The sequence below is a fragment of the Leiobunum rupestre genome, chromosome 1, assembly GCF_980474605.1.
Source record: "Leiobunum rupestre chromosome 1, qqLeiRupe1.1.hap1, whole genome shotgun sequence".
In the NCBI taxonomy this organism is placed as follows: Eukaryota; Metazoa; Arthropoda; class Arachnida; order Opiliones; family Sclerosomatidae; genus Leiobunum; species Leiobunum rupestre.
The window spans coordinates 70,973,262-71,045,350 of NC_143384.1; the positions used below are offsets into that span (position 1 = coordinate 70,973,262).

General features: G+C 38.1%; 1 protein-coding gene across 1 annotated transcript; it reads right to left on the reverse strand.

Annotated features, from left to right (window-relative positions):
• Positions 1-29,345: 29,345 nt before the first annotated feature.
• Positions 29,346-42,890, reverse strand: LOC149966249 (insulinoma-associated protein 1a-like). The gene is made up of 3 exons (XM_090167514.1): positions 42,052-42,890; positions 41,554-41,976; positions 29,346-29,486 (listed from the first exon to the last, which is right to left on the reverse strand). Exons 1-2 carry the CDS (start codon positions 42,888-42,890, stop codon positions 41,568-41,570), a joined length of 1,248 nt encoding a protein of 415 aa, XP_090023640.1. The 3' UTR covers positions 29,346-29,486; positions 41,554-41,567.
• Between the last annotated feature and the right edge of the window lie 29,199 nt (positions 42,891-72,089).

Here is a 72,089-nt window from a genome sequence, read left to right on the forward strand (position 1 = left end):
TCACGCTCTTCGTGACGGCGTTAAAATAATTCCGGTATTCGAATGGAAAGAATAGAAAACGTGATAGAATAAGTTTCAAAAGCTAAATAACGCGTTGACGACAAAACGCATACCGAAAACGCGTTAGAAGAAATAGAATAATTTGGCTATAACGTTTAAACCTGTGGAGGGAAATTAACGAAACTACCACGAAATATACCCCTCTTCGCGGTCTTCGTGACGGCCTAAAAATAATTCCGGTATTCAAAAGGGAAGTAGCTTTAAATGATAGAATAAATGTGAAGCACGAAAAAACGCTGATACGCCATATTTCCTACCCAAAAGGAATTAGAATAAATAGAATAATTTCGCTATAACGTTTAAACCGGTGGAGGGAAATTTATGAAACTATCACGAAATATACCCCTCTTCACGCTCTTCGTGACGGCGTTAAAATAATTCCGGTATTCGAATGGAAAGAATAGAAAACGTGATAGAATAAGTTTCAATAGCTAAATAACGCGTTGACGACAAAAAGCATACCGAAAACCCGTTAGAATAAATAGAATAATTTGGCTATAACGTTTAAACCTGTGGAGGGAAATTAACGAAACTACCACGAAATATACCCCTCTTCACGGTCTTCGTGATGGCCTAAAAATAATTCCGGTATTCAAAAGGGAAGTAGCTTAAAAACGATAGAATAAATGTGAAGCACGAAAAAAACGCTGAGACGCCATATTCCCTACCCAAAAGGAATTAGAATAAATATAATAATTTGGCTATAACGTTTAAACCTGTGGAGGGAAATTAACGAAACTACCACGAAATATACCCCTCTTCGCGGTCTTCGTGACGGCTTAAAAATAATTCCGGTATTCAAAAGGGAAGTAGCTTTAAATGATAGAATAAATGTGAAGCACGAAAAAACGCTGATACGCCATATTTCCTACCCAAAAGGAATTAGAATAAATAGAATAATTTCGCTATAACGTTTAAACCTGTGGAGGGAAATTAACGAAACTACCACGAAATATACCCCTCTTCACGCTCTTCGTGACGGCCTAAAAATAATTCCGGTATTCAAAAGGGAAGTAGCTTTAAATGATAGAATAAATGTGAAGCACGAAAAAAACGCTGATACGCCATATTTCCTACCCAAAAGGAATTAGAATAAATAGAATAATTTGGCTATAACGTTTAAACCTGTGGAGGGAAATTAACGAAACTACCACGAAATATACCCCTCTTCGCGGTCTTCGTGATGGAGTAAAAATAATTCCGGTATTCAAAACGGAAGTAAGGAAAACGTGATAGAATAAGTTTCAATGGCTAAACAACGCGTTGACGACAAAAAGCTTACCGAAAATGCGTTAGAATAAATAGAATAAATTCGCTATATTTTTAAAACCATTCCGTGGACATTAACATTTTTTACTAGAATAAATAAATTAGTTATTATTATAATTCTCATTATTAATATTATTATTATAGGACTTCAAATAAAATTAAATTAGTCTTGATTCCCTTGCTATTAGGTTCGAATAAATTATAATTGTCTAGATTCCCTTGCCTTAGAATAAACTCTAAAATTAGTTTTAATTCACGTGATATAAACACAAAGAAATGGCCTAGATTACAAATAATTAAACGACGAAATCGAATGCAAATATTTTATTTACCTTTATGACAATGCATGTTATTTAGCTTTATTTGTATAACACGTATTTAATAATTTCGAAAGTTGGTTTTAGTTTAATCATAATCATGGTTAAATGATTAATTTCGTAAAGCTAGCAGGCAAAAAGAATGGTCATTCTCGCATTTAGAATAAATAGAATAAGTATCATCCTACCTGGCACACTCTCGTCTCCAGCATATTAGTAGTAAACTATCAATGAGATCTATTGTATTCATTCTTTTTAGGCAGGAACATACGGCAATAGCATCTAGTTTGCTACCTCTCAACGTACGTAAGATGGAACGAGTAAACTAAATTTTTTTTTAATCCTTGCGCAATTGAAAAGGTTACCATGGAAACAAAATCTCGTGATCACCAGGCGCGAGCTTCAGATTTTAGATAGTATCCAAGATAAAAACGCGCTAGGCATTCTGGGCGTTTCTAAATCGGCTCCCCCTTCTTATCTACAAAGCTGATGACGCGTTTTACGTCACGGAGTTGGAAGTAACGTAAATATACATTATATTCCGTGGAAAAAAAGTTTGATTGAAGTTCTACCTGAACCCAAAAATTCAAATTTAATATTTTATTAGATTATGTATAGTTGTCAACACTGTCAAAATTTCATATTAAAATATTAATTATTTTATAAGTTATTCCAAATAGAAAATATGAATTTTAAAAGTCAAATTTCCGCTTTCAATCACTGCCTTCTATAATACTAGGCCTAGAAATAAGAATAAAAATGACGTGTCGGTAACGATTTTGAAATATCCGATAGAGGTCGCTTTTTTGGGTAGGGAAAAAATTTGAATATTAATAGCGAAAATACACTTTAATAATGTCAACATTCAATTTATAGGACAAATAATTAAATAGATTTAGTAAAAAACATTTAAAAATAAGCTTGGATCTTCTACAGGTTTTTTAATCCATTAAAAAAAACATTTATTGTTTTGAAGCCACTAACCAAAAAAACCTAAGAGAGCGACATCTAGCGCGTAAATCATGTCAGTTTGAAAATGTCACTTAAAAAATCGACGTAGCTACCATTTCTAGGCCTAGTATTATAGAAGGCAGTGTTTCAATTGACCCGAAAACACGAAATCTGAAATGTATGACGTAGAAGAAGCAAAACAAAATATATTTTACTCAAACCGCCAAATTGGCTAGATCATGTTTACGTATGGAAACGTTTGGCTACACCCTAGAATTTAAAAAGCCAAATTTCGTTGTACGATGTAAATATACTAAACATTAAAAAAGTAGAGGGCTCTGATTACCTTATCATGGTTTTAAATACCGGTGGTTGAAACTATCTTTAACCCATCTGTATGAAAGAAATATTTCTACCAGGGAATAAATATTTCACGGTTGGCGCTGCTGTAGTCTAAATGAGTACATTAGCGACACGAATTAAATCTTATTTACATTCGAGCCCGCCAAATTAACTAGCATCTACGACCTCCGTGATGCTATAAATTAAGTCACGCGCACTTTCAAACGCACTCTCGCCAGCTGAATTTTCTCACATAGGTAGCTTTTAGTTCTTTGATGAAAAAGAGATGACGCTGGAGTCTATCGCGACGCGTGCTACGAGCTATTCCAGTCTCACTTCAATCTTTATTGCGAAAGTCGAACCTTATAGTCAAAGTATAAGTGGGAAGGAATGAACTATATGCCCCAAAGAGTTAGAAATCAGTAACTCCAGGGGGCTGAAAATCCTCTCTCCGCTACCTTTGGCTTTACAGCATAGTTAGAGAAACCCCCGCTACTCTCATTGCCGCTACTATCTAATAGAAAAAATTGAAAGAAAATAAGCAGTCCCGAACTCGACGCTAACACCAATTTTGAGCTTGCGAGAGTGCGTTTAAAAACGGAATTAATTTCTATAACAGGTGCTATAAGGAGATGCACCGAGAAAATAGGAGACAGTGCAGGTAGACTTTAAATAAAATAACTTCGTGCCATACTTACTAGTGAGTATGTTACGTATGCTTGCACGATACATTCTGCTCGTGAAAAGCGTAGCGTTTTTAATAACATTGGTTACGGCCCCCAAACTGCAATTTTCTCTTTCACGAATCGCCGCGTACCATTGGAAAACCTCACCTCTCGGGTACAGATATAGATAGGTAGAAAAGACACCAGCAATCGAAAAAGCCGCCAGGGAAATTCATCTCTCTACCTTTATAATACAGACGCCAAAGAATGTACAGGGTGATTATTAGATGAAGCAACAGGTCAAATACTATATACTATAAAGCATCTATAGAAAGCAGCTAGTAGCAATAAACACGAGGAGAACGCAGCTAGCCTTTAAACACGTTAACGCAGTGTTGTGTACAAATATCATTGGACGAGCCTTTTCGCTGAACGTTTTACGGAACGGGGGAAGACAATTTCCGAATTTACCCTTTCCGACCGCAGCAGGCGCTACCAATGAAAACTGTACGCAAGAAACGGCAAGACTTTGACGGGCTGCGTTCTCCTTGTGTGGGGTGCTGTGTTTTTTGCTTCTAGGTAGCATTTTATCGTCATTGGTAGTAGTACATTTTGCCTAGCGCCTATTTAGACTCTGGGGGCTTTGTGCTGAACTAAACCTTGATTGCGCAATAGCTCTGAAAATCAGTTCGGTTGTAGCTATTACTAATTGAAATACTTATGTTACTTACGATGAAAGTCAGTTTCGCCAATGACCATATAAATCATTACATTGCTAAAGACTAAGAACAGCTTAAACAGGTAACAATGCCGATAGCCTATTTAAAAGATCTGCCAAGGCTTATTGAAAATTGAAACCCTTTCATTTAGTAAATGTAGTATTTACGTTGTCATAAGGACGATAATTTAGTTAATTTGAACGTAAAATTAACTATTATAAACACTAGCTTGGTAGTAGGAAACGTCAGAGGTCACTGGTTCCTAGGACCAGTTTAATAATCGGAGTTATCAGGGGATACTAGTCCCAAGGATCTGTTTAATAATCAGAGTTGTCAGGGGATATTAGTCCCAAGGATCTGTTTAATAATCAGAGTTGTCAGGGGATATTAGTCCCAAGGACCACTTTTCTAATCAGAGTTGTAAGATGTCACTGGTCTGTTTTTGAAATATCCTCTCTTAAGGCTCTTTAACGCTCAGGCAGAAGCACCCTGTACATAACCCCTCCCCCTCCCTTCCACCTCCTGTAGGGCTTATTTCCTGGTTCATTTTTGATTGATTCTCTATTGTCCCGTTAGGTGGCGCTGAACCGTTTATTAGGAGCCAAAGCCTCTATTATATCTAGTCTCTCTCCCCCTCGGCCGTCGGGAGAGCGAAGGAGCCACTCGTTGCTGGGTTAGTAATCAATAATGTAGTTCGATAAAATTTTCGCGTCCTGGTTGGGCCTTGGCTCGATGATAATGACTCTTCTCCCTTTCTGGTTCGAAAAAGAACGCGTCCTTCTCCCCGGTCTCTTGTCAATGGAAATTTCTCTCTGTGCAAATTTATTGGTATTTATTGAGGTGGTTGCGCCGTTAATGGTGGAATTTTGAAAAGCATTTTTTTCTCAATATATAGACTCTTATGTCGCGCTAAAACGTGAGCGCCAACATAGGCGCCATATCCCCTACGTCCACCAATTCGCGTAACTTGGCAGTGGTAGTAGGTTGGGATTTTGGAAAATTTCTACCATGTTCTTATAGCAGCGTTGCCAGGTACTGAAAATAAAATTATCCCACTATGATAAAAAAAAATATCAATTTAGGAAAAAATTAACGTACGGTTAATTTGAATTTGGTGGGAACGAGTCTAGGTGGCGTAACGCCGCTAGCTTCTCCGAGTTAGAGCCTATGATCTAGCGTCTGCTACAGACAAATTAAAAATTCATAAGAACGTTTTTTGTTAAATAAACTTATCAAATTATAAGCAAACTATTCAAAAATGGTATTAAAATGCAAGCATAATTATTTATAAAGTCAAATTTACGAATAACGACGACGAAAAACTAATAGTGTCTGCTTTAGCCGCTACCAAAGGGGGCGTTGCGATAGTTTTCGATCGCTAATTGACGTTCAACTTGATAAATATTTTTTTAATAACGCTTAAATAAAATTGGAAGAGTGAAAAATGATATATTTTGAAGGCTACCATAACTAATTGAGCTTCTGGCTGGCGATTTATGGGGGGAAATGACCCAAGGAAGTGTTATGCTATTTTTCTTTGCTCTAGCAAAAACGCATAGAAGTAACTAAGAACTATGTACCATTACATTATCCCCTGCTGCCATGATCTTATACTTCTCACAATGGAAATTCTCTAAAAAATCTGTCTGTTTCGCCATCTGGAAAATGCAAAAGTGGGATATTTTTCCCCGCTCTCATAAAGATGAAAAAATGGAAATAAATATTTTTTAATTTGCATTCGCTGACTGCAGCATTATAATTTGAAATTATAAAAATAATATTAATAACAATAAATAATGAAATTATAATTTCTAAACTCAATTTTTCCCAACTATATGAAAATGTAGGAACTAGAAGGCGGCAGTCAATTCCCCGAGTTCGAGAAGTATAACTTCATGGTGTCAGCATTTCATATTCTATAGTTCTTAGTTACTTCTATACGTTCTTGGCTGTAGTTATAGGCAAAAATGCATTTAGATACAGTCCCCATCAAAAGTTTCTGGCCGTTTTCTCTGGGCAGCTATTTTATTTATGTTTTAGGTAGAGAGCCGAATGATGGCTTCTATGAAAGAATATCCTCACGAAAATAATATTCAGTGAACAATAATGCCCTACCACAATTAGGGTAAGAAGCGAAGCCGGAAATAGCCAAACCCCTCCAAAATGATGTGATGCCAGAAATTAGCTAAATCTAAGGAAATTCGAGGGGAAAAATTATTTTATTCAAAGCTAAGATAAAAAATGGCTCACCTTCATTAAATTGACTTATTATGATACAGTTAATTAAAACAATCGTAATTATTTGGTCGGATTCGCTTTAGCTGGCACCCCGGCAATTTGTTTTGCCAATTTGAAAAGTCGTCTGCTAAATAACTGGAACGTAAATATGATTTTTATACTGGTAAAATTGTTTCTAGTTTTTATTCATGGCGAGATGTAAATAAAAATTATTTTCTTCAGGACATTTGTTATTTTTGTTTTACAAAGTCAATAGTAATTATTGTTTCACACAAATATAATTGTTATTAGTGTTTTGGAAAACTAGGAAAACTTTAGTTCTCAAAGGAAAATTCCATTTTCGCGACCTGGCATCACTGCGCTTAACCTATTTTTAAGTATTTTTCTTACCCCACGTTGCCGTTGAAACTTAGCTTAACCTCTTTAATATTTCTTCCTTGTATTTATTTTAACGTCAACTACATTGCCTCAATTAAGTTGATATTCGGAGACGAAAGCGTCGTAAACAAAGAATCCGGTAGTCGCGTCGATAAAAAGAGGTCCCGGTAGACCTGACCGCGAGCCCTCGACCCTCGCCCTGCCGTCCCTCTCTGCCAAGTCCTAGCTAAAAGGCCACAACCGCAACAAACACTTGTTAATCACCCTACGGAAATAATCGAGGAAACCGCACGTCACATATGTACAAAGTTTTAATCAAAAACTCTCTAATTCAGTCGTAGCCCTTCCCCCTTCAGTCAGGTCACCTTATTGCGAAAACTTATCAAAATTCAAACCATTACACAACCCTATTTTCAACGTCAATATCTTATTGCAAAAGTTACGTAACTCGTAAATATGAGATTTTTCGTAAATATTAGATTTTTCGTGAATATTAGATTTTTCGTAAATATTATATTTTTCGTGAATATTAGATTTTTCGTAAATATTAGATTTTTCGTAAAAATCGCGAATTATCTTCGGACGAAAAATATACGTGTTTTTCGTGAAATGGGGAATGAAAATTAATAAATTATAAATGTTTCTTTATAAATTGGGGTTTATTTATTTCGAGGGTCCCAGCTTTTGTTTTGAGAACTAAGGTTCTCGAGACCGCCGCCTAATTTCAAATTTGTTTTAGTTGTTAATCTGACGCGGGAGTGTCCAAATTTATCATTTATAAGTCCACTTTCAAGGTTGAGATCGCCTTGGTTATAGTTATTTTTTATTTTAAGGGGTATATTTTCGATATAAACATCTTGAAGGTCATGATAGCTATTTTGAAGGCTAAGATCGACATTTACTAAAGATAAGTCTTTTTGAAGCATTTTGAGTTATGAACTTATGGAGGATCAACGAGTTTCGGAATTCTGACACCAGGTTTAACAGAACCTAGAGAATTGGCGCTAGTTACGTTTAACCTAGGAGCAACAAACGCAAGAAGAACGCAGCTAGCCTTTAAACACGCTAACGCAGTGTCGTGTACAAATTTCATTAGACGAGCCTTTACGCTGAACGTTTTACGGGTGGGTGGGGGGAAGACAATTTCCGAATTTTCCCTTTCCGACGGCAGCAGGCGCTAAAGCGTCTAACCAATGGAAATTGTACACAAAAAAATCACAACTTTTGAACGGTTGTGTTCTCGTTGTGTGGGGTGCTGCGTTTGTTGCTCCTAGGTTTAACAGAACCTAGAGATAATTGGCGCTAGTTACGTTTAACAGAACCTAGAGATAATTGGCGCTAGTTACGTTTAACAGAACCTAGAGATAATTGGCGCTAGTTACGTTTAACAGAACCTAGAGATAATTGGCGCTAGTTACGTTTAACAGAACCTAGAGATAATTGGAGCTAGTTACGTTTAACAGAACCTAGAGATAATTGGCGCTAGTTACGTTTAACAGAACCTAGATATAATTGGCGCTATTTACGTTACAAACAAGTCGTGGATCGTGTTAGCAGTCGATTTTTTTATTTATATTATGCTCTCTTTAACTTTATACAAGAATCAATGTTTATCTCGGCTATTTCTCATTTTAGGAGTTACGAAATTTTAGCGTTGAATATAGCGCCGAATATAGTTTCTCCGACAATAGATTCAGCTCGAGGCTCTAGATTAAAGAAGTACCGCACTCGACACGAGCGTCGAAACTTCTAATCTACATACATTAATTCTCTATCCGTGGCACGGAAAATTATTCCGAAAGACGAAGCAATTTGCCATAACAAAACACCCCAACGCCGAAGCGGACAACAGTTGGAATTCACAGCTTCGCTCTTCGACCAAACATTTTTACGACCGGAACAATTTTTCCCTCTCAAAGTAGAATGATATTAAGTGGCCAAGGACTATATAATGTCATTATTTAAGGGTTCGTTCACACTTTGTTTTTCGTTTGAAATTATGAATATATTTATTTCGCTGAAAAGGTTAGTTTGAAATATACGTTGACACATTAAAAAAACCTCTAAAAATTGTGATGTCAGATTGAGGGAAATTTCCCACAGCTAGGGAAATTTTTACCCCTAAAAACGGTAAAAAGGGAAAATTGAAATCCTACCAAAACTTAGCTAAATCTAGGGAAAATGGCTCACCTTCAATAAATTGAATTATTATGAATGAGTCAATTAAAACAATCATAAGTATTTTGTCGGATTTGCTTTAGCTGGCACCCCTGCAATTTTTTTTGCAATTTGGAAAGTCGTCTGCTAAATATCTGTCCCACAGGAACAAGTCCAAACCATTGAGTTGGGAATATTAATCTAGAGGTCCAATCAAAACGTCGGATTTCAGTATTTCGCGAAATAAGTTTTTAAAAAATTAGAATACTGCCGTCTGCTCCCAAATGACGAGAAAACTTTATCATTCTACCCGTGGCGCGGTCTTTCTCTCAATGGTTCGTTAAAATAAGACGTATTTTCCGGCGAAAAGATTATTTTTTCAAAAATAATGGATGGCGCCACGGGTCATATGATAACGTTTTCTCGTCATTTTAGAGGAGACGACACATTCGTAATTTTCAAAAACTTGTTTCGCGGGGAGCAGATTTGACTGGATCTCTAGACTTTTCCCTGCTCTATTACCTAGACCAAACTGATTTTTATACTGGTAAAATTGTTCCTAGTTTTCATTCATTGCGAGATGAAAATAAAAGTATTATTTTTCAGGACATTTGTTATTTTTTTACAACGTCCCAAGTAATTGTTTTGCTCCAATATCATTATTTTTAGTGTTTTGGAAAACTAGGGAACTTTCAAGAGTCGGAAAGGGAAATCCCATTTTCGCGACCTGGCATCACTGTCCCGAGGTACAAATGAATACATTCTTGCTGAAATCAAAGATAATATAACTACGTACCCTAGATTCGAAATCACGGCGTTTCTCGATAGGGCGTTTTCTCGTGAGTCTTTTACTGAGTACGCGCCGGAAGTCGGAAAAATCGGGCTCCATAGCAGGGTGAGAAATAAGGAATTTCAATAGATAACCCAATATTATATTACTCACCTTTAGTTTTCTTTCGTTTAGAAACATTTTTAGAGCTACAGGCATGTTTCATTATTGTTTTTAAACAATATAACGCAAAAATCTGGTATCTTGAAAACCGTGAGTCAAAAACCACGGCGCAATTTTCACTAAAACTTTACGTTTTAGCTAGATGTCGGTAGCCCTGCCAGCTCGATGGAGGCAGTTTTTCCGACTTCCGCCGGGAACGCAGTAAGAGCCTGCGTTTACGTGCAATTAGCTTGATTTCGAATCTAGGGTACGTAGTTATATTATCTTTGCTGAAATCTTCCGCCTTTGAAGCAGTGATGGGCATCACTCAGCTCGTTTCAGACGTTTTTGCCATTTGTTTTAGCAGAATTTACTGGTAAATCGTTTTTAAAAATAACGAAATGGAAATGAGGTGAGCCAAATCCACCACTCAAATTAGCGCGATGAAATATAAATTCGGATTCTGCCCATTAAATGAGCGCTAAAAGAGAAGAGAGCTGATTTCGCCTTACGAATGAGCGCTAAAAGGCAGGAGTTCCAAATTCAACCTACAAGTTAGCGCAACGATTTCGCCTATCAAATGGGCGAGAGCCAACGCAGTACGTGAGCCGAGCGGCGCTTTTAGCAAAATGCCCATACCTTTTGTTGAACAAGGCAGTACGGTCTATAATAATAATAATCAACAAGGCTAATACCCAAGGCTAGTGTCAGTTGTACCTGCACGTCAGGAACAACGGAGTCTGCTTGTTGTTGTCTCTCATGTTCAAGTCCATGTTCTTGCCAAGTTATCGAACCACCAGTTTTTCGTCACCAACTGTAACGGCTTTAAAAAGTGAAGATAATAAAATAGTGTTGTTAATTTTCGGGAAAAATAAAATGCGGAAAAATTTCCAGAAAGTTTTCCGAATTGCGGAAAATTTTACGTAAATCGGAAAAATAACAAAATTTAAACATAAATTGCCTTTTAAGGGTTTTTAATTTTTTTAAATTTTATCAATTTAAAATGTATAATAACAGTAAACATACTACAAAACATTAATAATGTTACATTGTTAATCAATTTAAAGCTAGCCTAGAGGTTTAGTTTTACTTTTAGATTCGGAAAAATGCGGAAAAGTTTCCGGAAAAAGGCCTAGGTCATTTTCCGGAAAATTTCCCGATCGGAAATTTTTCGACTTACAAGACTATAATAAAATAGTAATAATCAACTAGGCTAACACCCAAGGTACCACCTTAGGCCCAAGTCATCTAGCGACTTTTATTGCCTTTAATTCGGGTGGCCGGGTTACAATGCGTAGGAGGGTGGGGACAAGCCCTTCATGCCACGCGAGCTAACAGCTCCCTACACTTACTATTACCATTAACCTCTACAAGTTTTTGTGGAATGGGGAAACCGAAGAACTCTAAGTACGGAACTGTACAATATTTGCTCTCTGCGCTAGGAACGGAACAATACGATATTTTCTTTCTGCGCTAGGTACGGGACAGTACAATATTTGCTCTCTGCGCTAGGAACGGAACAATACGATATTTTCTTTCTGCGCTAGGTACGGGACAGTACAATATTTGCTCTCTGCGCTAGGAACGGAACAATACGATATTTTCTTTCTGCGCTAGGTACGGGACAGTACGATATTTGCTCTCTGCGCTAGGAACGGAACAATACGATATTTTCTTTCTGCGCTAGGTACGGGACAGTACAATATTTGCTCTCTGCGCTAGGAACGGAACAATACGATATTTTCTTTCTGCGCTAGGTACGGGACAGTACAATATTTGCTCTCTGCGCTAGGAACGGAACAATACGATATTTTCTTTCTGCGCTAGGTACGGGACAGTACAATATTTGCTCTCTGCGCTAGGAACGGAACAATACGATATTTTCTTTCTGCGCTAGGTACGGGACAGTACAATATTTGCTCTCTGCGCTAGGAACGGAACAATACGATATTTTCTTTCTGCGCTAGGTACGGGACAGTACAATATTTGCTCTCTGCGCTAGGAACGGAACAATACGATATTTTCTTTCTGCGCTAGGTACGGGACAGTACAATATTTGCTCTCTGCGCTAGGAACGGAACAATACGATATTTTCTTTCTGCGCTAGGTACGGGACAGTACGATATTTGCTCTCTGCGCTAGGAACGGAACAATACGATATTTTCTTTCTGCGCTAGGTACGGGACAGTACAATATTTGCTCTCTGCGCTAGGAACGGAACAATACGATATTTTCTTTCTGCGCTAGGTACGGGACAGTACAATATTTGCTCTCTGCGCTAGGAACGGAACAATACGATATTTTCTTTCTGCGCTAGGTACGGGACAGTACAATATTTGCTCTCTGCGCTAGGAACGGAACAATACGATATTTTCTTTCTGCGCTAGGTACGGGACAGTACGATATTTGCTCTCTGCGCTAGGAACGGAACAATACGATATTTTCTTTCTGCGCTAGGTACGGGACAGTACAATATTTGCTCTCTGCGCTAGGAACGGAACAATACGATATTTTCTTTCTGCGCTAGGTACGGGACAGTACAATATTTGCTCTCTGCGCTAGGAACGGAACAATACGATATTTTCTTTCTGCGCTAGGTACGGGACAGTACAATATTTGCTCTCTGCGCTAGGAACGGAACAATACGATATTTTCTTTCTGCGCTAGGTACGGGACAGTACAATATTTGCTCTCTGCGCTAGGAACGGAACAATACGATATTTTCTTTCTGCGCTAGGTACGGGACAGTACAATATTTGCTCTCTGCGCTAGGAACGGAACAATACGATATTTTCTTTCTGCGCTAGGTACGGGACAGTACAATATTTGCTCTCTGCGCTAGGAACGGAACAATACGATATTTTCTTTCTGCGCTAGGTACGGGACAGTACGATATTTGCTCTCTGCGCTAGGAACGGAACAATACGATATTTTCTTTCTGCGCTAGGTACGGGACAGTACAATATTTGCTCTCTGCGCTAGGAACGGAACAATACGATATTTTCTTTCTGCGCTAGGTACGGGACAGTACAATATTTGCTCTCTGCGCTAGGAACGGAACAATACGATATTTTCTTTCTGCGCTAGGTACGGGACAGTACAATATTTGCTCTCTGCGCTAGGAACGGAACAATACGATATTTTCTTTCTGCGCTAGGTACGGGACAGTACAATATTTGCTCTCTGCGCTAGGAACGGAACAATACGATATTTTCTTTCTGCGCTAGGTACGGGACAGTACAATATTTGCTCTCTGCGCTAGGAACGGAACAATACGATATTTTCTTTCTGCGCTAGGTACGGGACAGTACAATATTTGCTCTCTGCGCTAGGAACGGAACAATACGATATTTTCTTTCTGCGCTAGGTACGGGACAGTACAATATTTGCTCTCTGCGCTAGGAACGGAACAATACGATATTTTCTTTCTGCGCTAGGTACGGGACAGTACGATATTTGCTCTCTGCGCTAGGAACGGAACAATACGATATTTTCTTTCTGCGCTAGGTACGGGACAGTACAATATTTGCTCTCTGCGCTAGGAACGGAACAATACGATATTTTCTTTCTGCGCTAGGTACGGGACAGTACAATATTTGCTCTCTGCGCTAGGAACGGAACAATACGATATTTTCTTTCTGCGCTAGGTACGGGACAGTACAATATTTGCTCTCTGCGCTAGGAACGGAACAATACGATATTTTCTTTCTGCGCTAGGTACGGGACAGTACAATATTTGCTCTCTGCGCTAGGAACGGAACAATACGATATTTTCTTTCTGCGCTAGGTACGGGACAGTACAATATTTGCTCTCTGCGCTAGGAACGGAACAATACGATATTTTCTTTCTGCGCTAGGTACGGGACAGTACAATATTTGCTCTCTGCGCTAGGAACGGAACAATACGATATTTTCTTTCTGCGCTAGGTACGGGACAGTACGATATTTGCTCTCTGCGCTAGGAACGGAACAATACGATATTTTCTTTCTGCGCTAGGTACGGGACAGTACAATATTTGCTCTCTGCGCTAGGAACGGAACAATACGATATTTTCTTTCTGCGCTAGGTACGGGACAGTACAATATTTGCTCTCTGCGCTAGGAACGGAACAATACGATATTTTCTTTCTGCGCTAGGTACGGGACAGTACAATATTTGCTCTCTGCGCTAGGAACGGAACAATACGATATTTTCTTTCTGCGCTAGGTACGGGACAGTACAATATTTGCTCTCTGCGCTAGGAACGGAACAATACGATATTTTCTTTCTGCGCTAGGTACGGGACAGTACAATATTTGCTCTCTGCGCTAGGAACGGAACAATACGATATTTTCTTTCTGCGCTAGGTACGGGACAGTACAATATTTGCTCTCTGCGCTAGGAACGGAACAATACGATATTTTCTTTCTGCGCTAGGTACGGGACAGTACGATATTTGCTCTCTGCGCTAGGAACGGAACAATACGATATTTTCTTTCTGCGCTAGGTACGGGACAGTACAATATTTGCTCTCTGCGCTAGGAACGGAACAATACGATATTTTCTTTCTGCGCTAGGTACGGGACAGTACAATATTTGCTCTCTGCGCTAGGAACGGAACAATACGATATTTTCTTTCTGCGCTAGGTACGGGACAGTACAATATTTGCTCTCTGCGCTAGGAACGGAACAATACGATATTTTCTTTCTGCGCTAGGTACGGGACAGTACAATATTTGCTCTCTGCGCTAGGAACGGAACAATACGATATTTTCTTTCTGCGCTAGGTACGGGACAGTACAATATTTGCTCTCTGCGCTAGGAACGGAACAATACGATATTTTCTTTCTGCGCTAGGTACGGGACAGTACAATATTTGCTCTCTGCGCTAGGAACGGAACAATACGATATTTTCTTTCTGCGCTAGGTACGGGACAGTACAATATTTGCTCTCTGCGCTAGGAACGGAACAATACGATATTTTCTTTCTGAGCTAGGTACGGGACAGTACAATATTTGCTCTCTGCGCTAGGAACGGAACAATACGATATTTTCTTTCTGCGCTAGGTACGGGACAGTACAATATTTGCTCTCTGCGCTAGGAACGGAACAATACGATATTTTCTTTCTGCGCTAGGTACGGGACAGTACAATATTTGCTCTCTGCGCTAGGAACGGAACAATACGATATTTTCTTTCTGCGCTAGGTACGGGACAGTACGATATTTGCTCTCTGCGCTAGGAACGGAACAATACGATATTTTCTTTCTGCGCTAGGTACGGGACAGTACAATATTTGCTCTCTGCGCTAGGAACGGAACAATACGATATTTTCTTTCTGCGCTAGGTACGGGACAGTACAATATTTGCTCTCTGCGCTAGGAACGGAACAATACGATATTTTCTTTCTGCGCTAGGTACGGGACAGTACAATATTTGCTCTCTGCGCTAGGAACGGAACAATACGATATTTTCTTTCTGCGCTAGGTACGGGACAGTACAATATTTGCTCTCTGCGCTAGGAACGGAACAATACGATATTTTCTTTCTGCGCTAGGTACGGGACAGTACAATATTTGCTCTCTGCGCTAGGAACGGAACAATACGATATTTTCTTTCTGCGCTAGGTACGGGACAGTACGATATTTGCTCTCTGCGCTAGGAACGGAACAATACGATATTTTCTTTCTGCGCTAGGTACGGGACAGTACAATATTTGCTCTCTGCGCTAGGAACGGAACAATACGATATTTTCTTTCTGCGCTAGGTACGGGACAGTACAATATTTGCTCTCTGCGCTAGGAACGGAACAATACGATATTTTCTTTCTGCGCTAGGTACGGGACAGTACAATATTTGCTCTCTGCGCTAGGAACGGAACAATACGATATTTTCTTTCTGCGCTAGGTACGGGACAGTACAATATTTGCTCTCTGCGCTAGGAACGGAACAATACGATATTTTCTTTCTGCGCTAGGTACGGGACAGTACAATATTTGCTCTCTGCGCTAGGAACGGAACAATACGATATTTTCTTTCTGCGCTAGGTACGGGACAGTACGATATTTGCTCTCTGCGCTAGGAACGGAACAATACGATATTTTCTTTCTGCGCTAGGTACGGGACAGTACAATATTTGCTCTCTGCGCTAGGAACGGAACAATACGATATTTTCTTTCTGCGCTAGGTACGGGACAGTACAATATTTGCTCTCTGCGCTAGGAACGGAACAATACGATATTTTCTTTCTGCGCTAGGTACGGGACAGTACAATATTTGCTCTCTGCGCTAGGAACGGAACAATACGATATTTTCTTTCTGCGCTAGGTACGGGACAGTACGATATTTGCTCTCTGCGCTAGGAACGGAACAATACGATATTTTCTTTCTGCGCTAGGTACGGGACAGTACAATATTTGCTCTCTGCGCTAGGAACGGAACAATACGATATTTTCTTTCTGCGCTAGGTACGGGACAGTACAATATTTGCTCTCTGCGCTAGGAACGGAACAATACGATATTTTCTTTCTGCGCTAGGTACGGGACAGTACAATATTTGCTCTCTGCGCTAGGAACGGAACAATACGATATTTTCTTTCTGCGCTAGGTACGGGACAGTACGATATTTGCTCTCTGCGCTAGGAACGGAACAATACGATATTTTCTTTCTGCGCTAGGTACGGGACAGTACAATATTTGCTCTCTGCGCTAGGAACGGAACAATACGATATTTTCTTTCTGCGCTAGGTACGGGACAGTACAATATTTGCTCTCTGCGCTAGGAACGGAACAATACGATATTTTCTTTCTGCGCTAGGTACGGGACAGTACAATATTTGCTCTCTGCGCTAGGAACGGAACAATACGATATTTTCTTTCTGCGCTAGGTACGGGACAGTACGATATTTGCTCTCTGCGCTAGGAACGGAACAATACGATATTTTCTTTCTGCGCTAGGTACGGGACAGTACGATATTTGCTCTCTGCGCTAGGAACGGAACAATACGATATTTTCTTTCTGCGCTAGGTACGGGACAGTACGATATTTGCTCTCTGCGCTAGGAACGGAACAATACGATATTTTCTTTCTGCGCTAGGTACGGGACAGTACGATATTTGCTCTCTGCGCTAGGAACGGAACAATACGATATTTTCTTTCTGCGCTAGGTACGGGACAGTACGATATTTGCTCTCTGCGCTAGGAACGGAACAATACGATATTTTCTTTCTGCGCTAGGTACGGGACAGTACGATATTTGCTCTCTGCGCTAGGAACGGAACAATACGATATTTTCTTTCTGCGCTAGGTACGGGACAGTACGATATTTGCTCTCTGCGCTAGGAACGGAACAATACGATATTTTCTTTCTGCGCTAGGTACGGGACAGTACGATATTTGCTCTCTGCGCTAGGAACGGAACAATACGATATTTTCTTTCTGCGCTAGGTACGGGACAGTACGATATTTGCTCTCTGCGCTAGGAACGGAACAATACGATATTTTCTTTCTGCGCTAGGTACGGGACAGTACGATATTTGCTCTCTGCGCTAGGAACGGAACAATACGATATTTTCTTTCTGCGCTAGGTACGGGACAGTACGATATTTGCTCTCTGCGCTAGGAACGGAACAATACGATATTTTCTTTCTGCGCTAGGTACGGGACAGTACGATATTTGCTCTCTGCGCTAGGAACGGAACAATACGATATTTTCTTTCTGCGCTAGGTACGGGACAGTACGATATTTGCTCTCTGCGCTAGGAACGGAACAATACGATATTTTCTTTCTGCGCTAGGTACGGGACAGTACGATATTTGCTCTCTGCGCTAGGAACGGAACAATACGATATTTTCTTTCTGCGCTAGGTACGGGACAGTACGATATTTGCTCTCTGCGCTAGGAACGGAACAATACGATATTTTCTTTCTGCGCTAGGTACGGGACAGTACGATATTTGCTCTCTGCGCTAGGAACGGAACAATACGATATTTTCTTTCTGCGCTAGGTACGGGACAGTACGATATTTGCTCTCTGCGCTAGGAACGGAACAATACGATATTTTCTTTCTGCGCTAGGTACGGGACAGTACGATATTTGCTCTCTGCGCTAGGAACGGAACAATACGATATTTTCTTTCTGCGCTAGGTACGGGACAGTACGATATTTGCTCTCTGCGCTAGGAACGGAACAATACGATATTTTCTTTCTGCGCTAGGTACGGGACAGTACGATATTTGCTCTCTGCGCTAGGAACGGAACAATACGATATTTTCTTTCTGCGCTAGGTACGGGACAGTACGATATTTGCTCTCTGCGCTAGGAACGGAACAATACGATATTTTCTTTCTGCGCTAGGTACGGGACAGTACGATATTTGCTCTCTGCGCTAGGAACGGAACAATACGATATTTTCTTTCTGCGCTAGGTACGGGACAGTACGATATTTGCTCTCTGCGCTAGGAACGGAACAATACGATATTTTCTTTCTGCGCTAGGTACGGGACAGTACGATATTTGCTCTCTGCGCTAGGAACGGAACAATACGATATTTTCTTTCTGCGCTAGGTACGGGACAGTACGATATTTGCTCTCTGCGCTAGGAACGGAACAATACGATATTTTCTTTCTGCGCTAGGTACGGGACAGTACGATATTTGCTCTCTGCGCTAGGAACGGAACAATACGATATTTTCTTTCTGCGCTAGGTACGGGACAGTACGATATTTGCTCTCTGCGCTAGGAACGGAACAATACGATATTTTCTTTCTGCGCTAGGTACGGGACAGTACGATATTTGCTCTCTGCGCTAGGAACGGAACAATACGATATTTTCTTTCTGCGCTAGGTACGGGACAGTACGATATTTGCTCTCTGCGCTAGGAACGGAACAATACGATATTTTCTTTCTGCGCTAGGTACGGGACAGTACGATATTTGCTCTCTGCGCTAGGAACGGAACAATACGATATTTTCTTTCTGCGCTAGGTACGGGACAGTACGATATTTGCTCTCTGCGCTAGGAACGGAACAATACGATATTTTCTTTCTGCGCTAGGTACGGGACAGTACGATATTTGCTCTCTGCGCTAGGAACGGAACAATACGATATTTTCTTTCTGCGCTAGGTACGGGACAGTACGATATTTGCTCTCTGCGCTAGGAACGGAACAATACGATATTTTCTTTCTGCGCTAGGTACGGGACAGTACGATATTTGCTCTCTGCGCTAGGAACGGAACAATACGATATTTTCTTTCTGCGCTAGGTACGGGACAGTACGATATTTGCTCTCTGCGCTAGGAACGGAACAATACGATATTTTCTTTCTGCGCTAGGTACGGGACAGTACGATATTTGCTCTCTGCGCTAGGAACGGAACAATACGATATTTTCTTTCTGCGCTAGGTACGGGACAGTACGATATTTGCTCTCTGCGCTAGGAACGGAACAATACGATATTTTCTTTCTGCGCTAGGTACGGGACAGTACGATATTTGCTCTCTGCGCTAGGAACGGAACAATACGATATTTTCTTTCTGCGCTAGGTACGGGACAGTACGATATTTGCTCTCTGCGCTAGGAACGGAACAATACGATATTTTCTTTCTGCGCTAGGTACGGGACAGTACGATATTTGCTCTCTGCGCTAGGAACGGAACAATACGATATTTTCTTTCTGCGCTAGGTACGGGACAGTACGATATTTGCTCTCTGCGCTAGGAACGGAACAATACGATATTTTCTTTCTGCGCTAGGTACGGGACAGTACGATATTTGCTCTCTGCGCTAGGAACGGAACAATACGATATTTTCTTTCTGCGCTAGGTACGGGACAGTACGATATTTGCTCTCTGCGCTAGGAACGGAACAATACGATATTTTCTTTCTGCGCTAGGTACGGGACAGTACGATATTTGCTCTCTGCGCTAGGAACGGAACAATACGATATTTTCTTTCTGCGCTAGGTACGGGACAGTACGATATTTGCTCTCTGCGCTAGGAACGGAACAATACGATATTTTCTTTCTGCGCTAGGTACGGGACAGTACGATATTTGCTCTCTGCGCTAGGAACGGAACAATACGATATTTTCTTTCTGCGCTAGGTACGGGACAGTACGATATTTGCTCTCTGCGCTAGGAACGGAACAATACGATATTTTCTTTCTGCGCTAGGTACGGGACAGTACGATATTTGCTCTCTGCGCTAGGAACGGAACAATACGATATTTTCTTTCTGCGCTAGGTACGGGACAGTACGATATTTGCTCTCTGCGCTAGGAACGGAACAATACGATATTTTCTTTCTGCGCTAGGTACGGGACAGTACGATATTTGCTCTCTGCGCTAGGAACGGAACAATACGATATTTTCTTTCTGCGCTAGGTACGGGACAGTACGATATTTGCTCTCTGCGCTAGGAACGGAACAATACGATATTTTCTTTCTGCGCTAGGTACGGGACAGTACGATATTTGCTCTCTGCGCTAGGAACGGAACAATACGATATTTTCTTTCTGCGCTAGGTACGGGACAGTACGATATTTGCTCTCTGCGCTAGGAACGGAACAATACGATATTTTCTTTCTGCGCTAGGTACGGGACAGTACGATATTTGCTCTCTGCGCTAGGAACGGAACAATACGATATTTTCTTTCTGCGCTAGGTACGGGACAGTACGATATTTGCTCTCTGCGCTAGGAACGGAACAATACGATATTTTCTTTCTGCGCTAGGTACGGGACAGTACGATATTTGCTCTCTGCGCTAGGAACGGAACAATACGATATTTTCTTTCTGCGCTAGGTACGGGACAGTACGATATTTGCTCTCTGCGCTAGGAACGGAACAATACGATATTTTCTTTCTGCGCTAGGTACGGGACAGTACGATATTTGCTCTCTGCGCTAGGAACGGAACAATACGATATTTTCTTTCTGCGCTAGGTACGGGACAGTACGATATTTGCTCTCTGCGCTAGGAACGGAACAATACGATATTTTCTTTCTGCGCTAGGTACGGGACAGTACGATATTTGCTCTCTGCGCTAGGAACGGAACAATACGATATTTTCTTTCTGCGCTAGGTACGGGACAGTACGATATTTGCTCTCTGCGCTAGGAACGGAACAATACGATATTTTCTTTCTGCGCTAGGTACGGGACAGTACGATATTTGCTCTCTGCGCTAGGAACGGAACAATACGATATTTTCTTTCTGCGCTAGGTACGGGACAGTACGATATTTGCTCTCTGCGCTAGGAACGGAACAATACGATATTTTCTTTCTGCGCTAGGTACGGGACAGTACGATATTTGCTCTCTGCGCTAGGAACGGAACAATACGATATTTTCTTTCTGCGCTAGGTACGGGACAGTACGATATTTGCTCTCTGCGCTAGGAACGGAACAATACGATATTTTCTTTCTGCGCTAGGTACGGGACAGTACGATATTTGCTCTCTGCGCTAGGAACGGAACAATACGATATTTTCTTTCTGCGCTAGGTACGGGACAGTACGATATTTGCTCTCTGCGCTAGGAACGGAACAATACGATATTTTCTTTCTGCGCTAGGTACGGGACAGTACGATATTTGCTCTCTGCGCTAGGAACGGAACAATACGATATTTTCTTTCTGCGCTAGGTACGGGACAGTACGATATTTGCTCTCTGCGCTAGGAACGGAACAATACGATATTTTCTTTCTGCGCTAGGTACGGGACAGTACGATATTTGCTCTCTGCGCTAGGAACGGAACAATACGATATTTTCTTTCTGCGCTAGGTACGGGACAGTACGATATTTGCTCTCTGCGCTAGGAACGGAACAATACGATATTTTCTTTCTGCGCTAGGTACGGGACAGTACGATATTTGCTCTCTGCGCTAGGAACGGAACAATACGATATTTTCTTTCTGCGCTAGGTACGGGACAGTACGATATTTGCTCTCTGCGCTAGGAACGGAACAATACGATATTTTCTTTCTGCGCTAGGTACGGGACAGTACGATATTTGCTCTCTGCGCTAGGAACGGAACAATACGATATTTTCTTTCTGCGCTAGGTACGGGACAGTACGATATTTGCTCTCTGCGCTAGGAACGGAACAATACGATATTTTCTTTCTGCGCTAGGTACGGGACAGTACGATATTTGCTCTCTGCGCTAGGAACGGAACAATACGATATTTTCTTTCTGCGCTAGGTACGGGACAGTACGATATTTGCTCTCTGCGCTAGGAACGGAACAATACGATATTTTCTTTCTGCGCTAGGTACGGGACAGTACGATATTTGCTCTCTGCGCTAGGAACGGAACAATACGATATTTTCTTTCTGCGCTAGGTACGGGACAGTACGATATTTGCTCTCTGCGCTAGGAACGGAACAATACGATATTTTCTTTCTGCGCTAGGTACGGGACAGTACGATATTTGCTCTCTGCGCTAGGAACGGAACAATACGATATTTTCTTTCTGCGCTAGGTACGGGACAGTACGATATTTGCTCTCTGCGCTAGGAACGGAACAATACGATATTTTCTTTCTGCGCTAGGTACGGGACAGTACGATATTTGCTCTCTGCGCTAGGAACGGAACAATACGATATTTTCTTTCTGCGCTAGGTACGGGACAGTACGATATTTGCTCTCTGCGCTAGGAACGGAACAATACGATATTTTCTTTCTGCGCTAGGTACGGGACAGTACGATATTTGCTCTCTGCGCTAGGAACGGAACAATACGATATTTTCTTTCTGCGCTAGGTACGGGACAGTACGATATTTGCTCTCTGCGCTAGGAACGGAACAATACGATATTTTCTTTCTGCGCTAGGTACGGGACAGTACGATATTTGCTCTCTGCGCTAGGAACGGAACAATACGATATTTTCTTTCTGCGCTAGGTACGGGACAGTACGATATTTGCTCTCTGCGCTAGGAACGGAACAATACGATATTTTCTTTCTGCGCTAGGTACGGGACAGTACGATATTTGCTCTCTGCGCTAGGAACGGAACAATACGATATTTTCTTTCTGCGCTAGGTACGGGACAGTACGATATTTGCTCTCTGCGCTAGGAACGGAACAATACGATATTTTCTTTCTGCGCTAGGTACGGGACAGTACGATATTTGCTCTCTGCGCTAGGAACGGAACAATACGATATTTTCTTTCTGCGCTAGGTACGGGACAGTACGATATTTGCTCTCTGCGCTAGGAACGGAACAATACGATATTTTCTTTCTGCGCTAGGTACGGGACAGTACGATATTTGCTCTCTGCGCTAGGAACGGAACAATACGATATTTTCTTTCTGCGCTAGGTACGGGACAGTACGATATTTGCTCTCTGCGCTAGGTATGGAACCGTACGATATTTGCTCTCTGCGCTAGGAACGGAACAGTACGATATTTGCTCTCTGCGCTAGGTATGGAACAGTACGGTATTGGCTCTCTGCGCTAGGTATGGAACAGGTACTGTATTTGCTCTCTGCGTTAGGAACGGAACAGAGTGATATTTGCTCTCTGCTCTATGTTTTCTATTGGCGCATTACGATCTATACTTAAGATTGTAGAACACTAACATTATTTTTCCCTTAGTTCTATACTAACTAGATTAACACTCTATAGTTTTTTGTTTCGGATCTGTCGAGCACTTTTCAAAGTGCCGTCAGTGCGAACGGTTCTAGTCTACACGCGGACAGCGCGTGCGGAAGACCGTCTTTAGTGGCCGTTCAATTTTCCGAGAACGCGTCGTCGTGGATAGGCCTAGGCTTAGCTCGGAGGCCGGCCAGTTATTAGGGAAGTTAGAAGGACTGGCTATTTTCGTGTTTGTATATCTCGACCGACGAACGCATTAGGACGAAGGCGAGAGAGAGCGGGAGAATGGCGAGTCTTGTTTGACACGGAAAAATCTAATAAGACAGAGTTTAAAAGGGGCAATAAGCTTGCAAAATGTCGCTAATACCCCTGAGATTCCGACCGACGTGCGTGACTAACAAGAAGGCCAACTGGTCATGCCACTTTGCGCTCTCGTCGCCTGCTTTCAATTCATTGAAATGTACAGGTAGGTTTTTTGTATTTAAAGTTTTTAGTATTCAATTTTGGCGAACTCAGATGTGGCGATTTACTAAACTAGACTAACTCTTTATTTGATAACAAAATGCACATTTTTAAATACAAATTTGAAATGTGAGAGCATAGACAAATAAACGATTATCCAGGGCAACTATCTCGTACTGAAATGGTCGTATTCTCAACTTAACCATCCCACTTGGGGGTGGAAAAGGTAATGAACCGTCTTTAGTCGTCAATGTTAAAATTTCTTAAAATGTTAAGTAAACTGCTTTCAAACATTTTTTCGTGGATAATCTTAATTGGTGTATAGTTAGACTAACTTGCAAAATGTTGTACCGCCACGAAGCCGTATATTTCCGGAACGTCGCGATTTTTGTGGGGTGGCGGAGTGGTTAGTCCTTTCACCTCGCATCAAGAGGAGCCGGGTTCGATCCCAGTTTGTGGCAGTGGGTAAAACTCGGTACAACTCCTGCTTTCAGTTTGAAAGTGTTAGAGGGGTTTCCCCTAGGGTTGCCGCGGTTCGGTTCGGTTCCGGTTCTTGAAGTAACCAAGAACCGACTAAGTTGAACCGGAACCGAACCGATCAAGACAAATTGGAACCGGCACCGAACCGAAAAATAGTAGGAACCGAACCGAACCGAGAACCGAAATTATAGGAACTCATTTTCGGACCCTGGCCGAGCAGAATGTCGAAAACTAAAAGTAAAACTAGCTCGCGCAGGCGGCGAAGCTATTTTCGCTTATTTCCACATATTTTGAAGTAACATAGAACACGCGACGAAATAAAAACCAATAGTTTGGACAAATCGAAATTAAGTGATTACTAAATACAACGGTTTTTCCTTCCAATTGAGACAATAGACATAATAGTCCTTGTCACTTGTGACTGTTGTCAGTGCTTTATTTATTCTTTTTCGCGGCTGTTTCAAAAGTAATAGTATTCGAAAAGTATTCGGTTCAGAAACATACTGAACAGTCAAGAGTTTCCAGATATACCGTATCACCCCACCGTCATAGTGGGAGACTGTGCAGTTGCTATATCTGCGGCAGCGATTTCAGCTTTCGGGGAAAATGTACGCAGAGTACACTTTCAATAAATGTTTGGTCAAAATCTTTTATATGGTCGGAGATTATTTGGCGTTTTTCCGGTAAAAAACAACATTTTCAATTTTTTATTTCGGAGTCGGCTACTTTCCTATATTTTAGTCGGGCTGTTTAAATGGCACCCAACTGAAAGTAGAGGTCGGGGATGGTTAACTTTTATTCAATAGATAAAGCTCCCAAAATTATTATTCGTAAAATTTTTTGATCAAGTAATTTATATTTCCGTATTATCCGATTAATTTTTTGATAAATTTGAAAAATTAATCGGAAAAACGACGTTGTTTTCGATAAAAAGCTCAACTTTTACGAATAATACATGTTTTTTAATCATTTTCCGAAATATTAACCGGTAAATTTCTTGGATAATGATTAACCGTCCCCGACCTCTAACTGAAAGTACATGTTTCAAGCGAATGAAGCGATTAATACTTATCTCGTAAAAATATATATTATGCACTTCTGGTTGTATTACAATTAAGATCTTAATATTTATATATTTATTTTTAAATATTTATATTTCCTATATTTCTATTCGTATCTAAATTCTATTGAATTGCCCTGAATGTTTTATTTTGCGTTATGGTTAACCACATCATAGGTCCTTAAATTAAAAATACACTATAGAAATTGCACTTACTGTAAGTTCCTGTAGTAGACGAAATTTTATTATGACACGAATTAATTTAGCCTTAGAATGACGGCCGAACCACTTTTTAGCAGGCGAAAATCACAATCCCGGCTTAAAAGTTTATAGTCTACTTGGGCCTTGAGAAATAAAACTATGTATTATTGATTGAAATCAAATAAATTTTTAATTTTCATTTAATATTTGAAAGGTGGTCAAAACTCTATTAAAAGTTGTTAACCGACCTCCGTCCAGCCATACCGGGATGAAAGCATAAGCTTCGGTCGGCGGCCGATAATTACTCTCGAGGAAAAATGTCGTATATAAACCTGTTGCGTTAAAAACGTTAATTTCGCGTGCATGGCGCGAATCAAAAGCTAATAGGTTTCCGCTCCGAAAAACCTCGAATGACGTGAGAAGAACAACGGACGCGGGGAGGGGAGGGGGGTTGACAATTCGCAGCCTGAAGACGTCTTCGTAGCCCGCCACGCCTATTCCTCTGACAACTAAAAAGGGGGGAAAGGGGGTCGACTATTCTGTCAAAACGCGGGAAAAATAACCTCGATTTTGTTTGTTCAAGCTTCGCCAGAGGGCGTTGTTTCGCGTTATGTGTACGATTACAACCGAAAATTTAATTCCGTCGGCCTTATAAAACCTACCATTTCCCCTCGTTTTAATTTTGTTGTTTTCGAACGCATTGTTTCGCAAGCCCCGCGGAACGGTCAATATTATGCATTTTTCCCGCCCTACACACGTCTTTTCTGATTAAAATTTTACCTTCATTTTCGTTTTTCGTTTAAGACCCAAAAGTTTCTTTTTATTATTGCGGTTTGTGACTAACGCCAGCGTCGATCGTTACCTAGTTAAAAAATTAGTTTTAGTTGCGTTCTCAAAATAGTATTTCTAGTCGACATCGTCAATATTTGGAAACGAAAATTCTCCATTTTTGACTATTTTGAACGTACTAAGTGAATCTGGCAATGCTGCTATCTTTAAATAACATTTGATAAACGTGGCCTGGCACCCTTTATATTAATTGTTTATTTATTATTATAAGCTTTTATTATATTTTAGATATAAATATTTTAATTTCATCATTATCGTAACAGCTGGAACAGCCCTTCAATAATCTTAATCCAAAGTCTATTTTTGACCTACTAACGCCTGTAGAAGTGTTCGAGTAGCAATACATTAGTGTTCAGGGAGAAGCGGACGTTTCTTCTTCCAGATCAGTAAACCTTAATTGTAATAGGAAAGACAGTTTAAAATTAAATATTTATTTTTCAGCTTGGGTTTTGTAATTTTTGAGAAAAATATAATTATCCTGCTATAACTAAATTATGTTAAAACCATTTGTAACATAATAACAATAAGTATGACACTTCCTATTGATTTGGTGGGGTGGCGGAGTGGTTAACACTTTCGCCTCGCAGCTAGAGGAGCCGGGTTCGATACTAACGTGTGGCACTGGGTGAAAACTCGGAACAACTCCTTCTGCGTTGAGTTTGCAAGTTCTCTCCCCACTGGTTTAAGGGGTTTTCCCCCGAGACCTTCGGTTTCCCCGTCCATAAAAACTTGTTGAGGTTAACGGTAATAGTTAGTGTAGGGAGCTGTTGGCTCGCGTGGCCTGAAGGGCTTGCCACCACCCTCCTACGCATTGTAACCCGGCCACCTGAAACAAAGGCTTTAAACGTCGCATTAATGATAATTTTCTTACCGAACCTTTTTCATCGACACTGACAATATCATCCAACTCCAACTTGAACTTATAGATATATGAAATATTATAGATCCACAATTCTACGAGGGACTGATACGGGGGCGACAATTAGCAGGCAACGCGTTTTTTTCTGGAGGCAACTCCACGTTACTCTAGGGCTATCAACGTTATTAGGCCTAAACTACCGTGTGATTTTTCCAAATACTAAGTTTGGTCACCGATAGATGGCACTACTACGTAGCTCATAACGAAAATATGGGTCTTCTGCTAGCTGTCGATTCTGTGTTCTTCCCACGGTCCCGTATGCAGCGTAAGCCGTAAGGTAGTAATATATTTTTCTTTTGGTATATTCAGACACCAGGGGGCTCTGTGCTGGGTTAAACCTTGATTGCGCAATAACTCTGAAAATAGGTTTGATGATAATGTTTGTTGATTGCCTTACTTATGATAAAACATATTTACATTGAAAGTAAGCTTAAATAAAATGAGTATGAATTCAATTATTAGAAAAATTGCTTTTATTTTTATATTACAAGTGAAATTTTGGTGTATAATAAATCATTTGTTAAAACGTGGATGGATTTAGTTATTTCTCACAATATTTTTAAATTAGTACAAAATAATTGGCGAAATGACCGCTAGGCCTTTACACAATGGAAAAAATGAGCTTTTCAAAATGACTAGATTAACTCACCCTAGTTAGTTCTATAATTCACATTACAGGAACTAAATTGTTTGGTTTAATAATTTAAAAATAAAATCACGCTTGCTTTGCTCTGTGCGCATAAATAAAGTCTGTTAAGTTGTCCAGTTTCAAAAGTTAATTGAATCTCAAATATAAATTACAATTTTCGTATTTTTGAAATTTATTCTAATTACCATGTATTTAAATTTCGTGGTGGTATCAGAATGCATTTTATTGGAATTTTTATATCAGTATTAACGTCTTTATTATATATTTCGGTATCAATATGCATTTTATTGACATGTTTATGTCGGTATCAACATTTGTATTAAATATTTCGGTATGAGTATGCATTTTATTGACATTTTTATATCGGCTTTAACATAGGTATTAAACATTTTTGTAGTATACATGCCATTTTTTTAGTATTTTTATATCGGTATCAACATTTTTATTGACATTTTTTATAGCAGATTAGATTTTCGTCAATTTTATTTTTAATATTTGTCCTAATATAAGTTTATTTTGTAAAGACAGGTTTTATAACTTTTGAAATATTTTATTTTAAAACTGGACAACTTGACAATAAAACGTCAATCAAGTGAACTTGGTGTTTGTACATTGCATTGAAAAGATAATTTCCCGACAGCTCTGGCCGCGCGACATGAAAAACGAAAGAAATTAATTCGCCTTTTTTTTCATTATTTCTCTAAAACACTTTTTCGTATCAAAACTACGTGAATATTTCAATATGTATAATACTTTGTTTTTGTTCTAGGTTGTTTTTTGGACACATTTTCACAACAAAGGCAATGGTGTTTTTTGTTTACGTAGACAAGGCAGCGTGTTCTGTCGGACGGATTTTGTAGTAAGTGCACATTTTATCATTTTATCAATTTAGTAAGAGCCATCTATTAACGTACGCTAATATGAAATGGTTACGCGTAGTTACTGTAGCTTTTAACAATCATAGAACACTGGAATTATATTTTGTGCAGTATTATAGATAAATACGTTATACCAGTATATTTTTTATATATTTAAGTTGCTTTAATTATTTTTCATAGATGGCGTTTCAGGCGTTCACCACCCAAATATAGATTTGTTTAAATTATAAAATAAATACGCTAATAATTTAAAGTTATACATTAAATAATTTAAACCGGGTTTGTTTTTCATAATTATATCATGTCGTTTTGTATATATAGATTTTAATTTTCTCTTTTCGTGGCGTTTTTGAGCACCATCTTTATTTGGTGTATTCCTAAATGAAAAAAAAAACAAATCGTTAGTAGACATAATTTTATAAATTTATAACTCATAAAAAAGTAAATGTGAATGTTGTAAAAAATCTAAATTTCTTATTATCAGAACGCATAAACGTTCGAAAATATACGTAAAAATTCCCAAAAATATATTTAATTCTAAACTATTAAAACTAACTACACACACATTATGAATTTTGTTATTTATATGTTATTACGAATATCAAATTTTATATTTCAAATTATGGGTTAATCTTCGAATAGGCTTAAATACAGTGTACCAAATTTACGACTTAACAAAAATTAAAAACATCTTCAAGGAAATCGCCCAGAAGTAATATTTTCGAGAGCCAGGACCCGCAAGTTACTGTTTATATAGCGCTGGTTGAAATAATGAAAACTTTTCACCTAAAACAGAACGTTGTGTTTTTACTAAGCCTTAATATGTCAAAAAAAATTTACCTGTTTAAAAGGTAACACTCGTTGTATACCGCAGAGGTTAATCTTTTAAACGGGTAATACAGCGTCCCAAATGTATAACTTTCGAGAAATGTTTATTACGCCTATCCGAAGCGGTACTGTTTCAAAAACATAAAAACCTTAAACGCGAACGACGGTAAACGACCCGTAAAAATAGTTCATCTGACGGGTCAATATATCCAAATATATTATGATAAATTACATTCGAGACTGCGGGAAGTTGTTTTGTTAAAACTGTGTAACGTTATAGCTCTTACCATTATCATTTATTCCATACATTCTTTCGCATTAAACAGAATAACATCACTTATTATTGAGAGAAAAAAAAGCTATCGATTTTATCAGCGACAGCGGCTCGGAAACCCGAAATAGCCGCGACCGAGGCATAGTGTCTATACCGTTAGCATTCGTTTGAAAAGTTGAGTAATTCCGAAACTTTTACTATGCAAATTAGCCGGGTAAATATCGCGTCCTAGGTCCCTAATGGTGGGTTTACGTTTCGCCCCCCCCCCCTCGTGACAGGTATTTCAACTAAATTGGCTTTTACTGAAGGAAAACAAAGCAGCGTTTTGTTTGCCGAATGCGTTCTAATGGTGTGTTTTGAAAACTCATCACGAGTCTACGCCGGGCCTAAGCCTCGGCGCGTGTTTGTTCGGCCGCAGTGGCACTATTTCCCCGGGCCTCGGCTCGTGAGTTTCTAATGGACAAATGCCACTAATTTGCTTCGGTGTTTACCTAATTTGGACGAGGTTATAAAGTTCCTTTCGATAGAGTGTAATAATGTTTTCCTTTATCTTTAGTGTCGTTAATTTAACGCTTATTCGATTCGACGCCATTCCGAAGATATAACGGCGGGCCACGTGCTAATGCGCGAATCAGCCTACCCCATTAGACTCGCTAATGATCCCTCCTAATGATTTTGCGGGGCTGCCGACTGCTTCCAATTTAAATAGTTCATTATTGATTTGACATTAACTGATATCAGCAGTTTATAACGTATCTAATATGAGAAAAATATTTACCTAGGCCATTGAATTGCAACACGTACCTTCGCAAACTCGCAGCGGTTTTCAACAGGCTCGGAAATTAGGGTGGTCTAGTAGTTACTAACCACTTTATTAATTGCTTGGAACACTTTATTTATTTTAAAATCTAGGATAAGTAGTTCCTCGGACTACTTTATTTGTTCTTATTTTTTTCACAAGTATTGAAATGGGACCACTTGAAGAATTCAAGATAAGTGGTCCCTGGGACTACTTTATTAGTTCTTAGTTCTTAATTTATCATAAATATTGGAATGGGACTTAATAGGCGATTCAATAAAACATCTTCAAGGAAATTGGCAAAGAGAAATATTTTCGAGAGCCAGGACCTACAAGTTTCTGTTTATAATAATAATAATAATAATAATAATAGTTATATAATTGTAACTTTTCACCTGTAAATAGAACGTCGTGTTTTTGTTAAGCCTGATTACGTCAAAAAAAGCTACCCGGTTAAAATGAAACCCTTTTTGCATACCGTAGAAGTGAAAAGTTTCCATTATTTCAACATGCAGTTACTTGCAGGTCCTGGTTCTCGGGAATATTACTTCTAGGCAATTTCCTTCGAGATGTTTTCTTGAAGCGTCAATTAGTTCTTATTATTTTAATAAATACTGAAATGGGACCACTTTAAAAATTCGAGATAAGTGGTCCCTGAAAGTTGGAACTACTTTATTAGTTCTTACTTTTCACAAGTATTGAAATTGGACCACTTTAAAACTTCGGGATAAGTGGTCACTGGAACTACTTTACTAATTCTGAATTTTTCATAAATATTGGAATGGGACCAATTAAAAAATTCATGATAAGTGGTCCCTGGGACTCATCGATAGAAGCAGATAAAATCAATTATTAATCTAGCCATAAAATAGAAATAAATCTTAAATCGTGGGACCACGAGAAATAAAAATAAAGTCAAGGGTCAATTCGACGCGCTAGGGCAACTTTAAAAAAAAAACCTTATTTCCTAGCCCGGTTTTAAATAGAATCTAATTTATCGACAAATCGCGATGTTTTTGAATTTGCCGTATGACTTAATAAAGCTGTTTCTCCAAGAATGGTTCTGTTTATGAACTGCAACGAACTGAATTGAACTATTACAAACTTTGAGTGTTTCCCAAGAGTTGGGATTTAGTTTTATAAATAGCGTAGATGACCTTACTACGTTTTTTTAATTTACTTTACAATATCTCATTAACAATGGTTCTGATTTATGAACTGTAATGAACTACCGTTAATTTCGTACCACCGCAAATGTCATACGGAGCTCGAAACGCGTCTTTCTTGGAGCCATTTGTTTCTACGCCTGGCACCTCCTTCGACTTAATTAGTAAGACCGTGAACATTTGGGGCTCACTCATTAACGAAATACTTCCACCTTAAGACCGTTTAATAGCAACAAAAATTGCCTTTTTAATGGCAGTTTAGAATTACCACATCGCGTACCATCATTCAAAAACCAGCCCTCTCGTAACGATGCCTACGTGATTTTATATATAGACCCGTTCGCGAACGCTGCGCCCTCTTTTAGTTTGTTCACGGACTCGTCTACAGGAGGCGCTTCGAATCCGTCGACCGTTCATTGGTTGACGCGAAAAGGCCGAAGTGCAAAAAGATGGTAAATCAGATTTTTGAAATATAGAAATAAACGGTTTTTTCTAAAGTTGTTAGTCGGAAAATTTTCCGAAAAAAAATAAAAAAAGTTTTAATTCCATGATTAGTCTAATATATTATTTACAAATTTAAATTAAGCGGCATTTTCGCCTCATTTTTTCGAATCTGAAAGTAAAACTAAACCTCTAGACTAGCTTTAAACTAATTAACAATTTAACACTATTATTGTTTTGTAGCATGTTTACTGATATTAGACATTTTATATCGATAAAAAGTTAAAAACATTAAAAACCCTTAAAAAGTAATTTATGTTTCAATTTCTTATTTTTCCGATTTGAAAAATTTCTGGAAATTTTTCCACATTTTATTTTTCCAGAAAATTAACAACACGAGTTTTTTCTTTTCGTACAGATATTTTCAAATACTGATGAGACATTTCTTATTGGTTTCTATAGAAACTCTATAAAATTGCTGTAGAATTCCTTGAGCATGGGACATTTTTCTTATAGTATTTGCTTTAGAATATTATAAAACTTTCGGAATAAAGACTGTAGAGGCACATTTGTTTCTATAGAGTTCTAAAGGATTCTTTATAATTTATATAGGAAATGTTTGTACGGAAATAAGCCAATCGTAATATTAATAAGAAAGGTTTTCGAGATTCTAGAAACTTTCGTCTGCTAAATAGTGTTTCAGCAACGAATCCAGAGGTGGCGCTAGGCTATGAAATGAAACTTAAGTAAGATGGAATCTAGTATATTTTTATGAAGGGGATGTAACGCAAAAGATCGCCCTGCCCCCTCGTGACGAATAGTAACATCTGTGAAGACCCCCCCCCTAAATTACGTCACAACTTAATTACAAAACATTATTAAATTTATTTCAAAATTAAACAAATTTATTTCAAAATAAAGCAAATTTATTTCAAAACAAAGCAAATTTATTTCAAAATTAGGCAAATTTATTTCAAAATTAAACAAATTTATTTCAAAATAAAGCAAATTTATTTCAAAACAAAGCAAATTTATTTCAAAATTAGGCAAATTTATTTCAAAATTAATCAAATTTATTTATTGTGATACCTTTAGAAAACTAATCATACTCTTAAAAATGAGAAAAACGAGTATTAAATTTTAAATTAAAATAATTGTTAATTTAAATACCGGTGTGCAATTACGAAATGTGACGTCACATTTGAGCGACATCTCGTCCCCTCTCTAACATTTAGTAACACTTGTATCAAGTCCCCTCCCCCTCAATGCGTGACGTAATTTGTGAACGGCCCCCAAACGTAGGACTAACATAACGCTCTAACCTCTACAAAATTGAATCTATTAAAGTGTTCAAGGCGACACATGCATTTACGTTACCAATGTAGCACCATTTTAAATCTTTATTATAGATTTAAAAGCTCTAAAGATATTTTAATTATAAGTTATTCCAAATTGAAGTAAATTTTCAAAGAATATTTGTGTAAGAAATTGAAATTTTCAAAAAAGTTTTTTCTTAGGGTTGTTAATTTTCCAGGAAAATAAAATGCCGAAACAATTTCCAGAAAATTTTCCGGAAATATTTCCGAATTTTCCGCAATTCGGAAATATAAAAAATTTAAACATAAATTACGTTTTAAGGGTTTTAAATGTTTTTAACTTTTTATCGATATAAAATGTCTAATATCAGTATATTAGTGTTACATTGTTTATCAGTTTAAACTAGTCTATAGGTTTAGTTTTACTTTTAGATTCGAAAAAATGAGGCGAAAATGCAGCTTTATTTAAATTTGCAAACAGGATTAGACTAATCATGGAATTAAAACTTTTTTTTATTTTTTCGGAAAATTTTGCGACTTCCAACTTAAGAAACAAGACGTACGACGGTCGGAATACACACAATCCTTCTAATGTATTAAGTTTGTTTGAGCTATTCACAGCAACCTGCAACACCGGTATCGCAACCAAAATATATCCACGGTCACACATATAAACATATTTACACTTATTTGTTACTTCTAGTCATACTTTGAAAGCATCGAAAATTTCTTCGATCAGTGTCACTTTTATTTTTTACTTCTGATCACACTTATTTGTTACTACTAGTCAGCCGTTGAGTGTCACACTTATTTCTTCTAGTAACTTATTAGTTACTTCTGATCACACTTATTTTTTCTAGTAACTTATTAGTTACTTCTGATCACATTTATTAGTTACTTTTGATCACACTTATTTTAACTTCTGGTCATACGCCGAAGACTAGGCCGATCAGTGTCATACTTAATTGTTACTTCTGCTCATACGTTGAAAGCGCGGCCCACTCTGAACGGCCTTGAAAAACGCCAGAGGGAAACGGGCGCGTAGACCTTTATAAACACGCGGATTTACAATGTTGGAAATTGCGGGGGTCCGTATACGCTGCCCAAAAAACCTTACTTAGAATTAAATTTAAGGAACGTATTAGCAATTCTAGGTTAAGTGTAAACCACAGCTATTCAAAAATATAACTCTCATGAAAACTGGACTTAAATATGTAGATTTTTAGGCGAAAATATTAAACCACCAAAATTGGGGTCCCGTAAATTACCCTGAAAACTATACTTAAATTTAATATTTACTGATATAACCGAAGTTGTAGGTCCGCTGAATCCTAACCTATCCAATAATATTTTTTTTAACGTTATCGGACTTAATTTTAAACAAAATATCAACCACATAAAGGAAATCACCGAAAATAGTAAATTGGTCAAATGCCCAACTTCTTGGGCTCCGATTTGAAAACTTTATGAAAGGCTATCAATGGTAATGTCTGTACATCCGAACGAGATATAATTGACACGTCTAGCCCTAACCGTTGAAGAGGTATGCGTGACACGGCGCCATCGGCGGCATCGGCGGCAACGGCTACACTGTACGTGAGACTAATACACACAAATCCTTAGAATTGTGTGTAAAAACCGTTTATCTCTATATTCCAAAAATCTGATTTACCATCAACTTACAACACTGTTTTTTACTTAAAATCCTAGAATATACTCTATGATTTTCCAAAACGATTGGGAAAAACCTTATTTTTTCCCGAAAGTAACATTTAGGAGTTACTATATTTTTACAGTGAGGTGTTGATTTGACAACAGAATACTCAGGGGTGCGTAACATTTGGTTTTTAGTTTTTTACTCTCATTCCCAAATCGTTAACTTAGAATAAGAATATTTGCTAATGACCAGATAAGCGTTTAATTACGACTAGAATGGTTGCGGTGCTAAATGAGCGTGGGTGCCTTAATGAAGTCTACCTATCATATTTTGAAATGATTATCACGCCACCTGAATTCTACGAGTTTGTGTACGTTATGTAGACTTAATGCTTTTTTCCTCACTTATAATTTATAATCTCTTTTTAATGATGGCTGGGAGGCGGGTTTCTTTAATCGTGCTCTAATGGTGACTTTAGAAGAATCATGTCAGCACCTTTTGCCCCCCTCGCGACAAGAATTTGATCAATGGCTGCCATCTTGACCAAATGGTTGTAGAAAAAGGCTTAAGTGCTACTTCATTACATTTCTATTTAGATTAGTGTGTTCCCTGGTTTAGTTTGACTTTCAGCCGACGGTGGAGTTACATTGAATCAGTGACCTGGTTTCTCGTCCCACATATGGTGCTGTGTAGCTTTAAATATTTCGGTGCCAAATAATTCGCCACAGGTCCACTACAGCCAAAAATTGAAGCGCAAATAAAAGTCTAGAGGTTCACGGTAATAGTGCGTGGAGGGGGCTGTTGGCTCGCGTGGCATGAAGGGCTTGCCAGTTGCCACCACCCTCCTACGCGTTGCAACCTGGCCACCTGTTTATTTCTTACAGCTAGAAAAATATGACGAATAAAGTGTTATTTTATTTTCAATTTTTTGGGGCCCTTGATAGAAAATTGGAAGCACCTTGATAGGATTTGTGGGCCCCTTATTAGCATTTGTGGCCCCTTGATAGTATTTGTGGCCCCTTGATAGTATTTGTGGCCCCTTGGTAGTATTTGTGGCCCCTTGATAGTATTTGTGGGCCTTTATAGGATTTGGTAGTCCTGATGGGATTTGGGGCCCATTGATGGGATTTGTGGCCCCTTGATAAGATTTGGGAGCTCTTGATAGGTTTCGTGGCCCCTTAATAGGCTTTTTGACCCCTTGGTAAGAATTGGGAGTACCATTGATAGGATTTGGGAGCCCCTAGATGGGATTTGTGGCCCCTTTAATAGGATTTGTGGCCCCTTAATATGTTTCGTGGCCCCCTTAATAGGATTTGTGGGCCTTTTTAGAATTTGGGAGCACCATTGATAAGATTTGTGGGCCTTATTAGGATTTGGTGGTCCTGATGTGATTTGTGAGTTCTTGATGGGATTTGTAGTCCCTGATGGGATTTGTGGTCCGTGATGGGATTTCTGGCCCCTTGATAGGTTTCGTGACCCCCTTAATAGGATTTGTGACCCCTTGGTAGGATTTGGCGACCAATTTAGGATTAGGAAGTACCATTGATAGGATTTTTGGGCCTTGGTAAGATTTGTGTCCCCTGATGGGCTCCTTGCAATTTTTAATGTAAGCCTTAGCTACTTCTTGACACAGCCACTGCATATCACGTAATATGATAGAAATTTTCGTATTTACTTGGGTCTGTAATAGATTTACAGAGTTAGTTTATGATGCGTTTGAGATTTATTCCATTTTGAGAAATCAGCGGGTTTCTACGAATGATTCAAAAATTTTAAAAAGACGGATAAATTGGTGGTTTTGGCGGTACGAGTCGTTATCGGAGGTTGCCAGCTGGCAGAGACGCCTTTATCTCAATCCCATACATCATCATGAATGCGCCTTGTCAAATGTTAAAAGGCTGTATTTCACGATGAACATTTCATTACGCCCCACTATTAAGCTATCACCGTCTCATAACCGTACTTACAACAAAATATAACCGAGAAACTAAACTAAACTAAATTGGTTTCGTTAATTAGTCGAGAGATTGTTTAAAGACTAAACGCCATACTGCAGCTAAAGGCTTATACATTTTTGTTCGGCAGACGACCAGGGTTGCCACCAAATTTTTAGATTAAAATTCCCTGACCACTTTAAGAGATTTTCCCTGACATTTTAAGGTCAACATTTTTGTGTTATATTTTTCTTTTATCATAAGTTAATAAATTTTAATGTACTTATATTCGGTAAAAGGTTATTGCCGTGTTGAAAAAATTAGCCAAACTTTCGAAGAAATAAATGATTATTATATAGAATTTGTCGTAGATCTAGAGTAAAATTACTTTCAAAAATATTGTTCGGTTCGTTCTGAACGATTAATCCAATCGAATGCCGAATATTAAATTTAAAAGGCGACTATCCGAATTTACAAATATTATTCGGTTCTATCTGAACGATTAATCGAATCTAATGCCGAATATTAAATTTAAAAAGTGACTATCCGAATTTTCGAATATTGTTCGGTTCGTTCTGAACGATTAATCAAATCGAATGCCGAATATTAAATTTAAAAGGGGACTATCCGAATTTTCAAATATTATTCGGTTCTATCTGAACGATTAATCGAATCTAATGCCGAATATTAAATTTAAAAAGTGACTATCCGAATTTTCGAATATTGTTCGGTTCGTTCTGAACGATTAATCCAATCGAATGCCGAATATTAAATTTAAAAGGCGACTATCCGAATTTTCAAATATTATTCGGTTCTATCTGAACGATTAATCGAATCTAATGCCGAATATTAAATTTAAAAAGTGACTATAAGAATTTTCTAATATTATTCGGTTCTTTCTGAACGATTAATCAAATCGAATGCCGAATATTAAATTTAAAAGGCGACTATCCGAATTTTCAAATATTATTCGGTTCTATCTGAACGATTAATCGAATCTAATGCCGAATATTAAATTTAAAAAGTGACTATCCGAATTTTCGAATATTGTTCGGTTCGTTCTGAACGATTAATTGAATCGAAGGCCGAATATTAAATTTAAAAAAGCGACTAACCGAATTTTCAAACATTATTCGGTTCTTTCTAAACGATTAATCGAATCGAATGCCGAATATTAATTTAAAAAAGCGACTAACCGAATTTTCAAATATTATTCAGTTCTTTCTGAACGATTAATTGAATCGAATGCCGAATTTTAAATTTAAAAAGGCGACTAACCGAAATTTAAAACGGTTATTCGTAAAATAATCGGGTAACCGTTTTATAAACGATTTACGTATCATTAAACGGAATAGAAAACGGTTATTTGTGTTTCCCCCCTCACATATCTTGGAATTAAACAAATTAATCGTTTTGAAGCGTTTTTTGGGCCTTTAAAACCAAATATTCGAACGAATAATCGTATAGATTCCGACTTTTCCTCGTTTAAACCGAATACCGGTTTTTCGAAGAACCAAATCGGTTTTCGAGTTGCGATTTTCTATTGGAATCGTATTCGAATCGATTTGAAAATTCGCTATTCGCACACCCTAACTAATTTTCGCTACCTGAGAGCAAAAGTCAAGTAAGTCGAGATACGTGACTATTGAATGAAATTCAAAATAAGAATCCTTGAGTGTTTTTCAATAGGTGCTTCTATAAAATACGGGAGGTCATGTGACAATGTTTTGTCTACGTCACTTAGCTGTAGCTTTTGAAGGTAGAGAACACGCGCTGCAGTCGCGAGACCCTTCGAAATCTGAAACCCGCGGATAAAACATTTTCTACTTATAATTTTTATGGTTTTATTTTAGGTGACTCAGTACAAAATTTTCAATATATATTTTCACTCTATTCTTATCAATTTTCATTATTAGATTATCATTGTTATTATGCTGGATTTCGAACTTAAAACTGGTTTTTCTCCAACAAGGTATTTCAGACTTGCTTGACTCTCGCTCTAAGGTAGCGCCGAGGGTAGCGCTTTACAACACGAATTAATTTGTGAATGGCCCCCGCTTTATCACGGTATATGTGAAAATGTGTTTCCGTATCCTCGTTATATATAGGTCTACAGAAATTATCGTGCCTTTTAAAACATGTCATTAAACGAGTATACGAAATATTTTCACCAGTTGTTGGTAGCACGAATACCTTTTTTTTTAATTCTAATTGACCATCTCACGTGGCGGGTCTTGGAAGCTTCGTGAGGAGATGAATTTATCGGCGATGGTATTGGTTTGCCATATCGTTAAATTTGGTTAATAAATTCAAAGTAATAGTCCCGCGGGTTCCAGATAGTTTTGCAAAACCGGTTGGAAATTCTGGCTATTTTATTTTATTTATAATTCATTTTCGGCTCGAAGATCTATTTGGTCCAACTATAGCACCAGTCACTCGTCGCAATTGTTAAATAAATGTAAAATTATTCAATCAACCATAAATATAGCAGTTCAAATTCCCCTTCAATTGGAAATTCAACGTTGTGTGAAATCATTTGAAATCACAAAAATAAAGTGTGAGAAATTAATTGAAATCACAAATTATGTGTGATAAATCAGTTGATATCACAAAATAAAGTGTGATAAATTAGTTGAAATCACACAAAAAATGTGACCAATCAGTTGAAACCACACAAAAAACGAGAAATCAGTTGAACTCCATATAAAAACCCGTAAAATTTTGAAGTTTCATTTTCGTCCAACCACGGTTTTTTTCCAGTTACTATATTTTCGTATTAGGGTATGGTTTTTGAATATAAAATTTTCGCGTCCCAATTTACCGTCACAAACGTTATTCTAGTTTTTCGATGACAGAACTCATTGCTGCTAGAGCTTAAGCCTTCATTCCAATTTCGTCTCACTATATTGTAGCTATTTGCTTCGGTAAAATGAAATGGCTGCCTGTTTTGGATCGGTTGGGGAATAAAGCGCCCTTTGTTTGGGCTCCCTGCCTCACTCTGCGCGGCGACGCGTAACGGGACAGACCCCCTGCCTACCACCCAACCAACCCACCGCAGTTTCACCTGAGCGTCTGATTCCAAGGGAAACGGTAAAGAACCCTCCACTCTGTGTGTGACTTACTCGCAATATTGGCCGACTGGACGAAATAACCGATATCATATCGGTAGCGATATTCGAATTTTTATCGGTTAACGGTTTCAAATTATAAAATATTATTAACCCAATAGTGTAAAATTAAAATAGTAGATAAGATTTATAAGTAAATCGTGACGACTGGACGTAATAACCGATATCATATCGGTAACTGTATTCGAATTTTTATCGGTTATCGGTTTAAAATTATAAAATATTATTAACCCAATAATATAAAATTAAAATAGGAGATAAGATTTATAAGTAAATCGTGACGACTGGACGTAATAACCGATACCATATCGCTAACGGTATTCGAATTTTTATCGGTTATCGGTTGAAAATTATAAAATATTATTAACCCAATAGTGTAAAACTAAAATAAGAGATAAGACCGGTATCAAATTTAAAATTATATTTGTAATATGCAATATTTGCCGACTGGACGAAATAACCGATATCATATTTGAATTTTTCGGTAATCGGTTTAAAACTATAAAATATAAGATAAGTGTTATAATTAAATAAGTATAAAATAATATAATGCTATTTGTAACTGGCCATATATACTGATTCAGTGATATAACCGATATCATATCGGTAACGATATTCGATTTTTCTCCGTAAAATAGAAAATAAGAGTTATTATTAATTTTTTGTTAGCTTTCGGACAGTTAACGGTTATTTCGCGAACCAAGTTTTAACGTCTAAGAAAATCGCTATCGGTAAAATCAAACAAGGTTGAAAATATCTTTGCGTTTCCTGTTTAACCCAAATTTAAAATTTAAAATAAATTCGTACCAATTTTTTTTTGTTCCTTCCATTATTTAAAATAATACGTAACAATTTACCCAAACCAAAATTTACCCTACAAAAATGATCTATATTATCTCACCCATTTTAGTCGGTTCAGCTGGCAACGGATCCAAGAGGCGGCATTTGCAGGAGCACCACTTCTCGGTTTTCGGATGGATGGTAATTGTTAATATGCCTAGTGAGAGCGGACGAACTGAAAAAGTTGCACGTGCAGAACTTGCAGCTGTAAACGTCGCTCGTGTGCAGCCTGAGGTGTTTCTCGAGGGTGGGCCGGTTGGCGAACAGCGCCCCGCACACGGCGCAGCGGCAATCGGAGCCCAGGACGGCCGCCAAGTTGTCCATCATGTCGAATGGCGGTTCGGCCGGTGCCGGGATTGGGGGTCGCGGAGGATGGAACTGAGGAGGACCGTCGGGCGGTTTCTCGTGAATTTGGGCGAAATGTTTGCGCAAATAGGCCCTCCTGCGGAATTTTTTGCGACATAGTTCGCATTCGAATTGTCCTTCCGTATTGTTAAGAGCGTTCAGGGAATTGAGGCTCATATCGGCCGGTAGATGTCGTTCTAGTAAGGAAATGTGTATCAAACTAGGAGGTTGCGGGGAAGTGGACGGCTCGCGACTGTCCCGTTTGACGGCGACTTTGTCCTTTTTAGGTGTCACCTCCCCCTTGGGTTTGTGCCATCGCCGGTGACTGGCCAAGTTGGCGGGACAGTTGAACACCTTCTCGCAGTCGGGACAGCGGTATTCGACGTGGACGATGCGCGAGCACCGGTGCTGGGCCAGGCCGAACGCGTCCGCGTAGCTTTCCTTGCACAACTGGCAGACGTAGTCTCCGATCAGGTTCTCGATCTTGGCCAACTCGGCCCGCGCCTCCTCGCTGACGACCACCACGTTGAGGCTGGGGTCGATGTCTCCGCTGCGCACCGGCGCCAACTCTTCGTCGCTGTCCAAGTCGCGGATGAACGTCCCGGACACGGGGGACGACTTGTCCTCATCGAAATTCAACCTTCTGGTCGCTTTATTCTTTCGGGGCGATTTGACACCGTTCTTCTTCTTGCCCGCGGATTTGCGTTTGTCCGTGACCACCGCGACGTTGTACTTGTCATCGAGCACCTCGGGGATGGTGCTGCCATTGCTGTACTCGGCGGGCGACGGCACCGCCGGAACTCCGTACTCTAATTTGGGGAATTTGCGGCTGGGACTGGTGAGCTCCAACGGTTCGTCCTGCACCTGAACCCGCGGGTAGGGCGAGGGCAGGCCGTAAGGGGACTTGGGCGGCTCCGGGTCCGAGCTGGTGTCGCTTCGGTCCCCGTCGGAGTAGCGCCGAACCCGGTCGGGCAGTTCGGCGTAGTTCTGGTGGGCCGGCGGCGGAACACCGCCGCATCTCTTGAAGCGTTTGACTAGAAACCCGCGCGGCATGTTTCGTGGTTTATCACCAGGTGACTGGACGGAGTCGTGAATGCGGTTCCATCGAAACCCGCTCGGCCGGCCGCGCGCACCACCTTTCCCTATGACTAGTAAAGCACACTCTGTCAGATTTCGCGTCTCGCCGCTCGTAGTCACGGCGTCTAGAGCGGGAGCGCGCCAAGGCTCCCACCTTTCGCGCGTCACGTGATCTACCGTCGCGCGCTCTATCCCCCCCCCCCCATCCTTCGCCGGCGCTCCGAGTCTCCGCCCCCTTTTTTTATTGCGCTTCTAACGGATCAGACGCCCGATTAGGGGTACGAAATGGGGCACGGAAGGCGCGTGCCGCGAGATATTGTACCGTTTCCGAAGAGGAGAGATAAAAGGGGGAGATGCCCATTGTATTATAACGGTTCCCCTTTTTTATCCGGAGCGAACGCGTTTTTCAAAAAATACGAGAGGGGGGGGGGGTTACGGGGGGGCCAACTGTGGGAAAGTTTTTCCGAAGACCGCTTGGGGTCTCTTTGTTTTTGAACGGAGAATTTCGTTATTCGGGAGGACGCTGTCGCGGAATTGATAAATTAAATGTCTTTGCTTTAGACAAAGAGTTTTATTTTGGAAATATCGTCGGCAGTTTTAGAAATAAGATTATTTCCTCTCATCGAGACACCAGAGTTTCATCTGCCGTCTTCGATTTTTAAACTGGAACTTGTAATGCTCTGTTACATAATATGAGTTATTATAAATATTAAATGGCTGTGGCGAATTAAATGATAGTATTTAAATTAACTCGCATACACTATAGTACTTGGAATTACTGAGTTACTGATGTTAAGGAGAACTGAGGGTTCCAGGAATTAATTAGCATTTTGAACACCTGTTTAAGGCATTAAAAGTCGCTAGATGACTTGGGCCTAGCTAATTATTATTATTATTATTATTAGAAATTTAAAGGGATAAAATTATGAGAGTCGCAAATTTAAAGGCAAAGTGGCGCCTCCTCTTATCAAAACAACGTATCAAAGAACTTCATAATTAATTAAAAATTAATGTATCAAGAACTAGAAACATTAAAAAGGGAGAGAAAGTATAGAACTTCGATCAAGGAGCTGTTTGTGAGCCCAAATTATTTTTGAAGGTTGAGCTTCCAACACCCCTGTACCTGTTTACATGGAGTTGACCAAAACGTGTAATCTGCCGCGGAAAAAAGTAGTTCGTTTCTTTTTTTTTGAGTCTTTAATAATACAAAACTAAACTTGTAATTGTTTACAAAATTGCATTATATTGTTTTACGTAGTTATTACTAAATTTCTATTGCTAAAATAATTTATATTTTAATTAAAAGTAATCAAAGTACAATAAAAGGGCCTAATTGTTTAAGAAAATGGGGCGATTATGCAACAATTCCATTGGCTCTTTTCAATCACGTGATCTTCTCGGGTCCATTTAAAAACACCGAAAGCTAGAATTCGTAGTTGGTCCAACACTTTCTCCTCCTATTTGCTTTTGGAATTATAATAGGCAACTTCGTATGACTGGGTGACTGTACTCGCATTTACGCAGCGTTGATCTACGTACAATCAACCGTTCGTGTACGTCGTCTGTCCACTTTGCCAACAGATTTTGGGAACGAGTGGGTTAAACTGATTATAGTTACGTTAAAAACAAGTCATAAACCGTGTTAGTAGAAGATTTTGCTAAGCAGTATACGCTTCCCTTAATTATACAACGATTCCCAACAACCTTTTGGCTGGAATCACGGCCAGCTTTGATCACGTGCTGTACGCGCTACGGCGGCCAACACATTCTTCGAAATTCCGCGAGCAAGGATTTTCCCCCTATAAACTGTACTATAACGTGTAGGAGTTCAGCGCCACGCTCGGTTTTTATATTGCCTTCAATGTAAAAACTATTCTAAAAAATAATCCGCTAGGGGCGCTCACGTCATACACATCTTTTGCTCATGTGTTAACACAGAAACGTCAACTGTAGCGCGAGAGATGCGCGAGATCAAAGTTGGCCGTGCTGGAATAAAACTGGCTCCGTCGCGAGTTCGGTGACACCTGAAAAATATTTGTTTTCGACATTTCTCGAGGCATTTTCGTAGATCGACCTTGAAAGTAGTTCGAATAATCTGAAAAATGACGTCACACGATCGCACCACTGGAAAACGTGTTGTATAAAAAGTCTGCGTACAACAAAGCTAAACATCAACACGTGTTACTTTACTCGTTTTCTAGCCCGTACTTACTCTTCCATTTATCTGGCTTGAGGATTTTTGCATGTACAAAATTGTTTTAGGTAAAACATGTGTGCTTTTCAACGTTTAAACTCTCCCCAAGTACCCGCGTGGCGTTAATGCCCGTTTAGCGTTAGACAGGCGGCAGAATACGACCATATTATGCTTTTCGGATTGAATAACAATTCGTTGTTAATTCCGCTTGTTGAAAAATATTCATTATCACGTTAATATAGAGCAGTATCAGTGCTACATCACGCAACGTCACCCATGCTTTTTCCTATAGAGAAAAAAACGCGCCTAAAATGACGGCCATGGCCAAAGCTACGAGCTGATAATACTTTATACATTTTATTTATTATTCAAACTAAATGTCAATACAACTTTTCTTTCACATTGAAATTTAACATTAACACACCTATTATTTCACGTGAGCACAACTATAATTTAATCGTCATATTTCACGTGAACACGACTATTATTTCACGTGAACACAACTATATTTTAATAGTCATATTTCACGTGAACACAACTATTATTTAATAGTCATATTTCACGTGAACACAACTATATTTTAATAGTCATATTTCACGTGAACACAACTATTATTTAATAGTCATATTTCACGTGAACACAACTATATTTTAATAGTCATATTTCACGTGAACACTACTATATTTTAATAGTCATAATTCACGTGAACACAAATATTATTTAATAGTCGCATTTCATGTGAACACAACTATTATTTATTAGTTAATTTTTTAATAGTCGTATTTCACGTGAACTAAACTATTATTTAATATTCAATGCAACTTTAATACCAAATTTTATGTAATATCAAATTTACAAATTTTTAGAAAAAAAAACATAATCAACAGGAAACGTATGCGAACACCTAAATATAAAAAGTGCAATTTGAATGCTGTTGAAAGCAATCTCAAAACCGGTTGGTAGCCTTATCGAGTGACCATCCTCACGTCGTACGTAACTCTACCCCTGAAAAAAGTCGTTGGAAATCGATACAAAAAAGCCATAGCTTACCGAGAAAAAAAAAAGCGCATATTTCCATACCTGCCAATTTTAATTACTTTCACGTATATATCACCCGAAAAATTTCGGGGGAATTCGATGCCAGGTTGTCCGCTATACGCCGCTCCAGCAGTCTCCGTAAAATGTTTGGAAGCTCACTTATTTTCACTCCCCCATATGGCTCCCAAGAGAGGATTTCCCTCCCCCTCCCCCCTCGCTCTGCTAGCGAAAACATCATTTAAATGGCTTCTCCTACTGGCTGGCAGATGGCAATAGAGTCGCGCTCTCCGGAGGAAAAATAAGCGCGCATAACGCGGTGAAAGTTTTGGGTGTCCCGCTCTCGCTCTCTCTCTAGTATTGTTTGTGAATCACAGGGTGGATACACTTTTTTTGCGTCGGGAATTCAATATTATCTGCCGTTCGGGGGATGAGGAAGAGAATATAGTTCTCGATTCGAGCGTGTGGGGGCGCGCGCGTGACGTCGAAAATTGGCGCCCTGGAAAAAAAAGAGAAGCCGCGGGCCGCCGGAGAGAGGACTGACTCATATCGCGCTCGCGCGTGCTAAATAAACAATGCGTCGCTAGGCCTTGTCCGGGACGCGTTTTTAAAATATCTTTGCCCCACCAAAAGCTACCGGACAATTTTTAAATTTAACTTTATTATATTAACAATCATATGGCTAAGATTAGTTTTGGAAATAATATTATCTGAAGATCAGTCTCGGAAATATTTTTTCCCACCTGATTCATGAGATCAGTCTCGGAAATATTTTTTCCCACCTGATTCATGAGATCAGTCTCGGAAATATTTTTTCCCACCTGATTCATGAGATCAGTCTCGGAAATATTTTTCTCAAAAAGCCGCAGGTACCAATTCAAACTTTTAACGGCAACTACTAGTACAAAACCCCAAAATTATCTTCTAATTAATTTCACGCGTTGATCTCCCCGCAAATTAAAGAAAAATTAGTTTTAAATTTAAAAATAATTATCCTAAAATAGCCCAAAATCCGCCAAAGTTTTGGGCTAGCTTTGGCTGAAAAAAAATATTTTAGTTTTTGTGCTAAAATGTTTTCTTCGTCTCCCTGGCTATATTCAGTATTGTAATTCCATAATACAATGTAAAAAGTAAAACTAACGCCTTATTAGCACATGTTATTTTACAAAAATATATAAATTTAATTATATTGGTCCATTTCATCTTCTATTTCAATGTGTAGTCTTCGAGGAGTTGGTCCTCGTCAGAGATTTCATTTGATTCGTCTGAAGAAAATTAATTGTTCGGAAATGGCGGTTTGTCAGGTTCTTTAAGTACTTACAGGGCGAAGATGAAATGGAACCAGATAATTAAGGTTATACAAGGTGGAAGGCAACGCCGTGGCCCGTGGTTCAGCCTCGATATTTCTCCTAGTACACTTCTGCGGGGTTGACACTTCTACAGGCGCTGGTAGGTCAAAAATTTCAAACTTCACTTTAAGTTCTAAAGGATTGGTCGTTATTTTCGAAGTTTCAGATTTTGACCTACCAGCACTTGTAGAAGTGTTCAACCCGCAGCGCGCTTGTGTTCTAGGAAAAGTTCGTCAAGTTGAATGGCGCCTCGTTTTCACAGCCTCTTGTACACGAGGAAACGCCATTCTCGAACATTGAATTTTCAAATGTAATATATAATTATAATACTGAATAAAGCAAGGCACACGAAGGAAACATTTTGGTACAATAAACTAAATTATTTTTTTCCAGCCAAAGCTAGCCCAAAACTTTGGCGGTTTTGGGCTATTTAGGAAAATTATTTTTAAATTTAAAACTAATTATTCATTAAATTGCGCGGAGATCAACGCGTGAAAGTAATTAGAAGATAATTTTGGTGTTTTGTACTAGTAGTTGTCGTTAAAATTTTGAAATGGTACCTGCGGCTTTTCGAGAAAAACCTCTGCCAACATCGTCAAAAATGGGATTTTTCACTTTTCTTTCGGTGGCGGAAACCAAATGGGCAGTGGGGAAATTCTGAATTTTTTAAAATTGACCAGCCCTATGGAAAACTACAGATTGCGATTAGTGCTGTCGCGATATTCCGCCAGGGGGGCTAGTTTCGCCGCTAGGGGTCACTGAGAATCAAAATTTATGTGGGTGCAATCTGATTTTACACGGATTCGATGGGGAATTTATGCCGTTTTTTGGGCGTTTTGGAACATAATAATAATAATCAGCTAGGCTAATACCCAAGGCACCACCTTAGGCCTAAGTCATAAAGCGACTTTTGAAGCCATTAATTCAGGTGGCCGGGTTACAATGCGTAGGAGGGTGGTGGCAAGCCCTGCATGCCACGAGATCGAGCCAACAGCTCCCTACACTAACTATTACCGTTAACCTCGACAAGTTTTTATGGAATGGGAAACCGACGAACTCGAGGGAAAACCCCTTAAACCAGTGGGGAGAGAGCTTGCAATCTGGGATCGAACCCGGCTTCTCTTGCTGCGAGGCGTAAGTGCTAACCACTCCGCCACCCCACCTAGTGACACGGAGTGACGTGTAATGGAATGCTTATCCTCACGTATCGCGTATGGTAACTTAGATCACTCTGACGGCTTTGGCCCCGCCTACAAGAAAAAAATCCCCTCTGCGCGCGCTCCGCTCTCACGTTGTTGTTTGTCAAGATAACATAGTGACGTCAAAAACACCGTCAGCCACATCGAGACGAAAATCTGCCGCGATAATCATTCCAAGTAGAGGTATGGATTCCTGATAAATACTATTGGTCCAGTTTACCAACGGAATGAATACTTGTTGTGACAACTACCAATGAAATAAGGACCTCTAGCCCGGTCACGCCACTAGCGACAGAAAGTTTCTTCATAGCTCCCCATTCCGTTCGTTGCAGAAATATGGTATAAACAAATATTGGTAAACACAAGCTGGTTTCTTTTCTACTGTTCACGTACCAAAGTGTACTCATTTCACAATAAAAACGTTTTACTTTGGCCCATGGACCATATCCTATTCGCTTGTTCCGAACTATTAGTCAGCCATTTTGGGAAAACCTTAAGATGATAGTTTTTTTACTCTTGATAATGATAGCACGAAGGTAACAGTAACCTAAGTCGAATTTTTAATTATTAAACTTTTAATAACTTGTACACTTCACCATTTCATTGTGTCGTTATTTTATTGCACAAGAAATTCTATTTAATAAGCGCTTAAATAAATCATCCTCCCAGGAAATCGCCAAGAAGTAATATTTCCGAGACCCAGGATCCGCAAGTTATTGTTTATATAGGGGCTGTTCACAAATTACGTAACGTGTTAGGGGGGGAGGGGGAGTTTTCGCAAGCGTTACGAATTGTTACGTGGGGGGAGGGAGGTTTCACTAAAATGTTACGTAACACATCTTATTTTTAATATCGTAGAATAAAATTTTCATCACTTTCATAAACAGTCGCCATTATTAAAAACATAAGCATCTTCATTGGTTATTAAAGGGAATATAACCTGCAAAGCAATCTTTATGGAAGACCCCTTCAATTTTTTAAATTACCCTGTACAGTGGCGCCAAACATTTCTAAAGCCAAGGCCAGAGCGGCTAGAGCTGCAAACGTTGGTGTTCCACACCAAATACCTGAGGTTATATTCCCTTTAAAAGGATTTCATACCCATGGGTATGAAGTGTTGCATAAAAATACAGTTGTAATTTCAAATGTAAATTACAAACAATTAAATTTAGTACCTGATCTTATTGTACTTTATTACCAACATATTAGTTGTTACGTACTATAATAATTTAAGGGGGGGGGGGGTTCGATATTTGTTACGTAATTTAAGAAGAGGGGTCTTTCCATTTGTTACTCTTTGTTACGAGGGGGAGGGGGGGGGAGTCCAAAAAGTGGTTTTTCTGCGTTACGTAATTTGTGAACAGCCCCATAGTGCTTGTGTAAATAATGGAAACATTTCAACTGTAAATATAAAGTCGTGTTTTGCCAAGCATTAATATCATAATATGTCGAAAAAGCTACCTGGTTAAAAGGGAACGCTTGTTGCTGCCGTAAAGTCGAAAAATTTCCATTATTTTTACAAGCACTAAATAAACAATGACTTGCAGGTCCTGGCTCTCGGAAATATTACTTCTTGGCAATTTGCTGGGCGGATGATTTATTGAAGCGTCTATTTGAAATAAATAGGCTTACCCTTCTCACTCCACTCCGAATTCCGAAATATCCCAGAACAGACGAAAACAAACCAATTACAGACAGACAACGACCGTACCTCTCATAAACCCGCCGCTCAACTCGGCGTGTAGGGGAGGGGGAGGAGAAGGGGGGGTCAAACGAATCGGACAGGCAACAGCACGTGCTTTCGGGTGTTCTATGGAAATGCCACGGCTCTCTTTAGCAGCCACCGACGCCGGGAGAGAGTTTAAAGAGAAAGTTCGTTGCGATGAGCCGATGAATTTGAAGGAGTCTGCCGCGTTGTTAAAGAGGGGGGGTACCGCTAGACGGAGCAAAGCGCACAATGAGGGGGCGAGATTTCGGGGTGGCCGCCGGGGTGGCAGCGAGTGACCCCGCTGTCCCGGGGCCTTTCATCCTCCCCCGAATCTCTCCTTTTATTCAAATTGTCCGATCTAGATGGCGTCTGGGCGACACAATGGCCCGGGACATGTGAAAGTTTTTCCAGCCAACGGTGAAAGCTGCTACACGCTTGCGCCTGTCTCCTCGCTCGGCTACTGCCAAGTTTGTCCGTTGAGCTAATAATTGGAGATTGATTTTTCCCCCCGCCCTACTCGACGGTATCGTTCTGGTATTCGGAATTTCGATGCTATAGCTAAAAATAAGCTCGGCTTCCAAATTTGGAAAGTGCTTTTTACAAGTTTTAAAATTTGTTTTTAGAAGTTTGGAAAGTGGTTTTTAGAAGTTTGGAAAGTGCTTTTTAGAAGTTTTAAAATTTGTTTTTAGAAGTTTGGAAAAAGGCTTTTAGAAGTTTGGAAAGTGGTTTTTAGAAGTTTTAAAATTTGTTTTTAGAAGTTTGGAAAAAGGTTTTTAGAAGTTTGGAAAGTGCTTTTTAGAAGTTTTAAAATTTGTTTTTAGAAGTTTGGAAAAAGGTTTTTAGAAGTTTGGAAAGTGGTTTTTAGAAGTTTGGAAAGTGCTTTTTAGAAGTTTTAAAATTTGTTTTTAGAAGTTTGGAAAGTGGTTTTTAGAAGTTTGGAAAAAGCTTTTTAGAAGTTTTAAAATTTGTTTTTAGAAGTTTGGAAAAAGGTTTTAGAAGTTTGGAAAGTGGTTTTTAAAAGTGTAGAAAGTGGTTTTTAGAAGTTTGGAAAGTGATTTTTAAAATTGTAGAAAGTGGTTTTTAGAAGTTTGGAAAGTGGTTTTTAAAAGTGTAGAAAGTGGTTTTTAGAAGTTTGGAAAGTGGTTTAGAAGTTTGATAACTTGTTTTTAGAAATTTGGAAAGTGGTTTTTAGAAGTTTGGAAAGCGCTCTTTAGAGGTTAACTACGAAAGGGGTTTTAAGAAATTTGAAAATCGGTTTTAAGAATTTTTAAAACTAGTTTTTAGCAGTTTGGAAATTGCTGTTTAGAAGTTACGAAAGGGGTTTTAAGAAATTTGAAACCTTTTTTTAGAAGTTTGGGAAATGGTTTTTAGAAGTCTGGAAATTTGTTTTAGAAGTTTGAAAAGTGGTTTTTAGAAGTTCGGAAAGTGGTTTTAAGAAATTTGAAAACTAGTTTTTATAAGTTTGGAAACTTTTTTTAAATTTTTATCAGTTGCGTAGTTTGTTTTTGCACAATGACAATTATCGAGAAAAAGAAATCGCCTTCTTATTTTTTAAATAATAAACGCAATTATGCTACTGTATTATTTATAATATAATATTGTAATACTATTGCTAATATAATAATACTATTAAAATAATTATAATACTATTGCTAATATATAATACTATTAAAATAATTATAATACTATTGCTAATATATAATAATATTATTGCTAATATATAATAATACTATTAAAATAATTATAATACTATTGCTAATATAATAATACTATTAAAATAATTATAATAATATTGCTAATATAATAATACTATTGAAATAATTATAATACTATTGCTAATATAATAATAATACTATTAAAATAATTATAGTATTATCATACGAGTTGTATTGTTTTAGTACACAATAAAATTTTTTTTCATTTCATTTCATTTAATAATAATACTATTACTAATATAATAATACTATTACTAATTTAATAATACTATTACTAATATAATAATACTATTACTAATTTAATAATACTATTAGTAATATAATAATACTATTACTAATATAATAATACTGAGTACTGAGAACTAATATAATAATAATATTACTTATTAAGCACTGAGTACTAATATAATAATATTATTACTTATTAAGCACTGAGTACTAATATAATAATATTATTATTAATATAATAATACTATTACTAATATTATAATAATATTACTAATATAATAATACTATTACTAATATAATAATACTATTAAAATATCAATACTATTACCAGAAATAACAGCGTTCAGATCAGAATTTTTTTCGAATTATGGCATAGGTGTGAGAATTTTACAATAATCCCGTTTATGTTCGAGAATTTCAGATTATGGCGTTTAGATCAGATAATTTTAGAATTATAGCGTTTAGTTTTCAGAATTTTAGAATTATAGCGTTTAGATTTGAGAATTTGAGAATTTTAGTGTTAGATTTGCGAATTTTAGAATTTTAGCGTTTAGATTTGAGAATTTTGGAATTACAGCGTTCAGATTTGAGAATTTTAGAATTTTAGCGTTTAGATTTTGAGAATTTTAGAATTATAACGTTTAAATTTTACAACTTTAAAATGATGCCGTTTCAATTTTAGAATTGTGGCGTTTAAATTTTAGAATTTTGGAATTATTGCACTTAAATTTTGAGAATTTTGGAATTATTGCTTTTAAATTTTGAGAATTTTGGAATTATTGCATTTAAATTTTGAGAATTTTGGAATTATTGCGTATATTTTTTAAAATTTTGCGTTACTTAATTCATAATGAGAGCAACAAGGTCCAAAATCTAAAAATATGAGAGGCCCCTATATTATCCCTAGATATATTTCAACAACATCGGAATCCACAATTTAAAAATCCGTCAACCCCCCCCCCCTTCAAAAACAATCCCTATAAAAAAAATCCACGAACCATATAAACGACGTAATTATGTGGGTACGTATAGATAAAGAGGGAAAAACCGTTACAAACACCACTTGAATGCAGAAAACCATAAAAAATATTATATCATCGCTGCGCGAAAAAAGTATCCCCCCGATGATATTCATTCCATTAAATCCGAGAAACTCAGCTGGTTTCATTGTTACTTCCCCCCGCCGCGAGGTCCCCTCGCAACACCACCATCCATCGCCTCGGAACACGCTTTTCAAGAAACGGCGCGCTATGAAAATTGTACCACGCACCGACAAGAGCGCCCCTATGAACGGAGTATATTATTAACAACTGAAGTGTAGCGCGTGCGTTTGAAAAATATCCTTATTACCGGCTCGCAGCTGGCTTACGCGACGCAAAAATCATCCTCGGTTGGGTAGGGGAATGGAGAGGGGGGAAATCCGCCAGTGCGCGTCGGATACGGAATGAACAAACCAGGTAACTTCGGATACGCGACGCGTTTTTTTAGACGAAAATCTTAAGAATCGACGATATTTTAACTGGTACAAACTTTTTAAATTATACCCACAGGCCAGTCTACTTTCAGATTAGCTAATTACCAATAATTAAAAGTTTTAATTGGCTTAATCATTTGAATTTCTTTATATCGCTCTATAGTATCGTTTTAATTTGTTTAGTTTAGTGTTTAATTTATTTATTTCGTCGCGAGCCATCCTTCAACCAGAGAATAAGTGTTTTGAAAACAATTCCGTCAAAATGTCGGCAGAGGGTATCATGGTGATAATATGGAAGAAAAATAATTTCTTTGGCCAGTTTATTTATTAAAAAACTGGACCACCTTAGGACTAGTTTAATAGTTGTATATTATCATAAATTTACTAGTTTTAGAAAGCCGTATTTTAAAAATTTTAGCAGACTACCTTATGAATTTTGGGTTTGATTTCTAAACTACTGGGGGAACTTATACAGATAAACTAACATTTAAATGTTTACGAGTTAACCATTATCTTCATCTACAGAAAAACCAGAAGTTTTAGGTTAATTCATTAAAGTTTACTTTTATGACCCACTAATTTCCTCCCCAAAAAGACAAAAACCAACTTTAACCACAGTTACTTGGTTTTGCTTTTGAAACTGGCGTGCCTTATGAGGCGCGTAGGGGGGGGGGGGATCGGGAACGATCCTGAAGGTGGCGCGGGGAGATGGAGGGGGGATATAGAGGGGTGGAACTGGCAGCAGGTGATCCTAGCCACGCGCCGAAAACGAGAAATACCCGCATTGTATTGTGTAAGAATTGGTAGCTTAAAGAGGGGATGAGCGTTTCTCCTTGGTCGTTGACCTATTTGTAAGTTTGCGGGCTCCCTCGCCAGGGTTTAAATTCTCACTCTTCTTTTTTTGAACTTTTACTTTTGGCTGAGACGCGTTTTGGAGACTCCGTATTCAAGGGGTTTTCTCTGCTCGGCGGCGAGTGTTCGAAAGGGTATACGGGCCGAGGCTGCTGTCAAACCACAGGATGCGCGTTCTCCAGCCAATATCTTTCAGCTGCCTCCCTTTTTATATTGGCGGGAGGAACATGACAAGTTCATTGTCAAACGGACATTTTTATGCGGGTTTCGAGTTAAATGCACCTTTGGAGTGTCTGTGATTTTTATTTACCACGATTTGCCTTCGAAGATGATTTTCCCCGCAGACGCTCCCTGGAAAATGTCTCATCAGAAGTTGATAATATAAGTTCAGGTTTAAACTTTAAAATAACCACTCGTTGTACTATAAATTTATCAATTTATTAACCACTCGTTGTACAATAAATTCATCAATTTATTAACCACTTTTAAAGTTTAAATTTTAACTTATTTTATGTACAAGTGCCGTCTTAATAGATTTTAATTATTAATTAATTGATAATATATTTATAACAGGGTTGCCACAAAATTTTGAGATTCAAATTCGCTGGCTATTAACTGACCCTTTTATGAGATTTTCCCTGACATTTCAAGGCTAAAAGTTTTATTTTATATTTTACTATCAGAAATTAATAATAATCGCAATGTGGAAACATTTATAATTTTTCATAGATCTTGAGTAAAATTACCTTCAAAAAGTGTCAAGATAAAATTGAATTACCCGAATTTTTACAAATTCCCTGAATGTTTAGGCCCATTTTCAAATTCCCCGACATTTCTCTGTTTTCCCTGACGTGTGGCAATTGTATAAAGTGTGGTTTTTTTTGGATGCTTCGAAACTGCTTTTAACATTAAATTTTCACCAAGTTGTGAATTGTTTGTGAAAACCATTAAATTTTACCGTTCGAAAAAATCTAAAATAGGCTAAAAAGGTTGAAAGTTGGGCAACACATAATTTTTTTTTTCTGTTGAATAGCTTTGTTTGTAGTTCTGTAACATTCATTTGAAAAACTTCGTATGAATCAGAGTTTCTAAATTTAATGATAAGCTTCTTCAACGTAGTATCATAAGTGTATAATTCCTATTCTTCACATGCAAAGTTTTACTGAGAGCTATTCACAAGACAGACTGCATTACGGGCTTCGTCGCCGTTTTGCTTGCTAAGCGTCTCGCTATTGGGAGATTTTCTTCTTGTGGTGACGTCACTTCGTTACTAGCTCTCAGTAAAATATTCCCCAAAGTGACAAACTTATGGAACAATATTATAGACTTATGCTCTAGCTAATTAATGAACTTGCTAATGATGATTTTGTGTAATTCTAAAAAACATTGAAAATTGTATTAAAAAAGTAATTACATGTGAAGAATAGAAAGTGTCACACTTATGTAATAATATTATACACTTATGCTAAATCCCACTAACTAACTAGTTAAATACCTAATTGAATCCGCTGATCAAAACGAGTAACGAAGATGCAGTTGTAAACTCGGTTCGGCTGCATTAGTTTTGGAAGCAACATGAAGACGGTTCGGCGGGTAGTTATGAAGGATAAAGCATATTTTTGCGATAAACCAGGGTACATGAAGTGATTGGACAATACTACAACCATGGTAAAAGGCCCATTGGACTGCAGTCTATGATTTAATAACTCTTCTTCGTCGTGTATCCTGCTTTACTAAAAAATACAAGCCCACAATAAAGATAATATATTTGCTATGTTAGGTGAACTACTTTGAATAAACTAACATCGAAACCGTTTCAGTATTGAACAGATTTAGTCCGTCGTTTGACCTACGCGTTTATAAAAAAAAACATTAACATATTGCCTTAATTTGAATAGTGAAATTTTATTTTCTTGCCCATCCTCCTTGGTTTATATAGAGTAATTTAACTTCGTAGCTTTGTCTATGGCCGCCATTTTGTGCGGGTTTTTTTCTCTATGCGAAAAAACGTGGATGACGTCGTGGCACGCGAGACTGAAATCACTGAAGTAGGGGTTATTTATTAACTTTGTGTTTTAAGTTTTCTTCTAACCAATGTTTTATATTCGATAAATAAAAAACCCTTGGTCGAGCTCTGAATAAATCTAAGTGTTGCTTTGTATCCTTGTTTATTTATTTATTTTTTGCACACGATTTTGCCTCGGCCTCGACCCGAGGGCATTTCTGGACCCTTGTTCAATTTTTGATACCGGGCTGATTGGATTTTTTTACGGGGGTTGGCAGCAACAAACACAAGGAGTGTTGTGTACAAACTTGATTAGACGAGCCTTTACGCTGAACGTTTTACGGGCGGGGGGGGGGGGATAAAATTTCCGGATTTTCCCCTTCCGACGGCAGCAGGCGCTAAATCGTCTAACCAATGAAAAATGTACGCGAGAAAATGTACGACTTTTGACGGTTTGCGTTCTCCTTGTTTGAGGTGCTGGGTTTGTTACTCCTAAGACCTAATGCATTGTATTCGTACAAAATCGATTTAAATATTTTATTTCGAAAACACAACAGATAATAAATGAATGACATAGTTATTTCGTCGAAAAGACAAATCAGCTTCGTGCGGAGTATCGGATTTCGGAAAATCGTGGCTTGTAAGGCTGCTGGGATTCCTGCATGCGATAGAGATTACTTTGCGGCTTTGGCGTGGGAAAGTTTCCGGTGGCGCGGCTTGCTTTAACATTACCGCGACAGGGCAGTCCACATACACACGCTGCTTATTTGTTACCCGCGTAATAACACGGCTTAGAGAAGGACACGAAATACGTTTCGAAAATATACCCTTTATCAAGGGCATTCCCTAAGCCTAATCACGTGTAGCGCTACAGCGGTTAGGCCTAAGAAGTGGCTCGATAAAGCCCGATAGGGTGGACGTGTTTACGGGGGTTTGTTTTCGCGTTCTTACGGCTCGTTGTTCACGTGATTGAGAGCTGATAATCACTGTGTTGGGTCAGCTTATTATCGGGACATTCTGGGAGTAATTGGACTTGGCGCGTCGTTATGGTTCCGTGGGAAGAATCTGAAGAAACGCGAGGATTTTTGTTGTTTGGATGTCGGACAATTGTTTCCTCGTTTCGCCAGGATGATGGTATCAGTGATAGCAGCGGGGGCTTAGGAACGTCCTGTTTAATTTCATGCATTCATTGTTTTGGCTTGAATGTTATTATTTATTTCATTCTTAAGTAGACCAGCGATATCCAAAAAGAAACGCGCCTTTTCCCTTTATAACGTTTCTGCCACAATATATTCAATTTGATGTACAAGCTTCCAGTCTCCATAGCGACTTGAGGCCCCAGGTCTCCAACCCTCCAATCTCCATAGCGACTCGAGGCCTCTGGTCTCCAAGTCTCCGTTCTACCAGTCTCCAGGTCTACATAGCGACACGAGGTCTCCGTTCTCCAGGTCTACATAGCGACACGAGGTCTCCGTTCTCCAGGTCTACATAGCGACACGAGGTCTCCGTTCTCCAGGTCTACATAGCGACACGAGGTCTCCGTTCTCCAGGTCTACATAGCGACACGAGGCCTCCGGTCTCCAGGTCTACATAGCGACACGAGGTCTCCGTTCTCCAGGTCTACATAGCGACACGAGGTCTCCGTTCTCCAGGTCTACATAGCGACACGAGGTCTCCGTTCTCCAGGTCTACATAGCGACACGAGGTCTTCGTTCTCCAGGTCTACATAGCGACACGAGGTCTCCGTTCTCCAGGCCTCCAGTCTCCAGGTCTACATAGCGACTCGATGCCTCCAGAATCCAGGTCTATATAGCGACTCGAGGCCTCCGGTCTCCAAGCCTCCAGTCTCCATCCCACCTAAAGGCAGCTCCGGTTTCCATAGAAATCGCAGGTCTCCAGTCTCGGAACATTGATTTTCAATTCAATACGGGGTTTCCAACCTGCATTGCAGTCGCCATAGCTCAATTTATTTAACGAGCGTATTCCCAAGGACGTATTGTTCTTTTTCAATATACTATTGGAATTATAAAGTGGTTATATTCGGCGCGTCGTCAGGCTCCATTCTCGCGAGCTGCAGCGTGTTAATAAGAGAAGGGAAGTTATTAATTGAACAGCCCGCATGCACGGAGCCAAGTCGGACACCTGACGTGGGAGGGCCGTCGCTATTGGCCCGTGCAAAAATGCAATCAGTAAGCACACGTTGTTAAAAACAAGTTTTCGATTTAAAAAAAATAGTAACGATTTCAAAAAAAGGTATCGATTTAAAAAAAGGTAACAATTTCAGAAAATAATTTATCGATTTCAGAAGAAAGTTATCGATTTCAGAAGAAAGTTATCGATTTCAGAAAAAAGTTTTCGATTTCAGAAGAAAGTTATCGATTTCAGAAGAAAGTTATCGATTTCAGAAAAAAGTTATCGATTTCAGAAAAAAGTTATCGATTTCAGAAAAAAAATTATCATACGCCTGGAAACTTACCGTAATTTTAAATTTTGTTGGAATATTGACTTAAAATTGAAAAATAAAATATTTAATAACGCTTAAATGAAGTTCGATTTATTGAAAATAAAAATCTTGTGTAGAAAAATTGTATTTTTGCCCGGTTTTCTACAAATTAAAAAAATTGTCGTACACACTGATTAAATTATCGAAAATAACCCGCTATTATATAAGGTGGTTCCGGGATTTCGGAGAAGGGTAAGAAGAGTAAGGCTATGACGTCATTTTACCCCGATTCTGTGGTGGCGAATCGCGATAAAAAAGTTTTTCCAAAATGACTGCCTGTGGCCTTTTTAGCAGATAAATTCCGGCTAACAGACGACCAAATCCGATTTACTCCTTTACATCTCCTTTTCAGAAGGAGTAAAAAGAGTAGCCCTAAAACTCCGGGACAAGCGAATAGTTTATGGGGTAGTGTAATTCTCATCCCCGGAGCAGACGAATAAAACGTTTTAGGGTAAAAAGAGTACACTTTTAGTGAGGGAACAGGCGAAAAGAAACCACCGTATGAAATGATCGTAGTGTCAAAAATTTGTCTCGATCGCGTCGGTAGATGTCAGTTTTAGGGAACCAATGAGTGACCGGGCTATAAACAATAGATTTTGGTTTCAACATGCAGGTTCAAGTCGGAGCTGACTAAGAGTGTCAGTTTCGAAAACGTTTCGTTAAGAAGTGTAATACTTATGGTTATTATGTTGCTTAAGCTAGTAGTAGTCTACGCACGTGCCCTGGAAAATCTCTAGAACGCGCTCGTTGACCTTTAAAAGTAAGTGACAGTGGCGTTAGGGCTACGTTAAAATTCAAAACTAGATAAAGTTTTGGTATAATTCAAAACTAGATCAATTTGTGGGATAATTCAAAACGATATCAACTTTTGGGATAGTTCAAAACTAGTTACATTTTTGGGATAGTTCAAAACTAGATATATTTTTGGTATAATTCAAAAGTAGATCAATTTTTGGGATAATTCAAAACGAGATCAACTTTTGGGATAGTTCAAAACTAGATACATTTTTGGGATAGTTCAAAACTAGATATATTTTTGGTATAATTCAAAAGTATATCAATTTTTGGGATAACTCAAAACGAGATCAACTTTTGGGATAGTTCAAAACTAGATACATTTTTGGTATAATTCAAAACTAGATCAATTTTTGGGATAATTCAAAACGAGATCAACTTTTGGGATAGTTCAAAACTAGATACATTTTTGGTATAATTCAAAACTAGATCAATTTTTTGTATAATTAAAAACTAGATCAATTTTTGGGATCCGATAATTAAAAAGTAGATCAATTTTTGGGATCCGATAATTAAAAACTGGATCAATTTTTGGGATCCGATAATTAAAAACTAGATCAATTTTTGGGATCCGATAATTAAAAACTAGATCAATTTTTGGGATCCGATAATTAAAAACTTAGTCAGTTTTTGGGATAATTCGAAATTAGATCAGTTTTTGGGATAATTCGAAATTAGATCAGTTCTTGAGATAATTCAAAATTAGATAAATTTTTGGGATCCGGCAATTAAAATGTTAATAAGTTTTTTGCGATAAACAAAAACCAATTCAATATTTGGGATTCGTTAAATAAAAACCTAATCGGTTTTTGGGATAAATAAAAATAAAACAATTCTTTGGGATCCCATAAATAAAACCTATATACAATTTTGGAATAGTTAACATCAAATAAAGATTTAAAACTGGTTTTAAATTTCTACCTTACTCCTCAATTTCCCAAACAGCATTAAACAATTTTGAAATATCTCAAAATGAACCAATTTTCGAGTTAGTGTATTTTCGCTCTAAAATGGGCAACGAAACAACAGGCCGACGCCAGACCGCGTTAATTATCGAAAAAATATTTCGAATTAGCAAACAACTTCGCCCCGGCGAGGGGGGTCCAACTAAAAGTTACATGGACCTAATCGACCGTAAAGCAACGAACCTCACACACTACGTCTCAAAAGTAATCGCTCTTCAAGCTGCCACGTCGCAACAGACATATCCGCGAAAGGGCTGTCCTCTTGGGTTCGAGACTCTCGGGACGTGGCGGATATGGGCTTGGAGGTCATTGCTAATTACTGTTTATGTGGTGGATGCCCTCAATTGACTGAGAGACAGACATGCATCGATGTAAAGGCTGTAATCAAATTGCATTCACTAGCTTTAAAGCGCGTATGGACCAATAGTCTTAGTCGATAATTCAAAATAACGGTCAAAAACGCCGCCGATCAGTTTAGTAAAATAATTTCGGCGGCGTAATCGTCGGCCATTTTCGGTATGGAGATACAGGCCGGAAGGTAGGCAAGGCTGCCAGATTTCGATAGACCGAAAACGGCCAACTCTCTCAAATGTTTTCGTTTTCAAAACGAAAATTTTGCGGCGTAGCTATCGACTAAGACTATATAAGAATGTAAATGTAATTATTCTGAAAAATAAATGCAATTCCTTAAATTTGATTGTTTATCTAATATTTAAATGCATTACTTTCATAAGTAACATAATAAACATAAATATGACACAAACAGGCCCGTAGCCACGGGGGGGGGGCATTCGGGGGCAATGCCCCCTCAGAAATTAATGTTGCCCCCTCAAATGAAATTTTTATTTGCCCCCACCTGCCCCCTCAATTTAATCCATTCCCTCTCAAAGAATATTCTCTGCCCCTTCATCTTTATTAGTTTTTTAAACTTTTATTCGTTGAAATTTTTCTTTTGAACCACTTGTCTTTGTCTAAGGTTTAGATCGTTATTTATAGGAAACTATATTTTAATAAAATACAAGTTGTAGAACGGTCGGTTTCAGAAAGCAAGGTTTTTTTTGTTGAACAGCAAAAACATTTCATGGTGCCACTTATGTTAATTTTCGAGATTAGGTAACGAAAAAAATGTGCCCCTTCACAAACAGCTACTGCCCCCTTAAAGAAATTATTCTGGCTACGGGGCTGGGCACAGAATGAATTCGGTTATTGATAGTCTGTCGAGGAGTGATTGCGAAATTTAGGAAGTTTCCGAACCGGAAACTCGTCCCTTCCTACTCTTTCAGTTGGCCAAATAGTTGGTTAGTTTGATGGCGAGAAATACGAGCGTACACGCGTTTAGGTTGGAAATTCGAAAATAACTAACTTCTGAAATGGAGCCAGTGTTTATATTTGTTATTTTTATCTTCCTATTAAATAATTCATCATTATTTTCCAAAAGTAAGCGTTATTTACACTTTTGAAAGCATTTCAATTTTCAATAGGCCTTGTTTTTTCCGTCGAAAAGGCGGTCGACTCTTGCTTTAAAATATAACAATTTTACAAGTATGTCTTGGTTCTCTGTATTACTATTTCTAGGCTAATCGCTGAACAGGTTTTATTTAACGTCTATTCCCCTCAGTGGCGTAGCCAGGATTTTGTTTCGGGGGGGGGGCACACCACTGAAAAAAAGTAAAAAAATAAATATTTGTACGTACGACCATACGTTTCGGGGGGGGGGGCATGTGCCCCCTGTGCCCCCCCTGGCTACGCCACTGATTCCCCTTCATAACTCATAATGTTTCCGGAGCACGCGCTGCTAACTGGTAACACGCGCTTTGTACCAGCGCTTTTGCGCAACTAAAACGGTAATTTCTATAAAATTAAACTAATAAAAACTAAAAACAGGAATCCATACCTCTACTTGGAATGCTTATCCTGGCGTATCGCGTATGGTAAGATCACTCTGACGGCTTTGGCCCCGCCTACGAGAGAAAAACTCCCCTCTGAGCGCGCTATCCCCTCTCACGTTGTTGTTTGACATAATGACGTCAAAAAAACCGTCCGCCACATCGAGACGAAAATCTGCCGCGATAAGCATTCCAAGTAGAGGTATGGATTTCTGGTAAAAAATATAATATGTTACTCTTACGTCACAAGACTCACCTTTATTAGTATATTCTTCGCGCGCGCGCTAGAAAAAGCTATGTTCCTCTGGCGATTGTATCGCGCGCTCGTAGATTTGAAAAGGAAAAGACTGTGACGTAAGAGTCATGGTAAAACAAGAAGGCCACTTTACTTTATAGAAAGAACTCTAATTGCAACCTCTATTTCAAAGGAATAGGAGATATATTAAGGGTTAATTTTAAGCAATTTCTTAGCCTAGTGATAACCCGAAATTAAACCACGCCCTTCCGCTTTTCCTGGCGTTTCTCCTTGTAGGCGGAGACTAATTCCCGGGGATTATGGTAACAACAACTGTATCTGCGGTGACATATTCTTCGACTAACTAAATGCATTGATGAATATACAGGGTGTCCATTAAAAAACAAAAAATGATAAATAACTGAAAAACTTTTTTTCTTTCAAATTTCTATGGAAAATTCGTCGTGCAGGGGGACATTTACTAGTGTGAAATTTAATGACCTTGAACCATGTCTTCAAGGTCATTCCAAAACTATCTCGCGAACCGTTGGGTTTACGGATTTGGTTCCAATTATAAAGTTGTTGCTCGCCATAGCATTAGTTCAAATAACTTTGAGTCTTTGATTTGACCATATTTGAGAAACGTTTTTCAGTTATTTATCATTTTTTGTTTTTTTAGTGGACACGCTGTATACATTGAATAATCAGGGGGGTGCCGGGTGGGTGCTCCCAAAGAACCTCCGTAATTCATACTCTAATAATAATTATGTTCGTAAAACACCTGTCGTTCAAACCGGCAGGGCGAACATCTTCATTTAACAGCATTCGATAATTAGAGAATTTAAGCTTACATTTGAAAACGTGGTAAGGGAACTTGTATACTACAAGTTATTGTTCAAACTTCTAGAGTGCTCTGCTTTACTTCTCTAACTATACTCGGGAAATTCAAGGTACAGATTAAATACGAAGCACTTATCAAATGCGTATAACCACATTTCACATTTTCGAGCGTTGGCTTAACCTGTCAAATTATACAAAATTTTCAAAAACATTTTTCTATTAGAAAAATATGGTCTATATCCCAACGAAATGTAACTATTTAATTTTACATCGGATTCGATCCCAGCAGGTGGCACTGACAAGGAGAGTACCCGATGTGTGTATTGCAGATTTTGTTCAAAGTCGGCCGCAATGTAGACCTATATTAGATATTAAATTTCCCAAAAGGAGACGTTGCACTACCCATTCGATTTGCCATGGCAACCAAAAATGTTTTTGACCATTTAAAACAAAAATAAGATTTTTTCCTTTTTTTACCCAAACATTGTTACAATTTTACCCCAAAAATGTTCCATTTTACCCAAACTTGATGACATTTACCTAAATGTGATCCAAATTACCCATTTCATGATTTTCAATTTTTTTTTAAATTTTTGAAGCTAGGACCCTGTGAAAACGAGAAAATCCTATGCTTTTTTTAAATGGAGATTTTTTTAGTTTAAAGTGGTCAAAAACATTTTCGGTTGCCATGGCAAATCGAATGGGTAATGCAACGTCTCCTTTTGGGAAATTCCATATCTCATATAGGTCTATATTACCGCCGACTTTGAACAAAATCGGCAATAAACACCTCGTGTACTCTCCTTGTGAGGAAAAACTTGGAACCACTCCTTCCGCGTTGAGTTTCCCCCCGAGCTCTTCGGTTTCCCCTTTCTATAAAATCATGATGAGGTTAACGGTGATAGTGAATGTAGGGAGCTGTTGGTTCACGTGGCATGCAGGGCTGGCCACCACCCTCCTACGCCTTGTAACCCGGCCACCTGGATTAATGGCTTTAAAAGTCGCTGGATGACTTGGGCCTAGCTGATGATTAGAAACATCAAATCTACTGTAAAAAGTATCTTAACTCTAGTTGAAAATTGATTGAGTGCAGTAAATGCTAAACCGTATTTAGAAAGTCCATTTTAAAATGTTGCTCGTACGTCACAAGACGTAGCTTTATTAGTATTTTATTCGCACGAGCGATTTGCACGCGCGCTAGAAAAAGCTATATTCCTCGCGACTGTAGCGCGCGCTCGTAGGCTTGTCAAAGTAAGAGACTGTGACGTAAGATCCACATTTAAACAAGGAGGGCTACGTTACTTTATAAAAATAACTATTGTAAGATTCTTCTATTCCTTGCGCTATTGAAATGATTACCATGGAAACGAAATTTCCGTAGATATTGTTAGAGTCAGAAAGGCTCGAGGAATTCGGGACGTTTTCAAAATGAGTTCCAAACGTTGATGACGCTATTTTCGTCACTGGTGGGCTGGAAATTACGTCATATCCCTTCAACAAAGTTTCATTCGAAAAGAGGCTTTATGGCATACTTGAAATTGTTAGTGATGGGCACATTTGTTAAAAAACCGTTCAGCTCACGCTCATTAAATTTTGACCAGTAAAATGTTTGCTCATCTCTTTTCGCTTTTTTTTAAGTGTAAAATTTTCTTTCTTTTTTGAACGGCAAAATGTTCGCGCCTTTCTTTATGCTCTTTTTTGAACGGCACAATGTTCGCACCTTTCTTTATGCTCTATTTTGAACGGCACAATGTTCACACCTTTATTTATGCTCTATTTTGAACGGCACAATGTTCGCACCTTTCTTTATGCTCTATTTTGAACGGCACAATGTTCGCACCTTTATTTATGCTCTATTTTGAACGGCACAATGTTCGCACCTTTCTTTATGCTCTATTTTGAACGGCACAATGTTCGCACCTTTATTTATGCTCTATTTTGAACGGCACAATGTTCGCACCTTTCTTTATGCTCTATTTTGAACGGCACAATGTTCGCACCTTTATTTATGCTCTATTTTGAACGGCACAAAGTTCGCACCTTTATTTATGCTCTATTTTGAGCGTCGAAATTTTCGCTCCTCTCATTTTTCTTTTTGCGCTCTTTTTAAAACTATATTTTACCGCTCAATATCACTCAAAATGACAAAACAGCTCAAAATGAGAAGAACACGCCCATCACTGGGCATACTTACTTACGAATAATTATGTTACATATGTCGCATTGTTTTAGCATGGGCGGAATAGCAGACACATGGATACTTCCCGGTGATGGGGTTTATTATAAACTTCTGTTCTTACTTAATTTTCAAAAACACTGCACGCTTAAAGTATAAATTAGTACAAGTATAAATTAAAACTACGAAAAACTTTCCCAACATATTTCTATAATATAACTTTTGAAATCTAATAAGGGTATAATTAGTTAGGCTGAGAAATGAAAATACGTCAAAGGGTATCGCGTTTGATCAAGGCACTTCCTAAGCCTATCGACTTTCAGGCATTAGCTTTAAAAAATTCCTTTTGGAAAAAGCGGGTCCGCCCTACATATGATTTTCTCACGATTATCGGTTGAAGCCGGAATTATTCGTAAACAATGTAATGTTGTTATCTGGTGCCTAGATATTCGTAATGTGCAGAAATTCGATATCATATTTCCCAGAACAACGTATAATTAAAGGGTTATTTCTAGCCCCGCTGTAGACCTCGCTGCATTGGTATGGCGCCACGCCAAATACCTGTTTACATAAGTTTATGATTATCTTCCACGTAAGTCCGCAAATCAGAAAATTAAAAAACTGAAAGAAAAATGACTTTTTAAGGGTTTTTAATGTTTTTAACTTTTTATCGATATAAAATGTCTAATAACCGTAAACATACTACAAAACATTAATAGTGTTACATTGTTAATCAGTTAAAACTAGTCTAGAGGTTTAGTTTCACTTTTAGATTCGAAAAAATGAGGCGAAAATGCCGCTTTATTTAAATTTGCAAACATGGAATGAAAACTTTTTTTTATTTTTTTCGGAAAAATACGGAAAATTTTCCGACTTACAACCCAAGTCATGTGTCGACTTTTAATGGCTTTAAACAGGACTGGTCGCCGGGTTACATGCCATTTCAAGATTGACCACGCATTTTTGATGGACTTTATACTAAGCCATTAGCCTTCTGTACCTTGTCGTCATAGTGACCGGCGCTTGCTGATTTGTTTTTAAAAGGGGTATATTCTAGGTCAAATTAGGCAGGCTACCACTCTAGTCTCGGAATTGGCTTGACAAATGCCGAAATAATATTTTCAGGTATCACTGAACTCGCGACGGAGATAATTTTGTTTACGCAATACAGTGCTTGCTGGTAGCTTCGTATAATCGGCCGCCATGACATTCTACGTCACCGATTATGGTCGGCAAATAATCACGTGACCACCATGGGCATCTTAATGTCATGGCCGACACAAGCTCGTTACCATGGAAACGGAAATAGGCCACACCTACGATCAACCCACGAATTAGAGAAGATTATGTTGCGAATCGTTGCATAAATAAAGGGAGTATATTCTAAATCGTAAAATAACTAGCGCTACTCCTTGCTCCTGATAACCCTGGTGACAGCTAGGAGCAACAAACACAACACCCCACACAAGGAGAACGCAACCCGTCAAAAGTCGTGGATTTTCTTGCGTACGTTTTTCATTGGCTAGACGCTTTAGCGCCTGCTGCCGTCGGAAGGGGAAAATTCGGAAATTGTCTTCCCCCCGCCCGTAAAACGTTCAGCGTAAAGGCTCGTGACGCTCGTCCAATGAAATTCATACACAACCCTTCGTTAGCGTGTTTAAAGGCTAGCTGCGTTCTCCTTGTGTTTGTTGCTCCTAGGTGACAGAAATACTAAATTTCAATAAAGAAATTTATATTCCCGTTAAGTTGGGTATTTTTTCGCTAGGGTAAATTATGAGAATGACCACAAATTCTTGGCCGACTTCAGATTAAGTCATTAGGTTTAATAATTGAATTTTATGTTGCCTATATATCTCGCTAGAGGCGCTTATTCCTTTTTTGGTTTTAAAGGGAACTTTAAATCTAAGGTACCACCCAAGTCATAGAGCAACTTTTAATCTCATATTATTCAGGTGGCCGGATGAAATTCCGTTGGAGGGTGGTGGTAAGCCCTTAATGCCACGCGATCCAACACTCACTATTATAATTAACCTCAACAAGTTTCTGTGGAAAACACCTTTAACCAATGGGAAGACAGTACTTGCAAACTCAACGCAGAAGGAGTAGATCCGAGTTTTCACCCAGTGCCACAAGCTGGTATCGAACCCGGCTCCTCTTGCTGCGAGGCGAAAGTGCTTACCAGTCCACTACCCCACTTTTTGGGGCATGACGTGCACACCTCGCTATCAGTAACTATTATTTCTAACTGCAACACTTATGATACGTAACTATAGACTTATGCAAAAACGTGTAGCATTGAATTAAAAGCATTTGCATTTAGCATCGAAAAATTACAAATTAAAGTTTTCTTATAGACAGAAGTAAACATTCACATAAAAAAATTAAGGAAAATAACGTTTTCGAGTTACAATATTTTTGCCTTGAGGTCGCGTTTTTGGGAAATCTTCTTAAATTACGTAACAAATATCGAACCCCCCCCCCTTAAATTATTATAGTACGTAACAACTAATATGCTGGTAATAAAGTACTATAAGATCAGGTACTAAATTTTGTTGTTTGTAATTTACATTTGAAATTACAACTGTATTTTTATGTAAACCAATGAAAATGCTTATGTTTTTAATAATTACGACTGTTTCTGAAAGTGATGAAAATTTTATTCTACGATAGTAAAAATAAGATGTGTTACGTAACATTTTAGTGAACCCTCCCCCCCCACGTAACAATTCGTAACGCTTGCCAAAACCCCCCCTCCCACGTTACGTAATTTGTGAACAGCCCCTAAGTATACTAGTCGAAAGTGCTAACCACTCCGTCACCCCACACTTATGGCGCGTAGTTATAGACTTATGGTACGAAGTGAAAATCCTTTATACGAGGCGCGTGCATACTTCGCAATCTTGGAAGGGGGGAGGAAAGGGGGGGATAACGTGTTGGCGAATTAAAATGCACTGTTGAATAATAGGCGCGTATGGGAATCGGGCCATCTGTTTGACCAATGCGGCCGAGTGGACGCTGCTTGTTTTGACTCTGAGAGTGTAAAACTTCGTAATTTGTTGAAAGTATCGTGCGCCCGTTTTTAATGAGTTTCGTCGAGTTGTTCGCCGAGTTGGGTTTTTTTTCTTCACAACATTTTATTGCCTCTGTAATGTTGGCTCTCCTGCCCACCCTCATTAGATAATTAGCTTCAGTTTACTTTTCAATCGGGTTATTATTATCGAGATAATTTTACAGTCGCGAAATTACGTCGGGTAATATTTGTCAAGATTGCTTAGAGTATTTCTTAAAGGGAATATAACCTACAACGCAATTCGTTAATGGAACAACCCCAACTATTTTAGGGATTACCTACGCGACAAACCACTTTGAAAGGGACAGAAATACGAGAAACTAAACAACGCCTATAGGAGCTTATATTCCCGTTAAGCCTATAACGATTTCTGGTTTTACAAGTGTTAGGCTTAAGAAAATAAAAGTTTGACGCGTTTTTATGACTTAGGTAACTGGTATTTTAATTGAAGCGATACCGATATTTCCAAATATCGATTTATAATGATTAGATGGAAATTTCATAATTACTATTTAACCGAAATAGACAATCATGATTGTACCGATAGTAAGCCAATAGCGATATTTCCAAATACCAATAAATCACGATTTAACCTATATATCACGATTTTACCTATATAGCACGATTTAACCTATATATCACGATTTTACCTATATATCACGATTTTACCTATATATCTCGATTTTACCTATATATCACGATTTTACCTATATATCACGATTTTACCTATATATCTCGATTTTACCTATATATCTCGATTTTACCTATATATCACAATTTAACCTATATATCACGATTTTACCTATATCTCGATTTTACCTATATAGCACGATTTAACCTATATATCACGATTTTACCTATATATCACGATTTAACTATATATCTCGATTTTACCTATATATCTCGATTTTACCTATATATCTCGATTTTACCTATATATCACAATTTAATATATATATCACGATTTTACCTATATATCACGATTTTACCTATATATCACGGTTTTACCTATATATCTCGATTTTAACTATATATCACGATTTTACCTATATTTCACGATTTAACCTATATATCTCGATTTAACCTATATATCACGATTTTACATATATACCACGGTCTTACCTATATATCACGATTTAACCTATATATCAAGATTTAACCTATACATGACGATTTTACCAATATATCACGATTTTACATATATATCACGGTTTAACCTATATATCACGATTTTACATATATACCACGGTTTTACCTATATATCACGATTTAACCTATATATCAAGATTTAACATATACATCACGATTTTACCAATATATCACGGTTTTACCTTTATATCTCGATTTTACCAATACATCACGATTTTACCAATATATCACGGTTTTACCTTTATATCTCGATTTTACCTATATATCTCGATTTTACCTATATATCACAATTTAACCTATATATCACGGTTTTACCTTTATATCTCGATTTTACCTATACATCACGATTTTACCAATATATCACGATTTTACATATATATCACGGTTTAACCTATATATCACGATTTTACATATATACCACGGTTTTACCTATATATCACAATTTAACCTATATATCAAGATTTTACCTATATATCACGATTTTACCTATATATCTCGATTTTACCTATATATCACGATTTTACCTATATATCACGATTTTACCTATATATCTCGATTTTACCTATATATCTCGATTTTACCTATATATCACAATTTAACCTATATATCACGATTTTACCTATATCTCGATTTTACCTATATAGCACGATTTAACCTATATATCACGATTTTACCTATATATCACGATTTTACCTATATATCTCGATTTTACCTATATATCTCGATTTTACCTATATATCACAATTTAACCTATATATCACGATTTTACATATATATCACGATTTCACATATATATCACGATTTTACCTATATATCACGATTTTACCTATATATCACGGTTTTACCTATATATCTCGATTTTACCAATACATCACGATTTTACCAATATATCACGGTTTTACCTTTATATCTCGATTTTACCTATATATCTCGATTTTACCTATATATCACAATTTAACCTATATATCACGGTTTTACCTTTATATCCCGATTTTACCTATATAGCACGATTTAACCTATATATCACGATTTTACCTATATATCACGATTTTACCTATATATCTCGATTTTACCTATATATCTCGATTTTACCAATATATCACAATTTAACCTATATATCACGATTTTACATATCTATCACGATTTAACATATATATCACGATTTTACCTATATATCACGATTTTACCTATATATCACGGTTTTACCTGTATATCACGGTTTTACCTATATATCTCCATTTTAACTATATATCACGATTTAACCTATATATCAAGATTTAACCTATACATCACGATTTTACCATTATATCACGGTTTTACCTATATATCACGATTTAACCTATATATCAAGATTTAACCTATACATCACGATTTTACCAATATATCATGGTTTTACCTTTATATCTCGATTTTACCTATACATCACGATTTTACCAATATATCACGGTTTTACCTTTATATCTCGATTTTACCTATACATCACGATTTTACCTATATATCACGGTTTTACCTTTATATCTCGATTTTACCTATACATCACGATTTTACCTATATATCACGGTTTTACCTTTATATCTCGATTTTACCTATACATCACGATTTTACCAATATATCACGGTTTTACCTTTATATCTCGATTTTACCTATACATCACGATTTTACCAATATATCACGGTTTTACCTTTATATCTCGATTTTACCTATACATCACGATTTTACCAATATATCACGGTTTTACCTTTATATCTCGATTTTACCTATACATCACGATTTTACCAATATATCACGGTTTTACCT

Excerpts from the sequence above, each read along its gene's own strand:
- LOC149966249 (XM_090167514.1), bottom strand. The coding sequence starts at position 42,890 with ATGCCGCGCGGGTTTCTAGTCAAACGCTTCAAGAGATGCGGCGGTGTT. Across the intron at positions 41,977-42,051 it reads CCGCAACCTCCTAGTTTGAT|AGGACAATTCGAATGCGAAC; the intron begins ACACATTTCCTT and ends TAACAATACGGA.